General features: G+C 41.8%; 1 long non-coding RNA gene across 2 annotated transcripts; it reads left to right on the top strand.

Annotated features, from left to right (window-relative positions):
- The first annotated feature begins 36153 nt into the window (after positions 1-36153).
- On the top strand, positions 36154-69774 carry LOC113910536. 2 transcript variants are annotated; one of them, XR_003516082.1, is made up of 5 exons: positions 36154-36422; positions 37619-37727; positions 53141-53261; positions 57631-57779; positions 68993-69774. It is a non-coding gene; the product is annotated as an uncharacterized LOC113910536 (long non-coding RNA). The 2 variants fall into 2 exon arrangements; XR_003516083.1 differs by lacking the exon at positions 68993-69774 and adding an exon at positions 65787-67549.
- Positions 69775-72089: the final 2315 nt, after the last annotated feature.

Genomic DNA, 72089 nt, shown 5'->3' with positions numbered 1-72089 from the left:
TCCCCCCCTCATTTTTCCCTTCCTTCTCCTACTGTCCTCCCTGCTATTCCTTATGTTCCACAAATAAGGGAAACCATATGATAATTGACTTTCTCTGCTTGACTTATTTCACTGAGCATAATCTCTTCCAGTTCCATCCATGTCGATGCAAAAGTTGGGTATTCATCCTTTCTGATGGCTGAGTAATATTCCAGTGTATATATGGACCACATCTTCTTTATCTGTTCCTCTGTTGAAAGGCATCTCAGAGAACTGGTTGTTTTTTGAAGAATTGTTAGAACTTGCCTGTGACATCAGCAGGACCTCTATATAGTTCTGCTTTTCAATTCCTTCTTGATTTCTTATTCCTGCAGATTTTCTTTCTTTCATGGTGAGGTCAACAAGCATATTTTTAAAATGTGCTGTATATTATATACAATATCCTGAATGTTTACATGTTATGCAAGTTTTTGTTATTAACTTGATCCACCAGCTTTCTAGAATAAAAGTCTTGGATTGTTTCTTTAAATTTTTTTCCTTTCTATAGTGAATGAGGGCTCTATTTTATTATATAATCCTGATTGTCAACACGGATCTATAGAATGCATCTTTGCATTCATTTCTAGTCACTTTGCTAAACTCCTGAAAATGTACTCGGCATATTACCAGACTCAGCAGTCTATGACTACAAAATAATATTTTATTTTCTTTGGTACTCAAGACATAAGGATTACTAAGCCTATTGCATGGACTATCAAAAGTCTATGCTTCCCCAGGGCTTCACTCTCCAACAGATCTTTGGGAATCTCGAAGGAAGGTATTGATGTAAATGACTCTTTGTTGATGGGCCCACTCCCCTGCTCCTACAGCCAATGCTCTTGACCACTGCTTCTCCAAAGCCAGGTAGATGCCCTCTCACTGCCTAGTGCATTTCATATCCTTCTCAGATTCCCTCCAGGTTTGGACATGATCCACTCTTATAATTCCCAAAGTAGAGCTAAGAGCAGGCTCTTGTATGTAACAAAACTTATTTGTAAAAATCTAGAGAAGATGACCAAGCAACTTATAAGGGAAATGAAACTAGACTGCTCTCAGACTTTTCAAAAACAACAGTCCAGAAGAAATGAAATCCTGTATTTAAGATACTCAAAGAAAAAGAATGTGGCCACAGGTTTTATAACCAGCCAAACTGACTTTCAACATCAAAGGCTCTAAACAAACTATCACCAACATCTAAGAATTCAGGGAATTCCCTTATTCCTTTTCTGAAGCTACTAGAGAACACGCTTCAGAAACATGACATGTCTAGAGACATCAGCATAAATACTGATATGTAGTTGCTTATAGAACCAAGTTGAAATGAAAATTAACAAGGCAATGGGACTCCTGGCTGGCTCAGTCAGTAGAGCATGTGACTCTTGATCTCAGGATCATGAGCCTACATTGAGCTTAGAGATTACTTTTTAAAAAAGTGAACAAGGCAAGATTAGAGTGTGCCACATTTAGATGCTCTGACAATGTAATTACAGTATAACTAAAAAAATGGTAAGGGGAGGAGTGGAACAAGCATATACAAAATTTTTTTTAATTTAATTTAATTTTATTTTATTATGTTAGTCACCATACGGTAGTACATCATTAGTTTTCACTGTAGTGTTCCATGATTCACCATTTCCATATAACACCCAGTGCTCCATGCAATACACGCCCTCCTTAATAGCCATCACTGGGCTAACCCATGTCCCCACCCCCCTCCCCTCTAAAACCCTCAGTTTGTTTCTCAGAGTCCATAGTCTCTCATGGTTTGTCTCCCCCTCCGATCTACCCCCCTTCATTTTTCCCTTCCTTCTCCTAATGTCCTTCGTGCTATTCCTTACGTTCCACAAATAAGTGAAACCATATGATAATTGACTTTCTCCGCTTGACTTATTTCACTTAGCGTAATCTCCTCCAGTCCCATCCATGTCGATGTGAAAGTTGGGTATTCATCCTTTCTGATGGTTGAGTAATATTCCATTGTATATATGGACCACATCTTCTTTATCCATTCATCTGTTGAATCTTTCCACAGTTTGGCTGTTGTGGACATTGCTGCTATGAACATTGGGGCGCATGTGGCCCCTCTTTTCACTACATCTGTGTCTTTAGGGTAAATATCCAGTAGTGCAATTGCTGGGTCATAGGGTAGTTCTATTTTTAATTTTTTGAGGAACCTCCACACTGTTTTCCAAAGTGGCTGTGCCACCTTGCATTCCCACCAACGGTGTAAGAGGGTTCCCCTTTCTCCACAACCTCTCCAACATTTGTGCTATTTTCAATAATCCTTTGATGGAGTTGTAGTGATATCAGTATCATGGGACAAACACTGTGTATGATGTAGGATAAAACAAATTTAGTAATTATGATCTATTCTAATTCTATCATCCCTGTGTTCTACAGAACAGGGATTATTAGTATGGGAGAAGGAAGAAATAGATGTAAGCTAGAAGAAGTTACATAAAAACTCAATTGTCCTGAATTTGAATTGAATGAATTTATACCAATATAATTCAAATTTACACTTATGAATATATATGTATGTGTATTTAAGAAACCCTCATTTCACTACCGCTGAAGTAAAAAAAAAAAAACAAAAAGAAAGAAGAAAGAAAGGAAGGAAGGAAGGAAGGAAGGAAGGAAGGAAGGAAGGAAGGAAGGAAGGAAGGAAGGAAGAAACAAAAGAAAAGAAACCTTCATTTCAAGATCACAGTCTAGGTGTATGGGATGCCCAGTGTCAATGGCCACTGAAAATTTCTGGAAACAGAAATCCAACCCAGTAGCACTGAACATCCCTAATACTCAAAAGATAATTTGAAATGAGGGCTTCTTGGAGATGTGACTAATTTCACACAAGATGATCCTGGAACATGTTGTTACCCCATAAAGGTCTTGTTAAAAGAAACCAACTTGAAGAGGCTCCCCAAGGCCAAAAGTGGGACACTTTGAGTTTTAATAAAGATATTAACTATAATAGATCACTACTATATCAAATATGTTTAAATTTATATAGTTATTCCTATCAAATAACTGGTCATATTTGGAGAAGAATTTGGGAGACCAACTCATTATCTTGAAAACTAACAGAAGAAAGAATCACACATTCATCTGGTCTTGTCTACATGAATTTTATCTCCACAGCTGTCTGGCAAGGTAACCACAAGGAAACCTTGCCAGCCAAGTGTGGAAAATGGCAGACTCACCATCATACCTGAATCCCTGAGAAATTACGCCACTGTTGCTGACTTCAACTCCCTCCATAAGAGAGGAACACATTTTTATTTAAGCCACCAAACTGTAGGGGTTTACTCTATTCCCTAATCAATATGGAAGTCAGTACCTAAAAGTGAGTGCCATAACAAACACCTGAAATATATGGTATGGCTTAACATTCAGATGGAAGGAAGAAAATGGTTATCCAAAGGTGAGAAGCTAGAGCCCTATGTTATCCATGGGGGAAAGTAAATAAAATTATCATCTATGATAATTTGGAAGGCAGACCAAGAGCCTATTAAATCTGTAGCTCTAAGGAAAGCAGTTGGACAGAGAAATTATATTAGTGTATGTTGGCTGCTATTTTTCGCTTTTAGCAAAATATCACAAGAAAGAGATGAACTCGGGCAAGAATTGACTAGTTTGCCAGCTGAAGTGGAATAGAATAAAAAGACTTTTGAAATTCAGGGCTTCTGGGGGCTGGAATAAATTATGCTTTCTATACCTCAAATACTAGAAGATAAGATTTATAGGTCAAGGGAGAAAGAGAAAGAAAGGGGAGAGAGAGAGAGTATAAAGAAAAAGGAGATGGAGACCCAGCCCCAGTGACAAAGATATTATCAAGGATGTTGCCTTGCCACCTAAGCCTATTTCAGACATCAGTGTGGATTCCACAAGGGCAAGGAGGATGAGCTGAGGAAGAAAAGCAGACTTTAGGGCAGGTCTAGAAAAGAATTTGGGGCTTATTTACTACCACATGAAACTGGCTGGAAATAGGTCAGAAGCCTGTCAAGTTTTTGAGCAAACTCTATTGTTTAGAAACCACAAGCTTGTGTTTAGAAAATTACTCTCACGCACCAGCAGAAAGTGGGTTCTGAAAGGTGTACAGCACCTAATAACATCCTCTGCAATATCCACTCCATATGTGAACATGGGGGAAATGGACAAGAATATTCTACGAGAGGGCAGAGCCCAGCCAGGGCCACTAAGAACAGTGGACAAGAAAGTTCCGTGCAGAGGACCAACCCAGAGTCTATCAAGGCATTTTCTTGATGGGGATGGGGGTCTTCCCAATACCTCCCCAGCAGGATTCCATCATTGCTATGCACCAGGCACTGCTTTTGGAGTGTTTATTGTGGATATCCTGTCCACTTTTATATACTGGGGGGTGGGCAGATGGCGTACAGGTAACTCGTCTTTTAGTTTGATCGGTGCTGAACCTTGAGAAACCATATATAGACCTGAGCATCTCCTGGGGATCCTAGATTTTGAAATAGATGCAACAGCTGGATGAAATTTGGGGTTTTCTCCCCTATGGAGTATGTGAGTATGTCTTATGTAAGGGATTACGTTAGCCAAAAGGAGTAATGACAGGGATTGCTAGCTACAAAAGAGATTGTCTGCAAAAACCCATTCTCCCTTTCTTTGTGGGAACACAGTAGACTTCATTTCTCAGCACCCCCTGCAGACAAGTGACTAAGTTATCTTTACTGGAATACTCATGTCACTTCCAAGCATGGCTCATAGAAGCCCCTCACACTTGTCCCTTTATGCTCTTTTTCACTACTGGCTGACTGGTATGGCAAGGCTTTGGATGACCCCCAGATGTCGTATGTTGAAGTTGTCAGACCCACCATCAACTTGGGTCATTAAATGACTATAATGGGTTTTTGTTTTTTAAGCCACTGAAATTTGGGGGTTATTTTAATTGCAGTTTAGCATACTCTCACACATGAGGTCAAAAAGTAGCGATGTCTATTTTGCACAATTTGCCAACTTTTCAAAGAAAGGCTATGGTTGATCCATTGAATCCAAGACCTTTTTTTTAAAGATTTATTTATTTATATATTTGAGAGAGAGTGAGAGAGAGCACAGAGGGAGAAGGAGAGGGAGAAGAAGACTCCCCAATGAGCAGAGAGCCCAATGAAGAGCTCAACCCCAGAAGCCTGAAATCATGACCTGAGCCAAAGGCAGACACTTAACCGGTGAAGCCACCCAGGCACCCCTGAATCCAAGACCTTTATTCCATTGCCCCTCACCCCCATCCAATCAAGGGACCCCATGACCACATTATATTGTATAGTCTCTTTTTCCTTATGATTCCCTTGAATCAATGTACTATTAACTTCTCCTCTCTCCCCCGACCACCCCTTTCTCTCTCCCGCCTCTCTTTCTGCTTTTCCCCAACTCTGCTGACATCCAACTTTACCTCCTCCCACACTCACAAACTGAATTCATGACCACTGACATAACACAGGTCCACAGTGCTGCCCAGTGGTCCTATCACATTTCCATCGTCCATTCACCAGACCAGTCTCTCACAGAGCTATTTCATATTTTCTTTTCTCTCCACAAACCTCCGTTTCCTCCACCCTCCTCCTCACTCTCAGCTGATGAGTGTGAATTCTATTTCAACAAGAAAACAGAAGCCATCAGGGGAGAATTTCCATCAGCGCCCACCACCGCCTCTACTGCCTACCTGCATCTGTTCCATGTAATTTGCCTCCCCTCCTGGGTGAATTGTCTGTGGTCCTTTCTAAAGCCAAAACCTCCGTCTGTGCACTGGGCACCATCTCCACTCATCTAGTCGGGGAACTTAGTCCAACTCTTTTCCTTCTCTCTTGCATTTTCAGAATTTCCTTCCACACTGGATCTTTCCCATCAACATACAGAACATGCTGCAATATAGCTCATTAAAAAGCAAAAAACTCCACGCCCTCCTTCAACTACTATCTCATTTCTTTGCTTCTTTTTATAGGTATGTCCCAGGGGGAAAACTGTCTATATTCACTCTCTTTCTTAATCTAATTTCATTCTCTCTTGAATCTACTCCAGGTAGGCTTTCTTGAAACAGTTCATATCAAGATCACCTATGAGCTTCATGTTGCCAAAACCAATGGTCAATTATTAATCTTTACCTTACTCAACCAGAATTTGATAGAGTGTATTATTCCTTTGGGAATACTTACTCTCTTAGCTTCCAGGGAGCCCTCTCTCTTGGTTCTATGCCTTCTTTATTGGTCATTTCTTCATCTCCCCAACCTCTAAATTTTGGAGGCCTTGGGCACAGTATCTTATGTTAACTCTTTCCTCTCTACACTCATTCTCTAGATGATTTTGTTGTTTCATAGCTTTCAATACCATATCTATGCAGACAGATCACAAATTTCTATTTCTAAGCCAGACGTCTCTCTGTAACCCCAGGCTTGTACATCCAACTGCTTTCCTGTCATCTCCCCTTGGGTGTCAAAACTAACTTTTCCAAAAATCAAACTTGTGATTATCCTTCAGCTTACTCAGTAAGTAGCTCTATTTTTCAGCTGCTTAAGCCAAAACCTTTATTACATTTGACTATTCTCTTTCCCTAACACCCCACAGCCAGTGCATCAATATCCTCTTACCTCTACCTCAAACTATATCCAGAATTTGACCACGTCTCCTGACCTCCATCACCATCGTCTCTCACCTGGATTACTGCAATGGTATCCTCTGGTCAAAATTGCTCATCCCCTCCCAATATCTATTTAGCTGGGTGCCTGGTCTTCTACATGTTGGTTTTCTAACCTTTCTTAGAACTTGGTGTAGCCAAGGGCGTATAAGCAGAAATGTCTATGAAATTTCTGGGAACCTTTCTTAAGAGACAGTTGTAAGATTCCCTTTGTAGCTTCCTCTTTATCTTGTCCTCATTCTGTTTCCTGGTATGCAGATGACTCCTTAGCCCACAAAGACCTTTATGTCTATTCTTTTTTATCTGCATCTTGCCCCAGGTGAGTCCTCAGAGCAATGAGTTGGAAAGTTTTCCAGTTGCTGAGGACTTGGTGACCCGGTATCATCTACCTCTAGAGTCAAACCTCTGGACTTAGGAGTGAGAGGAAAACCACCTTCTATTTAAAGCCACTGTTATTTGGGTAACATTGTCACTGTTAAACTTCATCCAAACCAACATGCCTGCTGATTTTTCCCTTGCTTCTGCTCTTGTTCCTTTATAAACTATTCTTCCCACAGCATCAGCCAGAGCAATCCCTTTAAAACCCAAGTTAGCTCATGCTACTCTTTTGGTCAAAGCCCGCCAGTGGCTTCTTGTGCTACTCCCATCAAGGTCTCATTAAAGCCGTTACTAGAAGGCGCCTGGGTGGCTCAGTTGGTTAAAGCGACTGCCTTCAGCTCAGGTCATGATCCTGGAGTCCTGGGATCGAGTCCTCCATCGGGCTCCCTGCTCGGCGAGGAGCCTGCTTCTCCCTCTGACCCTTCCCCCGCCCCATGTACTCTCTCTCATTCTCGCTCTCTCAAATAAATAAATCTTAAAAAAAAAAAAGCCATTACTAGACCTGTCTGTACTACATGTTCTGCCCAAACACCTCCCTGTCTTGCAGAGGAGACTCTGCCCTTGTCTGTTCCATTCTTTCCCAACTTGTTCCGTTCCAGACACAATGGAGCACTTCCATCCTTTTCCTTTGAAGACTCTTACCCCTGTTATCGTGTGGTTCATGTTCTCACTTTCTTCAAGACTATATGCAGATATTACCTTATCAAGGAGGTCTTTTCTGACTACCTGGCCTAACCCATAACCAGCAAAACTGGGACATTTCCCATAAAAATTGTGGTTTTTCAGCTTCTTTAGAAAATGCAACTGCTCGGGGCTCCTGGGTGGCTCCGTCATTAAGTGTCTGCCTTCGGCTCAGGTCATGATCCCAGGGTCCTGGGATCAAGCCCTGCATCGGGCTCCCTGCTCCCACTCCCCCTGCTTATGTTCTCTTTCTCGCTGTCTCTGTCAAATAAATAAATAAAACCTTTAAAAAAAAAAAGAAAAAGAAAATGCAACTGCTCTAACGTATAATACTTTGCCCAGTTCTCACAGGACAACAATGGACTTGAGCCAGGGATAGCAACAAAATAGAGCTTAAGGAAGCCTTACTTGTTCTTCCTGTATAATTTCCATCAGTAACTTTTGTCCCCACTCCTTGACATGAACAATGGATGTTGTGTTTATTTTATATAAACTGTTATGCAAAGTTAGCTTCAAGCACCACCATCTGCATCTCATTCCCATCCCCAGCTAGATGGTCATCCTTCTAAATAAAAAGATCTAAAGATGCTTCTGGCTAGAAATTAGGTAGCATAGGTATCTATACTTCACGGTCTCCTCCCACCTTCCTGGTATCATACATTCCCCTGCTTCACTAATTCATAATTTTGTCTGGTTCCTCCAGGTATAGTTAGCAAATAATGGCTTCGAGTATCTTCATTCTCTAAATTTATAGGGGAAAACTCAAAGATTAAGAGGCCTTTTGAGATCCAAAAGAATGACTCTTCAATAGTGCAATTCCAGGCATCAAGAGGCAACCATTCCACATGCTAACTTTCTATACCTGCTATTTTGAAGGCTGAACTCCATCTATCAGATTATTTTACAAAGCCATATGCCTCATTCCTGGAAAATTGTTTGATTTGGTTCAGAACTCAAGTCTTTTTTTCTTTTTAAATGTCAATACAAGCCAACCAGGCTTTGAACATGTGCAGACATTATTGCAAACAGATTAATCTTTCCTAGGAAGGGATCTAGTCTTACACAAAAGAACTACTGCTTTATTTTTTTAATTCTGTTATGTTAGTCACCATATGGTAGTGTATCATTAGTTTTTGATGTAGTGTTCTATGATTCACCATTTCCATATAACACACCCAGTGCTCCATGCAATACTTGCCCTCCTTAAAACCCATCACCAGGCTAACCCATCTCCCCATCCCCTCCCCTCTAAAACCCTCAGCTCGTTTTTTAGAATCCATAGTCTCTCATGGTTCATCTCCCCCTCTGATTTCCCCCCCTTCATTTTTCCCTTCCTTCTCCTAATGTCCTCCACGCTATTCCTTATGTTCCACAAATAAGTGAAACCATATGATAATTGTCTTTCTCTGCTTGACTTATTTCACTGAGCATAATCTCCTCCAGTCCCATCCATGTTGATGTAAAAGTTGGGTATTCATCCTTTCTGATGGCTAATATTCCATTGTATATATGGACCACATCTTCTTTATCCATTCATCTGTTGAAGGGCATCTTGGCTCTTTCCACAGCTTGGCTGTTGTGGACATTGCTGCTATGAACATTGGGGTGCATGTGGCCCTTCTTTTCACTACATCTGTATCTTTGGGATAAATACCCAGTAGTGCAATTGCTGGGTCATAGGGCAGTTCTATTTTTAACGTTTTGAGGAACCTCCACACTGTTTTCCAAAGTGGCTGTACAAACTTGCATTCCCACCAACAGTGTAAGAGGGTTCCTCTTTCTCCACGACCTCTCCAACATTTGTTGTTTCTTGCCTTGTCAATTTTTGCCATTCTAACTGGTGTAAGATGGTATCTCAATGTGGTTTTGATTTGAATTTCCCTGATGGCTAATGATGATGGTCCTGGGAAAATTGGACAGCTATTTACAGAAGAATGAAACTCTACCATTCTCTTGTACCATACACAAAGATAAACTCAAAATGGATGAAAGACTTCAGTGTGAGACAGGAATCCATCAAAATCCTAGAGAAGAACATAGGCAGTAACCTCTTCAACATTGGCCATAGCAACTTCTTTCAAGACACGTCTCCAAAGGCAAGGGAAAAAAAGCTAAAATAAACTTTTGGGACTTCATCAAGATAAAAGCTTCTGCACAGCAAAGGAAACAGTCAACAAAACAAAGAGGTAACCCACGGAATGGGAGAAGATATTTGCAAATGACACTACAGATAAAGGGCTGATATCCAAGATCTATCAAGAACTTTTCAAACTCAACACCCAAAAAACAAATAATCAAGTCAAAAAATAGGCAGAACACATGAACAGACACTTCTCCAAAGAAGACATACAAATGGCTAACGGACACATGAAAAAATGTTCATCATCGTTAGCCATCAGGGAGCTACTACTTTAAACAACTAAAAGGTGAATTGCATTATTGAGTTGGTGAATGCTATATTTAGAAGTTACTAGAGACAATTGCTAGTTCAAGTGAAACTCAAATTCCTCAAAATGAATAACCTGTAAGAGGTTTATATAGAGCTCAGCAATGCCCTGTTACATATTTATACGGAATTTTTATTAAAGAAAAGTGTTGGTGTTTCCATGTTAATTTTACTGCAGCTTTATAAATGCTTTCAAAACCAGATTCTTGGAGAATGGTAATAAAAATTGTTTTGAATGGATCTCATGGACTTTCCTTCTTAGCAGTTCGTTCAGGATTAAGAATTATTATAAAATAATTTCATTCATTCACTCATTAAGCAAAGTCATGGAACAACTATTTATTTAGCAATGCCAGTCACTGTTCTAGGCACTAAATTCAGAGCAGTGAGAAAAAGAGCAAGATTCCCATTCTCACAGAGATGACAATCTTATTGGGACAAGGGGGTGGGGGGAAAGAGACATAAACAAGTAAATGTATGAATGTCAGGTTACAAAGATAAGTGCCAGCAAAGCAGGGATGGAATTTTATTCATATTTACAACACCAGCATCTGGAGCTCCGAAGGAGCTTGAGAGGATGAATGGATTAATGACTTTGTATGATAAACTCTACCTGCAGAATCTCTGAGCAGACAGAACATTTGCTCTAGAGCCATAGAATGGGGTGAGGGTGGCGGCATGCATGGTTTTGGTTCCATCTCTCACAAACTGGGCCTTTGTTGTGTGTTGGCTGTAGGTGGTTCCTAAAAGGAAAAGCCTTGCAAGACAAAGTCTTTGTTTTGGCCTCTGCCTGCAACATCCCCACCCTGTATACCGAGCAAGGGCTTCAGATAAACTTTACCATAAATCAAAACCACAATGAGATACCACCTCACACTGGTCAGAATGGCTAAAATTAACAATTCAGGAAACAACAGCTGTTGGCGAGGTTGCAGAGAAAGGGGAACCCTCTCACACTGTTGGTGGGAATGCAAACTGGTGCAGCCACTCTGGAAAACAGTATGGAGATTCCTCAAAAAGGTAAAAATAGAGCTACCTACGACCCAGCAACTGCACTACTAGGTATTTATCCAAAGGATATAAACATAGTGATTCAAAGAGGCACATACACCCCAATATTTATAGCAGCAATATCCACAATAGCCAAAATATGGAAAGAGCCCAGATGTCCATCGACAGATGAATGCATAAAGGTGTGGTGTATATATATACAATGGAATATTACTCAACCATCAAAATGAATGAAATCTTGCCATTTGCAATGAGGTGGATGGAACTAGAGGGTATTATGCTAAGTGAGATAAGTCAGAGAAAGACAAATACCATATGGTTTCATTCATATATGGAATTTAAGAAACAAAACAGATGACCATAGGGGAAAGGAAGGGAAGGAAAAATAAAATAAGATGAAAATTGAGAGGGAGGCAAACCATAAGAGACTCTTAACAATAGGAAACAAACTGAAAGTTGCTGGAGGGGAGGTGGGTGGGGGGAAGGGGGTAACTGGGTGATGGGCATTAAGGAGGGCACTGGATGTAATGAGCACTGGGTGTTATATGCAACTGATGAATCACTAAATTCTACCCTTCAAACTAATAATACAATATACGTTAACTAAATTCAATTTAAATAAGAAAATTTTAAAAATTAAAATAAAAAAATAAACTGCTGAGATTCTTGTGAAGTTGAGAAATTTCCCAGTTTGATGTTCTGCATTACCTAAAGTAAATTAGACCTCTACTTAGAACAAAGCGTACCTTGTTGGGAAAGGAGTGTACAAGTTAACATGTTTTCTCATGAGCTTTCTTTGCTCCTTGTAATGTTCTTGGAGTTGAACTCATCATTACCCAGGGTCCTCTTTTATTTTCCCTGGGCTACTTCATCCATTCAGTCGTTTATGGTAGCTGCTAATTGCTTCACCTGGCAAAGTCAGCACTTCTTGTTTCCAGACTCTGTGCTGTGTTGGCAGAGTTTGGCTGGGTCTTCCCTCAACAGTTCCAGGAAAATTGTATCTTTACTTGTAGCCTTCATTAACGCTGGGCAGAAGCAGAAATAGACATGCCCAAATGTTGAACCTAATATCTTTGTGAAAATCATGAAAAACATTGTCACTTTTCCCTTCTCTGCACCCTCTGATCAGACCTTCCTGAACCACAGTCCATTAGATATCAGAAGATATGGTTGCCCCCAACCAGGCCAACCCAGGAAGTGTAGGAGAGCCAGCACCAAGGGTGGAACCAGAGAGCGAGAGAAGAGGGTGACCTAGTTAGTGACAAATGAATCTCAGAGACAGGACTAAATTGTAAAGTCAGCAAAGTTGCTCAAGGCTGCATTACCATCTGAGGAGCCCTGGACACTTTTATCTTCAGGGCCCCCCCTTCCTCCATTAAATAATATGAAAAATTGTATTTTATGACTGTTGGTATAAAGATGGATACAATCCAGACTGGATTCATTATTACAGATTAACTATAATTAGAGTTATTTTTGTTGTGATTTTAAAAGAAATTAAAATTTGAACAGTTTATGAGTCTGATGCCTTCCTTCTCCCTCTGCCTGTCCTGCCTACTGACGTCATCAGAACACCTCTGCCAGCTACAGAATGAAGCAGGATGCGACAAACCAATGACCTTCCAGGGTCTACTTCTTCCTTTCTCCTATGAGAGCTGGTTTTGGCTGCCCTACTGCAGCCCCTGAAACTGCCCCTACTGAGGTCATCAGTGACCCCCAGGTTGCCAATACTCATGGACGATGGTCAATCCTTATACTTCAAACCTTTCTGGGGCATTTGACACCATTCTCCATCTAACTGGTTTTTATTGAGTGCCACACGTTTCAGGCTGTGTCCCAGATTTTAGAGGCATACTTAACCAAACAGACAAGATCTCAGCCCTTATAAGGCTTTTTGTCCAGGAAAGAACCCAGATAAATAAACACCAAGTACAATATGTTTGGGGGGTACTGTGGAAGCACAAGGTCCATAACTTAAACTTGAGAAGTCAAGAAATGCTTCCTAAGACCTGAAAGATGAATAGAAGTTCTCCTGGTGAGGGAGAGGAGAGTGTTCTAAGCAGAAAAAGCAAATGCACGCAGGCTTGGTGACAAGAGGACCACACTCTGGTAATAGAAAGTGACCCCATATGACTGAGGCCTATAGTGTGTGGGTTAGGAGGGGAGTTTGCTCTGGGTGTGTCATGAACATATTGGCCCCTTAGGAAGATACCTCTGGTGTCTGTGTGGAGAATGAATTGGAATGCTAGTGTCACTGAACCTAAGGTGATACTGAGCCCTGGGAGGCTGTGGATAAAAAGCCTGTGGATGGGACCTAGGCAAGAGAAGGTAATGCTCTGAACCAGGGAAGCAATAGAGGGGAAGGAGAGAAGTGGACAGACCAAAAATATTACATTAACAGGAGTTGGTGACAGCCTGGATTTGGGGGTGCAGGGAAAGAAGGATGGCATCTGTCTGGCTTCTTACTGGTAGAGAACAGAATCCTCTGTGCTGATTAAGCATAAAGGGGTTTGTTATAGGATATTAGGAGGCAACATGAGCTTTGGGAAAGTCAAAAAGCCCAGTTTGGAAGGCTCACAGGTCAAGAGCAATGCTCACTGTACTACAAGACTGTTAGAGCAGAATCACCACTGCGTGTCATTTGATCCTGTGAGACTAAGAACTGGACACCAGACATCTACCCCAGCAACCCCAGAAGAACTGGATGCCCCCATATTTGTGATTGCTGCAAGAGGCTGCTTCCCCTAGCCCAGTGGCAGCCATGTTGCTCACTTCTGTCTCCTATTCTTATGAAGGTGCAAATGCTTGACCACACCTGGGTTACATGTTGAACCAGGCTGCCAGGAAGCTTGGGGAATGTAGTTGCTGACTTTTTATGGAGGCAAACTATAGAGGAGTTGGAATGTGTGCTGAAGGAGCCCCTTCCACTATCAGCCACAGCTGGTATCTCTGCACCAGCCCCCTGACCTGAACAATATAAGGAAGGTGTTAGAACTCTCTTTCAGAGATGAGGCTCAGAGGTTAAATAATTCATCCCAGCTCAGTCGTGGGGCAGAGATTTGAAGGTAGGTCTTGCTGACTCCACATCTGGGCTCCTTCTATTCCCTCAGGCTGTCATTCAAGACTTTCCTCTGTCCTGACTGTCCCTGGAAAGGTTGCCCCACTCCTCCCAGACCACAGGATGCACAAGATGCCCTCCTCCTGGCTTCCCTGATGTCCTGGGCAGATTTGTGGGCAGACCTACTATGCTGCATTCTCATTTTCGCTTGATGTATTTTGACCTCAACCTCACCCACCAAACCTGCTCTGCATACTTTTCTATTTGGTATTAAAAGTTTCACCCATGCACAAAGCAAGAAGAATAGTGTGATGAGCTCCTGTGCACAGCACCCAGCTGTGACAACAGTCTGCATTTCCATTTGGTGCCCTAAGCATTCTTTATTCCTATTGACCCAGCCTCCTTCTGTGCTGGCCTTTGCTTAATTCCTGTCCTCTGCTCTGTGGGCCTCATCCCACTCAGGAAACCTCACAAACTGATGATCTCAGGTCTACACAAAGTCCTCCCACCCCAACTTTTTCCCAAGTACCTGAAATAGACTGTGGCTCCATCTTTCCAACCCCATTTTTCTCGTTTATTAAATAAAATGAAACAATTGAGCCAGATGATCTCTTTCTGCAACAAAATTCCAGGATGGATTCTGAAATTTCCCCCCTTTTTTTGGCAGGGCGTGGAGAAGGTGCTTTGGTTTTGGCTCAAGAATATTGCTGGTTGTAAGAATTCTTTTAATTGGATTCCGGGGTATCAGGATTTGTCCTTTCACAAGTAATGCTCCTCCTCTGGACTCTCTATGTTGGGAACCTCTACCAACAGCATCAAGCTTCCCCTCTCTTGGCTGAGCCCCCCGTGCCCATCCCTCCACCCATCCCACTTGCATTTGCATTCACATCCCCTCCCCACCACAGGCACCTGTGCAATTTTTCCTAATACCCTGCCAGTGGCTTGAATCTTGCAAAAGCCAAGTTCTCCTTTGGGAGTTCTGACAGCAGGTCATAAGGATACAGAATGTGATGCTTCTCCCTGACTTGGACTCAGAAAGAAGACCTTTGTCAGGAACATCTTCTTGCTTCAAACCAACAAACTCACTTTACAGCAAAGGATACAGCTCCAGTGAGCACTTGAACTAGAATCACCAGTCCCACACCGTCAGGGCAATTGACAGCTTGAAGTACCAGATTGGAGGTAATACCCTGGGAAGATAGGTGCTGTCCTGCAGGATACAGTGCGCTCCCTAAATCGTTGGCTGTTATATAGTACTCTGCCCCCGGGTGTTAGAGAACATGGTCTGGGCATGAAGGAATAGATGTGCAAGTGGCCTTGCTCACTGTAACATCCAGTGACCCACGGAGAGAGTTGTGCTTCTAGACCCCAGTTGCCCACAACAGCACTCACTCCTCATCCCACTCTTTCCTGCCCTTCTCTCTCCCTCGTGTCATTTTCCAGTCCCTCACCATGCTCCTGAGATTACCTCCCATGTAAATTCCTTGTACCTGAATCTTTGTCTCAAAGTGTGTTTTGGGGAGACACAAGCTAATACCTCACAGATTTGTTAGGAGGAACAAATGAGAGAATGCACTGAGCACCATGTGTGTTTTAGAGTAAGTGCTCAGTGAACGCCAGCTACCATTATTCCTGTCCTCATCATGATCATCATCATTGTTACCAAGCTCTTGCAAGAGAGCTGAGATGACCCTGTTCAAAGTCCTAAGAGAGGCGACATTGTCATACCAGGCTTCCTGCTTCTTCCTCTTCCCTCACACACTGACTTAATATAACACTTAAAGAGTGTATAAGCAAGGAGGAAAATACTGATAATATTAATAGCTATCAGTTGTGGAGTGCCTAGTCTACAAATAAGTACTGTGCAAATAGGTACGTGCTAGTTACATCATACACATGATTGTAGCATAACATTGTCTCAATAGCCTTACCAGATTACAATAATCAGGGGCATAATTATAATCTTAATAACAAAAGACAACATATGTTGAGCTTTTACTATAAACTGGGGAGTTTTCTGGGTGCTTTACATGTATGCAGTAATGTAGTATCTTCCTATTTTACAGGTGAAGGAATAGATTCCAAGAGAGGAAGGGACTTGCCCATCACCACACAGCCTGGACAAGATGGAATCTGAATCAGAACCCAGATCCGGCTGACCACAGAGCTCGCCCTTTCTGCTAGACCACAGTCTTTTCATTGTCACTGAAATTTCTCTAGATGAGACAATATAGCTGGGGAATTTACACTTTCAGGGGAACAAAACATTGTTCACAGGAACTGAAAAAAAGACTATCACTCAGCCCAAACAAGCAAAGTTTGCAAGAAATCTAACCCTGAGACAATAATTTTAAGGAACAAGAAGACATGAGTCACAGTCCAAAATAACAAGAATAAAGCATGGGATTCTGCTTACGCCAAAACTGATGCAGCAACTAGTTTTTACTGTAGCAGATGTGGGAGGGAGAAGTCCTGCTGTAAGTTGAGATGTCTGGAGAAAAATGGACCATCCCAGACATAATAAAATGGCTAGTTTCTAATGAGTGCCTAAAAGGCAGAGATGTATGTGTCCAGTTGATAAATTCTTATCATACTCTACCTTAGAAAAGTTAATCAGTAATCTACACCAATGTTGGAATCATTCTTAGAACATTAAAATTTGACCTTTTCTTATTTTTTATGTTATTATATTAAAAAATAATCCACGGAGGTCTTCCACGTTAAGGCTATATATTATCCCTAAGCATTCCTACTATCTACAATTATAGTAAGAAAATAGAGTTGTCTTACCAGCTCTTGGAGCTATAATAAACTGAACTTGATAGATTCTCCTTCCCCCATGATTATTTGCAATCATTACAATAGCTAATATTTTCCAAAGGCTTATTGTTTGCCAGGATCTGAGCTAAGAATCTCGTGTTATTTCATTTAATTCATATAACGACCATAAGAGGAAAAAGTATTATTCTTATCTTCATTTTACAGAAAAGGGAACTACAGATTAGAGAGGTTAAAATCTTACATGATATCATTCAGCTACCCTTTGGGGCTATTGAGATTCAAATGAATGATTAGTCAGTGTATTTTCAAATTAGTTTGAAAGGATTATCCAGCCAGCCAGTGCTCTTTCTATGTGGACCCAAATTTAAGTTCCAAAGTGGCTGAAATCAGGCTGGAAAAAGTGACCCGATGTATTTCTGAGTTCTCAACAGGAAGAATTATGACCCTTCTATAAGTTAACATCTTAATAAACTGCTCCAAAGATCTACTTCTGTAGGAGGAACAGAGACCTCAGTCTTCATCACTGTGTTTTACAGATAAGTTTCTTCCCTGTCACACTGTGAAAGCCATCACAAGGAATCAAAACAACAGATTAAAAAGTGAATGCCTTTCCAAAAACAGAGTCAGGATTCACTCTCACCATATGGACTTACAAATCACCTGCACCACTCATTGACCCTGGGCTGACCTGGTGACCAAAACCAAGAAACTGACTCTATCAAACACATGATTTCCTTAGGCTATGTTAGTACATCTGATATTCAGATACTAAAAGCTGTGTTCAGCTTAATTGTTGAAAACTGAAATAAAATCTTGAAGAAGTGGAAGCACGAGGTACATAACAGATGTGTCTTCATAATAAAGATCCATGGCTCAGCCTGATTTTACGGTAGTGACTCAGCACTTCATACTTGGCAATTTACCTTTCCTGAGCCCGCTTCCCATCCTTAGCATGCAGTAGCTCTGGGTCCTTTTACTCAAGGACCTCTGATAATTTCTTGGAGTCACCAGGCAGATAAATAAACATCCCCCAAAACAAAACTTGCCCACTCCATGCTAATAAAAATCTTTCACCATAGTAGAGCTTCAAGCACTATTACAAAGCTGTAATCATCAAGACAGTATGGTACTGGCACAAAAAACAGACACACAGATCAATGGAACAGAATAGAGAGCCCAGAAATGGACCCTCAACTCTATGGTCAACTAATCTTCAACAAAGCAGGAAAGAATGTCCAATGGGAAAAGACAGTCTCTTCAACAAATGGTGTTGGGAAAATTGGATGGCCACATGCAGAAGAATGAAACTGGACCATTTCCTTACACCACACACAAAAATAGACTCAAAATGGTTGAAAGACCTAAATGTGAGACAGGAGTCCATCAAAATCCTAAGGGAGAATACAGGCAGCAACGTCTTCCTAGAAACATCGCCAAAGGCAAGGAAAGCAAGGGCAAAAATGAACTATTGGGACTTCATCAAGATAAAAAGCTTTTGCACAGCAAAAGAAACAGTCGACAAAACCAAAAGACAACCGACAGAATGGGAGAAGATATTTGCAAATGACATATCAGATAAAGGGCTAGTATCCAAAATCTATAAAGAAGTTATCAAACTCAACACCCAAAGAACAAATGATCCGATCAAGAAATGGGCAGAAGACATGAATAGACATTTTTCCAAAGACATCCAAATGGCCAACAGACACATGAAAAAGTGCTCAACATCACTCAGCATCAGGGAAATCCAAATCAAAACCTCAATGAGATACCACCTCACACCAGTCAGAATGGCTAAAATTAACAAGTCAGGAAACAACAGATGTTGGTGGGGATGCAGAGAAAGGGGAATCTTCCTACTCCATTGGTGGGAATGCAAGCTGGTGCAGCCACTCTGGAAAATAGCATGGAGGTTCCTCAAAAAGTTGAAAATAGAGCTACCATATGATCCAGCAATTGCGCTACTGGGTATTTACCCCAAAGATACAAATGTAGGGATCTGAAGGGGTACATGCACCCCGATGTTAATAGCAGCAATGTCCACAACAGCCAAACTATGGAAAGAGCCAAGATGTCCATCGACAGATGAATGGATAAAGAAGATGTGGTATATATATACTCTGGAATATTATGTAGCCATCAAAAGGAATGAAATCTTGCCACTTGCAATGACATGGGTGAAACTGGAGGGTGTTATGCTGAGCAAAATAAGTCAATCAGAGAAAGACATGTATCATATGACCTCACTGATATGAGGAATTCTTAATCTCAGGAAACAAACTGAGGGTTGCTGGAGTGGTGGGGGGTGGGAGGGATGGGGTGGCTGGGTGATAGACATTAGGGAGGGTATGTGCTATGGTGAGCACTGTGATTTGTGTAAGACTGATAAATCACAGACCTGTACCTCTGAAACAAATAATACATTATACGTTAAAAAAAAAAAGAAGAAGAAGAAGAAGAAGAAGAAGATAGCTAAAAGGGAAAAATGAAGGGAGTGAAATTGGAGGGAGAGACTAACCATGAGAGACTGTGGACTCTGAGAAACAAAATGAGGGTTCTAGAGGGGAGGAGGGTGGGGGGATGGGTTAACCTGGTGATGGGTACTAAAGAGGGCATGTACTGAATGGATCACTGGGTGTTATATGCAAAGAATGAATCATGGAAGACTGCATCAAAAACTAATGATGTAATGTATGGTGATTAACATAACATAATAAAAATCTATTGGCAAAAAAAAAAATCTTTCACCATAATTTCAATTGTAAGACTTAAACTCTTTGGATGAAGAAGGCAGTAGAGGAAATCCAGAGAGTGTTTTATTCCCCCATCCTTTTTTCCTTTTTAATTTGCTGATTGATAACTTGATCCCTTTCATGGATTTGCTACCTCCTGAGAAACAAAAAAGGGAAAATAAGCATTTCTTCATACGTATGATACAGTTTTTAAGAACTATAGGTCTTAACAGGAAGGACTTACACTCATGTGTTTGGCAGAAATAGGGCTGCTGATCAACTGGCCACTATTCAAGTTATATTCCTGGTTAATTGCTTTCTCCAAGTACTATCATGGTGTCTTGCTAAATCATCAAAACTACCTGAGCTACATCAGGTTCATTCTGACAGAAATATTTCCTTTGAGTTACAATTGAGTGTCAGGTCCTTGGTCATAGGGGAAATTTTTCTGTAACTTACATAAAAGTAAAACTGTGTTGATGACATTTTCATAATATCAAGAATCCATGTTGTAAATTCCTCTTAGAATTTAGGGACACAAAAACATACAGCACTCGCAAATTGGTTTACAATAAAATTCCAAAGTGCTTTTTTCTCTTAGTTTTTAGAAAGATGAGGGGGAAAAATGAAATCAGCATACATCTTCTTCTTCTTAAAAAAATGATTTGACAATTTCCCTAAGTGGTTTCCAATTTTTCCTTTTATTTTCGTTGAATTGCCTTGTGTATATTTTATATATAAGGCATAAGTGTGTTTTTTATTATAATTCTCTACAAGTCCTTCTATACATGATAAATAAATGCCTATTTAGATACCATAGATAGCCCATCATAAAAAGTCCAGAGATGGTAGAAACAGATTATTGATCAGGTCTCTGACAGAGTCAAGCTCTTCAGCTAACATCAGATAAGCTTGTAGAGGAGATGTTCTGCATCCCCCATACCCTTCTGATTATCTATTGCTGTATCAAATAACAAATTGCTGTAACAAATAACCTCAAACAATGGTTTAAAAACAATAACAATCACTTATTTTTCTCATTAATATGGGGGTTGACTGGGATCAGCTAACCAACTAGAGGTGATTTTTTCCCCCCAAGGGACATTTGCAAATGTCTGGAGACTCTTTTTTTTAATTTAAAGATTGAATTGGCTTCATTAAATGATTCATAGATCAGGCAGCATCCCATCTAGCAAGGAGATGGGAAATCCTGGAGACATTCTTGTTGCTACAGATGGAAAGGTGCTACCAGCATCTAGTGAGTAGTGGCCAGGGATGCTGCTAAATACAGTATAATGCACAGACCAGCCCCTACAAGGAACTATCCAGTTCAAGGTTGAGAAAACCTCGCTAGGCAGTTCTCATCTGAGATTTCTAATGAAGGTGCAGTTAGGTGCTGATGGGGCTGGGTCATCTTGAGTGCTTCTACATTTCACCTGTCTGGTGGCTGGGCTAGGAAGACTCCAACAATTGGGGACTAGAGCAGCTGGGACTCTTCAGGAATCTCTCATTTCTATGTAGTTATTCCATATATTCTCTTTGCAAGGAAGTTTTAGGGTATCCAAGCTTCTCACCTGGGAGATGAAGGCTCCCAGAGTAAGTGCCATCTGAGATTGGTAGAAACTCAGCCTTGAAAGTTCTTCAGTGTCACTTCTGCAATAACAAAGTAACAAATATCCCCTCCCTTCGGTGTCAACAGAGAAGAAGGGGAGAACCTGTATTCCCACCCCCATTTGGCAGTAATGAGGCAGCACGATCACATCTATGGAAGCCAACCAAAACACAAGACTTAAATGAGATTCAGAGTCTTATAACATAATACCCAAAATGTCTAGGTTTGAATCCAAAATTGTTTCTACCAAGAACTAGGAAGATTTCAAACTAAATGAGAAAAGAAATCAACAGTTGCCAACACAGATGTTAGAATCATCTGATGACACTTGGCAAATGTTGTGCCACTTTTGTTAGCAGATGTTAGAATCATCTGATGAGGATTGTAAATCATCCATCATAAAAAAATGCTTTGACAAGCAATTATGAAAACATTTGAAACAAATGAAAAAATAGAAATTCTCAGCAAAGAAATAGAAGATACAAAGAAAAACAAAATGGAGATTTTAGAACTGAAAATTACAAAAAACAAAATAAAAAACTCAATGAATGGGCTCAACAGAAGAATGGAGGGGACAAAGGAAAGAATCCATGAACTTGAAGATACCTAAGTGGAATAACAGAAAGAAAACATATTGAAAAAATAAAGCCTCCATGACACGTGGAACTATACTATGTTCTAAAAGGAGCAGAAAAGAAAATGGAGGCTGAAAAAGTATTCAGAGAAATAATAACTAAAAATTTCTCAAATTTGGCAAAAGAAAATAAAAAGCCATGAAACTACAGATTTAAGAAGTGACTCTGAGTAAATTCCAGATAAGATAAACTAAAGAAATCTACACCAAGATATATCATAGTCAAACTTCTCAAAACTAAAAACAAAGAAATAATCTTGAAAGCAACCAGAGAGAAACAATGCATTATCTATATGGGGAAAAGCAATTGGAACAATGCATTTCTCATAAGAAACTATGGAGGCCAGAAGAAAGTGGCACAACATTTGCCAAGGGCTAAAATAAGAGAATTGTCAGCTCAGAATTCTACATCTGGAGAAAGTATCCTTCAAGAATCCTCAGAAATCAAGATATCCTCAGATGAAGGAAAACTTAAAAGAATTCATCCCCAGCAGACCTACTCTAAAAGAATGGCTAAAGCAAATTCTAAAGAAGGTATCATGGAATATCAGGAAGTATGAAAGAACATACTAAGAGGGAAACTATGATAAATACAACAGAATTTCCTTCCCCTCTTGAGTTTTCTGAATATTGTTTAATGGAAACAAAATTTTTGGTTTTTGAAGCAAAAATTTTAACACTGTCTAATGTGGTTCTCAATGTATGTAGCAGAAATATTTAATACACTTATATTCCTGATGGGGGAGGGTAAAGGGATATAAAGAGAAGTAAGGTTTCTAGACTTCACTCAAACTGGTGAAGTGTTGACACCAGTGGACTTTGATAATGTATGTATGTAATACTTTATTGCTCACTACACTAAGAGAGTTAAGCTGATTAGACCCAGTCTCTCTGAGCAGAACAGAGTATTGATATTATATTGGGTTTGGGGATTACACAGAGTTCAAGGACTTGGCAGACTTTCAGTAAAAAGTTGACAAGCTATAGAAGCATGGTTACTTGGGTAAGACTCTTGTTGATTGGTTAGCAGTCCTGACATGTTTATTTGAGTGAGTCCATCACATATTGACTTTTAGAAATGAAGGACTAACATTGACTGGTTAATTCATTAACCATTAACTTCATGTTCAATAGCCTTAATCTATTGGGACAGGTCAAAAATGGCCCTGGTAGCCATTTGCTACCATGGCTATGGAGAAATACAGCTTTTTCTAAGTTTATAGGAAACTTTTTTATTCTCACTGGTGTCGACATTTGAGAGTATGTATTTTAAACCTTATTTCTAATTTTGCAAGTCTTTTGCCCCTCAGAAAAGCATATCTGGCAAGATGAAGCAGGGTGGGAAATGTTTATGGAGGGAGATTAGGGTATATCCCTTCTTTTGGCCTATTCATGACCAATTTTCTCCCTTCTCTTGAAAACAATATTCATCCCTCCTCATGCATACATCCCTCATATCTTTGGGGAATTCTTTCTTTCCTAAAATAAACATGTGGTTCTTTTTTTTTAAGATTTTTATTTATTTATTGAGAGAGAGAGAGAATGGTAGAGAGCATGAGAGAGAGGAAGGTCAGAGGGAGAAGCAGACTCCCTGCTGAGCAGGGAACCTGATGCGGGACTCGATCCCGGGACTCCAGGATCATGACTTGAGCCGAAGGCAGTCGCTTAACCAACTGAGCCACCCAGGCACCCTAAACATGTGGTTCTGATGAAAGCTGTTGATCTCCCAGTCATGGACATGTTATTCAAGTCTAGCCAGTCATAATACCACACTTCCTTGATTATAGTGATTAGTCCAGAAATAACCTTAAGTTGGGTCAATCAAAATCCTTTCTCTATTGTAGCCCCCATAGCTCTTCTTTACATGGGTATCATTCTACAACCCCTTCCCCCAGTAGGATGAAGGCAGCAACCATGTCTGATTCACTGATGTATACATGGTTATCCTGGTGCTGGCATGATGCTGGCTAGTGGTAATCATGATGCTAGCATAATAGGTGCTCAATAAACATTTCCTGAATGTTTGAATAAATGCATAAATGGGAAATTGGTCAATGAGTGAGTGTGTATTCAGCTATTATTTGTAAAATAAATGTTAGTTGTAGAAACTCCTAGAAAAAGTCTGGAAAAAGTCTTCCCAGCTCTCCTATGAATCCCCATTCTGCCGCAGTTGCTAGAATGGTGAGTCCATTGTGTAGCCCAAAGTGTGAAGTCCAGGCTGCTGAGCCTGGGGGACACCAGACACTTATGTTGTCTGGGCCAGCTCTGTAGTTTCTGCAGACATCATGGCTGGCGCTCAGATTGGCCCTATATTCATTTCCATCAGTCATTCTGAGCATGGGGAACAACAGGTCCTCTAAGAACTCTTGAGCAAACAAAGGAGTGGTAATATTGGTGGCCAGCTGGATAGACTTCAAGTGTCAGGGAGACTCTGAGTCTGGCTATTGCCCATGCAACTCCGGCTGTGTGCCATTCAGGCCGGGAGACAGTAGGGACTTGAGATGACATGTATCTTCCTAGGACCTTATCCCTGCCCAAAACTTAGAATAAGAGTTGAAAAGCATTGGTTGGGCTCACAGGAGGCAAGCAAGTTGTGTTCTGGTCCTGACTTTGCCACTACCTCACCCTATGATCTTGAGTAAGCCATTTAACTTCTGTAGTATACAACGTTTTTGCCTGAGAAATGATGTGGTTCTTTTCAGCTCTGATGCTCACAACTGTACTGCCTCTAAGTGTCAAGACTAGAATATAGGTGCAGTCTCCAAGACTAGTGCTATGGCCAGGAGATGATCTGATGTCTGAATGTGGTAGATACCCTTTCCTCTTGTCTTTTGTCTTCCCCCTTAGACTCTTTTAAGGGACTTGAGGGATGAGCTGAGTGAAAGCCTCCAGTAACTCAGACCCTGTCCACTTGGGAAAATGTCAACTCCAAGGTCACTGACTGCTGAGAGATGCTACTTTAGTACTAACTGGGCATCTTAGTGACTGCCTGGCTTCAACAAGAAATGTCTCTGCATTTAGGATGCTTCCTTCAGATCTTTTCACATGAAATTTTCTGGTTTTTTTTTCTTTTCTCAAATTTTTATTCAAATTCTAGTGAGTATATGTTGGCTAACTGAACATAATAAAAAATAAATAAATTCTAGTTAGTTAACATATAGTGAAATACTGGTTTCAGGAATAGAATTCAGTGATTCATCACTTACAGACAACACCCAGTGCTCATCATAATAAGTGCCCTCCTTAATACCCATCTCCTATCTAGCCCACCCTCCACCCACCTCCTTCCATCAACCCTTAGTTTGTCCTCTCTCATTAAGAATCTCTTATGGTTTGTTTCCTTTCCTCTCTTTTTTTTTCTCCCTTCACATAGGTTCATCTGTTTTGTTCCTTAAATTCCACATATGAGTGAAATCATAGGATATTTGTCTTTCTGTGACTGACTTATTTCACTTAGCATAATACTCTCTAGCTCCTTCCACATTGTGGCAAATGGCAAGATTTTATTCTTTTTTATGGCTGAGTAATATTCCATTGTATATCTATACCACATCTTCTTTATACATTCATCATTCGATGGACATTTGGGCTCTTTCCATAGTTTGGCTATTGTCAATAATGCTGCTATAAACATCAGGATGCATGTATCCCTTTGAATCAGTATTTTTGTATCCTTTGGATAAATACCTAGTAGTGCAATTGCTGGGTCATAGAGTAGTTCTATTTTTAACTTTTTGAGGAACCTGCATACTGTTTTCCAGATTGGCTACATCAGTTTGCACTCCCACCAATAGTGCAAGAGGATTCCCCTTTCTTCACATACTTGCCAACACCTTTTGTTTCTTGTGTTGTTAATTTTAGCCATTCTGACAGGTGTGAGGTAGTATATCTCATCATGGTTGTGATTTGTATTTCCCTGATGATCAGTGATGTTGCGCATCTTTTCACGTGTCTGTTAGCTAATCTGGATGAATGTATGTTCATTTCTTCTGCCCATTTCCTAACTAGATTATTTGGTTTTGGGGTGCTGAGTTTGATAAGTCCTTTATAGGTTTCAGATACTAGCCCTTTATCTGATATGTCATTTGCAAATATCTTCTCCCATTCTGTAGATTGCCTTATAGTTTTGTTGATTGTCCAGGGTAACATGGTACTGTGAGGGCTCCAACTACCTCTAGCTTCCTCTTTGCCTCATTTCCCATCTTCTTATCAATGCCAACTCTACCACCATAGACAAGCCCACCTTCTCCTCTACTATTTCTGCGATCTTTAGCAAGTTACTGAACATAAGCTGAATATATATAAAGTATCAGCTGCTACAATGATTCTAACTACACTCCAAAATCCTTTTCATAGTCAAATATCATGGAGAATAAGAACCTTTAGAACAAGAAGCCTCTGGGCCTACCATAAGCACTCAGAATTCTCCAAATAAATATAAGCATTAGATCCAACCAGTAGCTTGTTGATCAACCTGTATCATTTGTGATTCAACTTTGCTGTTGTATGTACATTTACTGTGTTGCTTCAGATGGACACATGGGACCCTGTGGTATGTGTCCACCACAATTTATCTCTATATAACAAAACTACTATGTGTCAGGATCTGTGCTAAGCTCTTTATATTGATCTTATTTAATCCTTACAAGAACACTATGAAAAGTATTTTTAATGAATTTACGTGTAATTTTATGATTCCATCATCTTAGAAACTGTTCTAGGTACCAAAGTCATCTGGCGTAAGAGGAAGATGACTCAAAGCTTCTCCTCAGATGCTATGATTTTATAACAAGGGATCAGGCACAGAGAAGCAAAGGGCCAGAAAGAGAAAAGTGAGAAAAACATCATATTTTAATTCATTTTTTCATATCCTTCATTTTTTTCATATCCATATCAAACATATCCTATGCACCAGTGCATTATTCTGGGTCCTCTGAGAAGCAGGCACCAAGACAAGGTTAAATGTGCAAGAAATTTATTGGGGAACATCTGTGGGAAGTAATTGCCAGGGTACCAGGAAAGGCTGAGAGAGCCATCAGATTGTGATGCAGGTCTCACTCTGCACGAAGGAAGAAAGTAAGCTTGGGTGGATGCTTCCTAGGTTGCCATCCAGTTTAAGAAAAGTGGGACAAGCCATGGTGGTGACTTCAAGCCAAAGTTACTCATCAGGGGAGTCCTACATCTCTTGGAAATGGGCCTATTAAATCTCTGACCTACACAGCCAGCCAGTGTCTGGGAGCAGCCCATGGGAAACATGGCTTTGGTACAAACTCGACAATGGAATTCAGAGCGAAGCAGGACTTTTTTTATCCACCGAAAAAGGAAAGAGGAGCTCTAATATGAAGGGGAGGAAAGGACTTCATCCCAGCCTGTTCCTAACCTATTAAGCATCCCCCAGGAGATATTCTGGTGAGCCAGCAAAAGCCTGGGCATTCTCACCCATACTCCTAAATCTGAAGAGATGCACAAGGAATGAAAGAATTTTTTAAACTTATTCAACCAGGTTGTGGATATATTCCTGGCTGGTCTGTACTCCCTCACTCTCATTTATTAGGTATTGAAGAATAAACATTCATTGTCTTAATCCACTTGTTTTTTTGTTTTTGTTTTTTTATCACATCGGCTCCAGTGTGGGGAATGGATCAAATAAAGGAAAATTAGAAGCAAAGAGAAGTGGTGGCAGTGGAGGTGGAGAAAAGAGAACTGGTTGAAAATATATTTTGGAGATATAATCCATAGGATCACTGGTGAATTACATGTCCTTGACTTCAAAGATTGCACACTTGGGCAGACTGCAGTAGAATGTGTCAGAAAGCCATCACAACTTAGAAATATTAAACGCTGTAGCTCTTTAGCTTCTACAGCAACCCTACCATGAAGAGGCCATCTTGAATGATGCATTTAACCTCATCCAATCATGTACCATGTGATTTCCATAGAAAGGCCCATCCCTGTCTCTTGTGTTGATTAATACTGGTTGTTGTTGTTGTTGTTGTTGTTGTTTAAAAAAAAAAAATCTTATCCAAATGAGCTCATCTACTAAAAGCAATGAGAACTCAAAATCGTTTCATAAAACCATCTGGATAATAATGTTAAAGCTCAGCAATTTTCAATTAAGGAGTGACAATGTCCCAAAATAAGAAATTCACCTGAAGGTTGGAAAGAGGGTATAAAAGGTACATACCAAATATCACTATGAACTTTTCAAGTCTAACAACTGAGATATCCCACTTAGTGTTTCACTGAGAATCCAGAATAACCTTAAGAAATTGTCTTTGGTTTCCTTTCTGAGCACAGCACCTGCTTAATTTAACCTAAATGAACGTGTATTCCATTAGATTGAGATCAATCTGTAAATCTAGATACAGGTTTATTCTTAGCAAAAGGAAGTCTAGGGTAAGTGTGCAAGAATATCCACTCCCTTCCCACGCATACCAACCTTGATGTCATGCCCTTCACATCAGGGATCACTATGGAGCCTTCATGGAAGGGTATGCAAGTTTGTGCTAGAGAAAAGAGAACAAGCGCCATGAGGGAGAGCAGGACCACCCATTTGACAAAAAGGAAAAGCATGTCTAATTCTCGGGGCAATCTGCTGTTTGTGGTGTTGTCCTCTCTTCCAACTTGCCTATCAATTCTTCGGTAATGTCTACACTGCACGCAGAAGCAGTTTAATGAATGAGCTCACCAGGATACCTATAGGAGCAGTTTTATTTTCTTCCTTCCACTGCTTCCAGCATGTTCTGATGGGTCTCCTTTCTCCACCTTTTGATGACATCCCGGGTGGAAACTGATGTTCCAGTCTCTATGGTTTCATGAATATCCTCCTTTCAGTTGTAAAGGTTCATTTTCAGATACTATAAAGTCCCATCCAGCAAAACAAAACTTGAACCTCATATCTCATTCCAAGCTTTGTCCCTCTCCTTTTTCCTGTCTCCCTTACCCACCCTTCCCTAATTAGGCCTGACCTTGACTAGGGGACTTGCAGTAGAGATTGAACAAGACATTTTCCTCTACTTCCCCCATCTTTTTTCACTCCCTAAGGGTCAGTGCCTGGAAAAGACCAATTAGCGGAAGGGGCAAAGTTGTTTGTTTTTTTCCTAGATGGTCACCAGTTAGTTTCTGCCTTGCCTGACCCCAGGTGGCCACTTCTACATTGCCCCCATTTATATATTGGCTTTTTGTGGGACACGTGTGGGTTCTTCAGAATCACTGGAAGAAACACCATATTGCTCAGTTCCTGGAGAGGATAATGTGCTCTCTGGTTCTCCTTGGACCATCCTTAACTCCTGCCTCCCCTGGGACCTCCCACAATTGAGTCCCCTTGCCAGGTCCTGACCTCTTGGGAAGATTCCTTCTAGGTGATTGTCATTGACTACATGTTTATATTCTACCGAAATACATATGTTGAAACCCTAACCACCCCACTCCATGGTGGGATTAGTGCCCTTATAAGAAGAGACAGGAGAGAGCTTGCTTCCTGTCTCTGGTCTCAGCCATGTGAGGACACAGCAAGAGGTGGCCATTTATAAGGCAGAGAGAGATATCTCACCAGAACCCGAGCATGGTGGCTCCCTGATCTCAGACTTTCCAGCCTCTAGAACTGTGAGAAATAAATTTCTTTTAAGCCTCCCAGTCTATGGTATTCTGTTACAGCAGCCCAAATTGACTAAAACAATGGCTCAAGCTTGACCGCCTTCTGTGGCAAAGGAAATGTAGGCCCAATGCTCTCTTCTCCTTTTTCTTCTTGCAGCCAATGCAGGCTGTACCATCTGCCTCCCACTTCCAAAATTCTCCAGGTTGTAATTAAGCCTTCCTCTGTATATTCAGACAGCCCCCTAAACTCCAGCCTCAAAGAGTCAAGCACTGGTGGCAGAGCTGGAATGGCTGCCATGCTTCAGAGCTCAACCAGCATCCAGCCAATGAGCTGTCAGCCTCCCTTTCTTGAAGCACCCCTTCAAAAAAAAAACCTGATAGTTTTCTTGGAATCCTATTACTTGGATCTGGAGATAAAAATGCCACACTGCTTCCCATGAGGCCCAAATTCCCCACGTCAATAAACTATTGGGTGAGCTCCCTTCAAAAGTGTATCTTCACTTTATACAGGATGGTTGGAGGGGTTAGGGATGGATGGCGATAGTAACAGGATAAATAGATTATATTAGAAAACCATTAAGAGCATGTCTTTCAGCTCCTTGTCACTCTCTTAAAAGCATGGGGGAAGTTGTCTGCTCTCCTCAGGTTTGGAGATTTACAAGAAACTGAGAAAACAGAAAGTCACATGCACAAGCAGATTATTCACCCTATTGCATTGGTGTGAATTGGCCACTCATTATCAATATAAAGAGATATAGAGGCAGTGTGTCAAGGTTGGCAGTAGTTGAGAACCAGAGCTGCTGGGATCAAGGGGCATGCATATCAGATATAGTGGATGCACACATAGAGGTAACTTTATAACCCATTTCTGAGCATTCCTGTGTTGGGTGGGCAAAAGTGCCCCGGAGACACATAATGAGGGCAGTTCCAATTAGGCAGCAAATATTAGCAGGAACCATCAGAGTGCTGGGTATGGTAACAAGTACTAGAGGTATGGAAGTGAACAGAACTCAAAGGTAGTAGAAGGAGGGCAGGTTTCATTGGCAAAACATCATTCAGGCACCTAAGTGTAAACAAAATCCCTATTGCACTCCTTCCTAAATGGATTCATAATTGCATTTATTGGGAGCAGATTACAATATCAATAAACTACTGTACATGATGAACTGACTTGCTATTCAATTTTCATGGGTAATTTTGCAGTTTTTCCACTAAATCATGAATCATACCTGTTTGAAGACCAATCTCCCCCCGCCCCCCCCCCCACACACACACACCTTGTATTCACAGGAAGAAGTGCACTCATAGAAGAGGCTCAATTACTCCCTCTAGCTTCCCACAACCAGTCGGGAGAAAGCTCTGAGCATCATACATCATTGCCTTTCCACTGTGACTAATTTCTCAGGATGTCTTAAGAACTCGCGTAAATGGTTATCTCTGAAGATGCTTCAAATTGAAGGGGAATAATGAATAATATCCTGGAATTAGGACTCCATTGATTCAATCAGTGAGCATTTCCTTTTGCCCATCTTCAATCACTGTGACACATGCTACCCATTTCCAACACACAATGACTACTTTCCATTTGCTTATGCAAGAAAATATTTTGGTTTTTCTTATTTAAATTCAATTAGCCAACATGTACTACATCATTAATTTCAGATGTAGAGTTCAACAGTTCATCAGTTGGATATAACACCCAGTGCTCATCACATCACATGCCCTCCTTAATGTCCATCACCCAATTACCCCATCCCCCCACCCACCTCCCCTCCAGCAACCCTCTGATTGTTTCCTAGAGTTAAGAGTCTCTCATGATTTGTCTCCCTCTCTGATGACTTCCCATTCAGTTTTCCCTCCCTTCCCCTATGATCCTCTGCACTGTTTCTTATATTCCACATATGAGTGAAACCATATGATAATTATCTTTCTCTGATTGACTTGTTTCACTAAGCATAATACCCTCCAGTTCCATCCGCGTTGATGTAAATGGTAAGTATCCATCCTTTCTGATGGCTGAGTAATATTCCATTGTATATATATTCCACACCTTCTTTATCCATTCGTCTGTCAAAGGACATCTTGGCTCTTTCCATTGTTTGACTATTGTGGACATTGCTGCTATAAACATCGGGGTGTATGTTCCCCTTCAGTATGGAGGTTCCTTAAGAAGTTTAAAATATTTTGGCTTTGTTTTGTTTTGCTGGGTATGATTCCCATGTATTAAAATCCTACTGGCTGCTATGAACTTTGTACAGATGATGTCTTATAACAACTGTAGAAAATAGGTAATGTTATCTCCATTTAATACATGAATAAATGAGACTCAGAGACATTAAATTATTTGCCTACACTCATGCAATTAGCAAGATATTTCAGACAGAGAATTTTGAGCTAGGTTTCCCAAAACCAGAGTCTAGACTCTTTCCACTACACCATCTCCTTAAAAAGATTAAAGAAAAAATTGGGAATTTGCTAAAAAGCCCCGAGATGGGGAACATATTCATGAATTTTCTCTTAGTGGTGTTATGCCAAAATGAGAATATCCACAGCTCTCAATCCTGCTACATTTATGAGTTTCCAAGACCAGTGAATCTCAGAGTGAGCCTGTGCATCATCTGGTCCGACATTTCCTTCCTAGACACTCCTCGTCTCCTCACTCAGGTCCTCTAGTCCCTGCCCATCCAGGGCCAGGAAGAGAACTCACAGACTTCCCAGGATATGCTTCCATCTTTGCACATCTCTGAGAGAAATGTTTGCTTATTCTGAGCATGGGTCTCATGCCCTGTGGTTTCCATGCATGGGTCTGCCTTTTGGGAACTCAGAATAATTTTAATCCATCTTTGACATGATAACCCATCTCATATTTGAAGGAACCTCTCATATTCCCAAACGTCTAAGCCCCTTTTAGCTTTTAGAAATACAAATAAGACAGGATTTTAAATCCCTTCTTATTCTAGACTCGTTTCTGGTCTCCATTACCCATTGCTCTGAGCCTAGTTGATTGCAGAAGCTTCTTGACTGGTCTTCTTGATTTATTCTTACACTGCTATAATCTGAACAACTCCACTCACAAGCCAGGATATCTCTTTAAAATGTAAAAATGACCATGTCTCTCTCCCACTGAAAACCCTCCAATCACTTAACATTGAGAACAAAATCCATACTCCGCACCCCACCATGTTAGATGTTGACTGTTGTTCTGGAAGTGTGCTGGGCAGCTGACCTGACACAATAAAACTTCAGCATGCTGGGCAATTTTGCAACTGCTCTGTATTTTATTCACATTTAGATAAATACCTGTGGACTATGAACAGAGCAGATTCAAAGGTAAATTTGGCTCGTGTGATCTGAAATGTAAGCAAATCCAAAAAAGAAAAACCCAACCTCTAGCTCTGATGTTGGGAGCATGTTATGAACTTTTCAGCTCCTTGTAGAGCCCAGCTTTTCTGATATGAACTCTAGCTTTCCATTATTATGGACATCTAAAATGTAGCGAGTTTATTTTTAATTAATTTTCTTATCAAAGAGTACATTCTCCAGTCATTCTAAAGCCAAAATAATATTGCTGCAAATATAAATGCAGTATGTTTCGGGGCTTCTAGGTGGCTCAGTCAGTTGAGTGTCTGACTCTTGATTTCAGTTCATGTCAGGGTCTCAGGGTCCGGAGATCCAGCCCTGCATCAGGCTCCACACTCACTGGGGAATCTGCTAGAGATTTTTTTCTTCTTCCTCTCCCTGTGCCCCTCCCTCCACTTGTGCTCGCTCTCTCTCTTTCTCTCTAAAATAAATAAATAAATTTTATAAAAACATAAATAATAAATAAATTAATTAATTAATTAATTAATTAATGCAGTATGTTTCATGCTACTGCATCTAAACTAGGAGTAACCAATGGGCCCTGAAATAATATATGAAATTCTGTGTTTGTATGTATGAGAGAGAGAGCACACAACATAAACAACGAACACTGCCCTACCCCCATTCCATTTTACTCTTGGATTGTAGTAGTATGTTTATTTGTCTGCCTTCCCACATAGACTGTAGACTCTGTGAAGGCAAAGTTCGCTTCTGCCTTATTGCCCTAGGTTCTACCCCTATGGCCCAGTATGGTATCTAGCACCCACATGGTACTCAGTAAATATTGGTTTTAAAACATCATAAATTAACGAAAGGGCACTCTAACTTCTTTTTATGGAGACTGCATGAATCACTGGTGCCAAATAGGAAGACCAGATATGTTCACCACGCATCCATTCATTCATCCACTATAATTATTTCCTGGGCTTTTCCTGAGAACTACCGCCATGCGAATGAAGCCCAGCAACTCAATGCAAGCAGACCGCCTGGTCTCGTGGGGTCTTCAGTCTAGTGTCAGAGACATACATTAAATCAATAATCAATATCAGCTATTACAAACTGATAAATAAAATGCAGAAAACATGAAAGGGAACCTAATTTAATGACGGGGACTTAGAAAAGCATCTTGGGGAAAGTGATGTTTCAGCTAAGGGCTGAGGGATGAATAGTAGTTAAGCAGGAAGGACTCTGTCAGGCCCCTCACTGAAAGTTTCTGTGCCTCCCAAAGGGTAGGCTTCCCGGGAGACTTCCCAAGGTGTATGTACCTGCTGTGGTACCTTGTCTCCAAAGATGGCACCATCAATTCCTTCTTTCTTTGTAGCCACACACCACTCCATTCTATTGAATTTGAGTTGGCCTTTAACTGCTTTGACTAATAAAATGTGGCAGAAGTGATGCTAGGCCAGGGCTGCCTCCTTTTTCTTGGAGCCCTGAGCTGCCATGGAGGAAATCCAGGCTGCTCAGCTGGGGAGGGAGGCACCAGAGCTGTGCGTGAGTAAGCCATCCTGGACATCCAGCCCTTTTGAGCCTTCTGATGACTCCAGCCCCAGCAGCATTTTAACTGCAACTGCATGAGAGATGCCAAGCAACAATTGCCAAGCTGAGCCCTGTCAACTTACAGAACCATAGCAGATAATAATAAATTACTTTAAGCCAATAAGTTTTGGAGTAGTTGATTACACAGCAACAGATAATCAGAATACCTTCCAAAGACATATTGACTCATTTGGGGGCTTGGTCTAAGAGACCTCATTTGTATCAGCTGACAGCGCCTCCTGAGAACATGTATTCAGATGTTTTTACTTGGGAGAGCAAGAAAGAAGAGTTTGTTCCTCTCAATGGATCCAACCCTTAACTACCCACATGTCAAGCTTTCCTTTGCTCTGAGAGGAGTGACCTAGAATATCTCTGACAAGACTTGACAGTATCCTTGACCTTTGTCCTGAGTCTCTATGAGAAACTCTACCAGTTTCTCCCAGTTAGCACACTTTTATTGTTTCCAAAGCCTTCATAAAACTTTTCAAAAGGAAATCTTTGGAGATCAGTTTACTGCAAATAAAAGAACACTAAACACACTCCTGATACACATAAATACTAATAACTAACAGATACTAGAGAAACGGCAGAACTCTAAACAATGGATATTAAATAAATTAAAGGTATTTCGGATACAAAGAATAAAAGAAAACACTAATTAAAGAATGACACAACCATTGCCACCAATAATGTAATGCAGACACGATGCAGTGAACAAAACCAAAATACGTTTTCCCCCAATGCTTCCATTAGGGCGGGGTTTTGTTTCTGTTTTAGCTTGTGGACATTAGATTTATTACAATAATTCTTCTTTGCCATTCTAAATATTAATAATAGTTTACCCTTTAAAGAGAAGGGTCAGGAAGAGGGGGAAAAAAAAAAAACAAATCCTTCTTGGAATTTAATGCCAGGTCTGTTACGCCGCACGAACGACCACAAGAACAGCCCATACATTTAACTGTCCCTCTCCACCCCTTGTTTTTAAAACTATGTGACCACGATGAGCACAAGTTTGGGGGAAAGAATCAACTTTGGAAAGCTCTCCCGACTGTGATGATACAGTTATTATCACATTTCCTTATTTTACAACTGGAACACGAAATGGCTTTAAAAAAAAAAAAATGAATCGTCGTAAAAAAAAAAAAAGACAAAAGGTAGAATCTGTGCAATGTTAACAGTTACAACAAAACATTTACCAGGGTTACAGTGTTTTGTTACAATAGTACTTTGCAGGAGCGTTCATGTTTTCAGCCAGAGGACTGTAGCAAGGGGGTGGGGGGAGGGGTTCTGAAAAGGAAATGCGTAAAAAAACAAAACCAAACAACAAAGTTTTGTTCATCAGGTACATTTCAAGTCATCATTAAGCAGGTTTGCTACACAACGTTCAGCAAGAAAATGTGTTCAAAGGCAAACATGATCACATTTTTGTTCTAAAAGCTCAATCATCAACTAACACTTGTTAAGGTGGTCAGCGGGTTCGACAGCAGGCCACAGGAGAAATGGAAACAGACATTTATTATTCACAGGGCTCGGGGCGTGGCGGGGGGGGGGAGAAGTACACAGCAGGCCTGGAGGGGCCACACGGGACGGCGAGGCAGAAAGCAGACGGAAAGAGACTGGACCTGGGGCACGTGACTTTATTAGGGTCCATAGGCTAGGACCACGCTGGTCAATGCAAACCAGAAAAAAGAAGGGTTTAGGTAAGCGCCACGGGGGCCTTGGCTAAGGAGCGCGTCAGGCCGACAGGCGCTGGCGAGCAGGGGAATCTGCAACTCGCAAGATGTGGGAGAAGCCACATGGGGACCTCACATCTGCTGGAGGCTTTGCGGCTGCAATCAGGGGGCCAGCGTCAGGGTCGGGTCCCCGCAGACCGCTTGGCCAGACAACGCGGGAGCGGAGCAGCTTAGCCAGCTCTCGACAGGTGTGTGTCTTAAGATGCGAATTCACCGTTTATCCACCTGGGCATACGCTGTGCTGCCTGAATATGTGAGCTCACGTCTTGTCAAATCCGAGCCGGGTTTTCTTTGAATATTTACTTGTCTTCCTCTAGTCTGCCTTTTAGGAACTCCTGCTCGCTCTTCTCGTTTTAATCCCAATGCTTCTCTGCAGACTGACTCCTAGGGATCTGCTTTGCTCTACTCTGTTCACTTTCTCTGCAGCTGAGTATCGCCTACCGCTGGGCTTTCCGCTCAGCATTTTGATGTTCACGTTGCAATGCCTGTATTTCTCTGTGTGTTCCCCTTTCCAAAGAGACCAGTGATCTGGCTTTGTGCCTTGCTTTCATGTGGTTTTAAGTTTTTGCTTTTCATCATTTGTGAAGGTAGTTATTTTTATAGAATTTTGTGTGTTTCTACGACCCTAAAATCCTGGATGTCATTTTGCTCAAGTGTCTGTTGACTCTCTTGCTGTGGATTGGTCCTTCTGTTCCATAGTTTGGGATTATGAAGTCATGTTGGGTTTGTATGTCAGAAGCCTGACAAATGTGGGTTGAGGGTGTCTCCCTCCAAAATGTATTTTGTTTGCTTCTGTCATTTGTTTCAAAGACAGGGAAATTTCTATACTGACTGGTTAGTTTTAAGACTGGGACAAGAACAGGGGAAATTCCAAATTCTGACTCACACGGAATGCTGGCCGGTCTCATGAATCATCGGGGTAAATCTTTCCCCATCAGAGCCCAAAGGAGAGACAGACAAGCTTTCTGCATGAGATTTTTCGCTAGTCCACCCCCTTTTCCTGTACATACAGACTGAAATTTCTGAATTTGTAAGTTACTTCAGTTCCCACTCTGCCTTGTGTGCCCCAAGGCCTCGCGTCGTGTCCTCCTTTGGTCTTGAACACCCGAGCTTCGGGGTAAACCCAGTCAAACCCACAGGGCAGCTACAGCTTCAGCCCTCCACCTGCATCTTTGGCTCTCCGTTCAGCTTACCTCGCTGGCAACTGGAGACTCCACTGGTTTTCTTGCCATCTGAACTATGCATTTAAAAGAATGTGTCCCAGTTAGCACACTTTTATTGTTTCCAAATCCTTCATAAAAGTCCAGGTCCAAGGGAAACAAGCATGGTGTTTCTCTTTTCGCAGTGGGCGATTTCCTTGTCAAGATCATCTCTTGCTTTTCAGGATCCAGTGTCTGCTGGAGGAGACCCGCTTTCTGTTGTTGTCATGTCCTTCAGATGATTGGAGGGTGGGGAGCGAGGAAAAAGAGAAGAGGAATCATGCCTTGAAATTGGTAAGAGTGTTTTTGTTTGCACATCTTGCATTATTAATATTCCTGTTTAGCATAATTAGCTACCCTCTCCATCTTACAACCTGCAGTGTTTTATGCCTCTGTTTGATAGCTCACCCATTAGCAAAGCAGTCCGGTTCCCCGAAGGCTGAGTGCAGGTGGTTCTGAACGATGCAGGGTGCCGGTTGCTCAGAAAAGCAGGCGACATAAGCTTTAATTGATGCTAAAAATACATTCGCTAGAAGAATCAGACTCCTTCAGTCTGTCTGCAGTGGATAAAGGCATCTATGGATTCAGCAGTCTTAAGAAAGGCCCAGCAGAACAAAGGAGAGGTGAACAAATGGGAACAAAGGAATTTTATTAATAGGGAAAGAAAGATAGCTAATACAGGACAATATTACTTCTCTTTATTCAAATAATTGGCAGTCCATTTTACTTATACAATGACTATTGCTTCAGGATATGATTTCAGACTCAACAAAGCAGTGCAATTTAAGTTCCATCATTCCTTGTTGTCCACCTTTGGGCAGCCTGGAAAAAAAGTCACTCAACCTTCCTTATGGAATCATGGGCTGTTAAAAGCTGGAGGAGAGCTCAGAGACAGAATTATATGATATGTTATTATTATATGATATATGTCATTTGCATTACATTGTTATATGTATATTTCAGTGGTCTGAGTTAATATTTTTCCATCAGCTGCTAATTCATTACTCAAGAAAGAGTTATCCATGAAGGAAAAAAATAATCCACTTTGACTTGTTAGAAATGAGTCAACATTGACAGAGTACACACATGGGGGTATGTGAAAGTGATTCTCCTCAATCTGCTAAGCAGAGCACCACCCTAGCATCCAGCAGGACCTGGAAATCCAGGTCAAATAATGCTCTCAGCAAATATTAATATAGTGCTGATGATGTGCTGGACACTGTTCTCAGTGTTAGCTATATTTAATTTATGTAATCCTTAAAAATCCCTGTCAGGTCAACACTATGATCATTCCCACTTGATACCTAGGGAAACTGAGACACAGAAGTTACAAAAGTCAGAGCACCTGGGTGGCTGGGTCGGTGAAGTGTCCAACTCTTGATTTCAGCTTGGGTCACGATCTCAAGGTCGTGGAATTAAGCTCTGCATCAGGCTCTGTGCTGAGCATGGAGCCTACTTAAGATTCTCTCTCTCCTTCTCCCTCTGCTCCTCCTCATCTCTCTCTCTCTGAAAAAAAAAAAAAAAAAGAAGAAGAAGTTACAAAAGTCATCTATGGTCACAACGTTAGCAACCAGAGTCAAGGTTTAGACCCAGACAATCCGGTGCAAAAGTCTGTGTGCTTCATCAGCACATTATACTGCCTCTCGGTTCAAATTTGAATGTTTCCATACTTACCAGTGATCAGGCCTATATCACCCTAAAACAAGTTATTACCTCATTTTTAGTGTGCAGAGTATTTTCACATGCATTCTTCCATGTGATCTTTGGATCAGATTTGAGAAGTAAGCGTGGCACAAGGTTTTGTTTTTTGGTTTTTTTTAAGATTTTATTTATGTATTTGACAGAGAGAGACACAGCGATAGAGGGAACACAAGCAGTGGGAGTGGGAGAGGGAGAAGAGGCTTCCGGCTCAGCACGCGACCCGATGCGGGGCTCGATCCCAGGACCCTGGGATCATGACCCGAGCGGAAGGCAGACGCTTAATGACTGAGCCACCCAGGCGCCCATAGCATGGCACAAGTTGTTAAGTCACAGATGAAGGAACTCAGAAGCCATTTTCTCTAACTCCTTTATGTTCCTGATTAAGAAAATTAAGCTGAATACATATAAAGAATGTTTACAAATAAATATTGAAGTAATGCAAACAATTTTATAGAAAAGTAAAGACATGAAGAATATTTCACAGAAGAGTAAACACATGGCTAGTGACCATATGAAGGATATTGAACATTATTAGTGTAGAGGGAAATGCAAATCAAGGCCAGAATGAGGCACCAGTTTCCATGCCTTTTGTGGGCAAAAATGTAAAAAATCCATCTATGACAATTACTGGGGATGAATAGAGCCATAAGAGATATCAAAAGCTGCTGATGGAAATGTGAGTTTAGAAAAGCTGATATTATCTACTAAAGTTGAACAGCCATGTCTCATGACCCAGGAATTCCACTGCTACATATATTCTCAAAATATAGTCTTACATATCTATAAAAAATGTTCACATCAGCATTGTTCACAGTATCAAAGAATCTAAAAACAACCCAAATGCCCATTAACAAGAGAGCGAATAAATATATTATGAAAACAAATTTCATGGAATATTATGTAGCAGTTAAAAGTGAAAGGATTATAAAAACACATACCAACATGTATGAATCTTAGTATTATAATAGTAAGTGACAAATAAAGCAAGTCTCAAAAGGTAAATAAACCTACAGAGAGAGGAAAGCAAGGGAATGACAAATAGATTTTAGAGGGAGAGAGCCAGGTGCATGGGATATTGGAAGGATTCCATATAGGTAGTATGGTAGGCAGAATTCTAAAATGACTCCCAATGACCCATACCCTTAGATAATCCACTCTCTTTAAGTGTGTGTGAGTGAGACCTGTAACTGGCTTCTAATCAACACAACATGGCAAAGGTGATGGGCCATCACAGCTATGATCAAGTTATGTTATATGGCAAAGGTGAAGGGCTTTTGAAGATGTAATTAAAATCCCTAACGGTTGACTTTAAGTAAACAAAAGGGGTAGTATCCTGGGTGGGCCTTACCTAATCGGGTGAATACATTAAGGGGACATGGGGTCAAAGACTCAAAGCAGCAAAGAATCTTTCTGTCCACTGCTAGCTTTGAAGAAGCAAGCTTCCATGAATTCAAGAGCCTCAAGGAAACTGATTCAGCCAACAACTTGAGGGAGCTTCCCTTGTCAAGCTTCCAGATGAGATCCCAGTTTGTCTATGGTCTAAGGCTTGTAAGACCCAGAGCAGAAAAACCAGCTAAGTTATACCCAGATTCCTGCCCCACACAATCTGCAACATAATATTTGGATGTTGTTTTAAACTGTTAAATTTGTGGTAATTATTTATGCAGCAATAGAAAATTAAGGTAGATAAAGATTATTGTCAAAATCTTAGCTTTTGTTTTAAGATGTAGTCCACTGGTAGTGATGAGATTACTTGTAAGTAATTAAAGTTCATTCTGTCTTCTTTTGATGAGACGTAGGGAAAGAAAGAGCAAAAGTTAAATATTCCATTTATGTCTTTGGCTTCTATAAAGCAAAAGGCTAACAAAGCTAACAAGGACAGCATGTCCAAATTCCCTGCTGGGCATGTCTCCTGCTCGAAGGAGCTGAATGCAGTACTGAATGGCAGAGAGTCCTTGAAGGGGGTTGCAGAGCCTGCAGCACTCTAGGTGATCTGGGAGGGGGGCACCAGACAGACCATCCAAAGACAGTGATAGATGCAAACATCTTACTTAACTGGGCATTCAGTACTGGAGAGTAACTGGCTGACCCCATCAATCCTTTTTATGGAGAAAACAATACTGTTACTGGATTACAGGGTAGGCAGAAATGTGTGCACATAAAGAAGGCAAAAGGCAGATGCCATAGGTAGTAGAAGCCTTGTATAAGAAGATGTCTTGTGGTAGAAAGAAACTGAGTAGAAACAGCTAGTAGTTGAGTGCCGTGGTCGAGCAGAAGCATGAGAAGTAGTGATGGAGAGTAATTGAGGCACCATAATGTTAGTACGATAGTCTACGAGGGATGGTCCCGTCCTGCTGAAGGGATAACCAGACAGGGCAACTCAGGTGACCACTGAGGTATTCTTTATTTTTCTGACCTCCCTGTCTATCCTAAAAACAAACATCCCTTACTTGAGATAACATAAGTGTCTCTATTCCTGTCCCTCAGAAGAAACCACCTAGCTAGTATAGTGGTGCATGAGCTCTAGTGCTAGGCTGCCTGGGTCAGCTTCCAAGCTCCATCACTTCCAAACAATGTGACCTAGAGCAAGTTAGCTAACCTCTCTGTGCCTGTGTTTCCTCAGCTGTGAAGTGGGGATATTACTAATATCTAGGATTGCTATGAAGATTAAATAAATTAAGAGTTGTAACGTGCTTAGAGTATTTGGCACATGCCAAGTGGTTGTTGAATATAATTGTCTGTTGAATGAATAAACTTGTCAGGGGGGAACTCTTCTTCCCTACTCCCTAACCCTCCCTCCCATGTGGAGGGACATCAATTGGTGTAACACTCTGGGCTGCTCCCCACCTCTCAATCACCCCTTTCCTGACTTAGCGCCCAAGGAGATGGAATGACTTATCTGACTGGAGAGTTTATCGATTAGTTAAGTGACAGGAAATTCAAAATAATAGTGGCTTAAACAAGATAAAGGTCCTTTCTCTCCCATACATAAAGTACGAGGTAAGTAGTCCAGGGCTACTATGAAGTCTCAGGGCCCCCGCCTCCTTCTAGTTTGTATGCCATCCTCAAAATTCAGTTTCCATTTCATGGTCCAGATGGACACTCCAGTTTCTTAGTCTTGGAAGAAAGGATGAGGAAAACTGGGGAGAGAAGCTCAGATAACCACTATTCCTAAAATTTGAGCACACTTCCTCTTACCCCACCCCCCCCCCGCACCCCCTTGAACTAGGTCACAGGTCACACCTAGCTGCAAGGGAGATTGGGGAATGTAGTCTTTGTTCTGAGGAGCCACTATCCCCCCTGAAAAGGGGGTTTGTATTACTGTAGAGGAAGGGAAGAAGAGATTTAGCTGATAATTCTCAGTCTCTGCCATAGTGAGTTTGTAAGGAACAACTGAGAATGTTTAATTTATACCATTGCTGGGAAAAGGCTCATCCTAATCTAGCAGGGCTGGGTCCATATCTGCTTGATTCTAGGGATCAGTATTAGAGAGTTGCCTTGGCCACCAAGAGAAGCCATTTTCCCCAATATCATCTTGGACGCCACAAAGGTGATATATTTATCTCCACCCGCTAAACAAGTTTGTCTTGTTTTCATTGTTTCAGAACCCAGGCGGGGAAGTGGGAGATGATAGTATTATAGATCTTTCAAGATTCCTGATATAACACAAGAAAAGACATACACAGAATTTGTCAACACACACAGGAGTTGTATAGAATTCCCTACACTGTGGACTCGTATCACAGAGAGAATCCGGGGTATATTTGTAGCTACATTTCAATTGCAATACTCCCAGATTCAAATTTATTTGGTGGTTAAATATATCTGGATGTACTCTTTTAAAAAGTTCCAGTGAAAGCAATGCCAAGTCACATCCTCCATTCTGGGAAGATTTGATAACTGAGTGGGATGGAGGGCTCTACTTTAGTGTTAATCCCTTGGCAGAGTTGTGGGGTTTTTTTGGTTTTTGTTTGGTTTGTTTGTTTTTTTGTGTTTTTTTTTTTTCTTTTGGATCTGAACTATTCTCTACCATGGACTGTTTTAACATTTAGAAAGTGTCCATTTTTAGCAAAATCACAGCTGTGTGAATGTAGCATATTGGTGTAGAGGAGGGTTACATTTCAACTTGTTATATTAGAAAAGTAAGGAAATCACTGACTTTTAGATCTGGAAAGAAACTTGGAGATCATTGAGCCAACCCCTCTTATTATGGATGAGAAAACCGAAGCCCAGAGAGGGAAAGTGGCATATCCCTGGTCACTCACACTAATCAATCATGGAATTAGACAGGAGTCCAGTAGCTGCCAGGCCAACATACTTTCCAGCATATCACACCATGCAAAATCCTACTGTACTTTCTTCCACCTGCCACTTTCCCTACAGTGAAGAAAATAAAAAAAAAAATTAAGTGGGTTACTTAAATTCTCTGTGCCTCACTTTCCCATCTGTAAAATGAAAATAACAATGCCTACCTCATGGCACTATTTATAAAAAATTAAATTATATAACTATGCAGATACTATAACACAAAGTAAGTGTACCTCAGAGTAAGGACTTGGTAGTAGCTTTTATTAAAAGAAGCCCTCATAGAGAAGGTTCAAAGAGCTAAGCAAGGACTGATGTAAGGTAATCATTCTGTCACTTGTTCATTCATTCAATCAAGAGTAAACAAGCAGTTCTTGAACTGCTCTGTGGCGAGCATTGTGCTGAGCTCTGAGGATATAAGGTGAATCTGATAATTCTCAGAGGGTAGATAACTACATAATATATTAAGGGCAAAAATTGAACAATACAGTATGAAATGTAAGGAGTGACCGATCTTGGTTAAGGGTGTGAGAAGGAAGGTTAATAAAAGCTCCCTGATGAAAGTGACCTCCGAGAATGATTTTCAAAGTCAACTAGAAATGTGTCAGGTGGAAGAACATCCTTAAAAGAAGAAATCACATGTGCAAAGGCCCTGAGGCATGAAACGCCATGCTATTCATGGAAAAATAACAGCATTCAGAATTGCTAGAGAGTAAGATGCCAAGATGACAGAAATAGAAGATAAAGTGGACAAGAACCAGCACGTGAAGAGTGTGCAGTCCGTGTTGGGAGCTAAGAGTTTGGCTACAGGCAGTAAGGAGCTTGTTGAATATTTTCAAAGAGAGAAAGGTATGGCCAGATCCCCTTTGGTTTGAGTAGAGGAAAGGGGGCAAGCTGCTGAGGCAGGAAGCAGGGAAGCCAGTTAGAAGATGAGGTCAATACTGCAAGCTGTCCACCAATATCCACTCTCCCTTCTTACCTAGATTAACATTTTTACCTGGACATAAGGCTGCCCAGAATGAAGATTACATTTCCCAGCCATCTTCTTCAGTGAAGGGAGGCCATGTGGCTAATCTTGTCCAATGGGATATGAGTGTAACGTACATGTGAAACCTCTGGGTCCTGCCTCAAACGAAAGGGATATGCCCTCTCATTTCCCATCTCTCCCTTCCTTCTTCCTGAATTCAGGCTCGATGATGAGCCATCTTGAACTGTGTAGATGACAACGGTATTTAAAGATGGTAGAGCAACAAAATGGAAGGAATCAGAGCCCCTACAGAGGAAGAGGCCCCATCCCAGCCTGGGTCATTATATGACAGAGAAAAACACTTCTATCTTGTGTTTTAAGCCACTGCGACTTTCTGCCTAGATGAAAGGAGATGACCCAAGGCAGGGGCAGAGGGAATGGAACAGAGACAACAAATTTGAGAAGAGTTACTGGACTCATTCACAGGATGTAGGAGACAAGAGAGGAGGTGTCAACTGCACCCCCTACATGCCTTTGCTTGAAAGCTAGGTGGATGGTGAAGTCATCAAGAGAGAGAACAAAGGAGAAATTCAATTACTTCTAAAGATGTGGAAGTTTGCTGGAAAAGATCTCAATTTTCCGTTCATATGTTCATCCATTCTAAGACCTTTTACTAAACTTGTGTAAGGAATTGTTTATGGAACAAAGGGTTTTTTTAAGTTGTCCATTAGCAGTAAAGTTGTTTTTTTTTTTAAGATGGACATCTCATCAATAGATAAATGGATAAAGAAGATGGGCTATACATATAAATATATATGTATACATATGTATATATATAATAGAATATTATTTAGCCTTAAAAAAAGAATGAAATCTTGCCATTTGCCACTACATGGATAGATCTAGAGCGTATAATGCTAAGTGAAATAAGCCAGTCAGAGAAAGACACATACCATATGGTTTCACTCATACGTAGAATTTAAGAAACAAAACAAAGGAAAAAAGAGAGAGAGGAGAAAAACCAAGAAACAGACTCCTAACTATGGAGAACTGGTCACCAGAGGGAAGGTGGGTGGGGGGTGAGTGAAATAGGTGATGGGGATGAAGAGTATACTTATCACAATGAGGACCGGGTAATGTGTAGAATTGTTGAATCACTATATTGTACACCCGACACTAATAAAATACTGTATGTTAACTATACTGGAATTAAAATTTTTTTAATGTAAAAAGATAGACATCTTAGCTGTAAAGACTATAAAATACAGAACTCTCCAGACTGTGCACAAGAGTGGTGGACCTTTCACGGCTTGAGCTGTTAACAGACGATTACCTATCAGGGCACCTGGGTGGTGCAGTCAGTTAAGCGCCTGACTCTTGGTTTTGGCTCAGGTCCTGATCTCAGGGTCATGAGATTGAGCCCCGAGTCCAACTCCACACTCAACACAGAGTCTGCTTAGCTTCCTCTCTCCCTCTCCCTTTGCCCCTCCACCTGCACGTGCACTCACTCTCTCTCTCTCTCTCAAATATATAAAGAAATCTTAGGCAAAAAAAAAAAAAAAGGTTATCTGTGACCTGGTTTGGTGCTCTTTCAGCTTTGCACAGATAGTTGCCTGGAAAAGGGAAGCGTGGAGAGGCACACTTTTTGCTTTAAGATTTCATAAAAGCTCACGTTTGTAATTGAGGTGGTGTAAGAGAACGTCCCTGAAGTGAGGATAATTCCACATAGCCACTCATTTGGTTGTGCCATAATCCTCAGTATCCTGAGGAAGCCCATTTTAAATTAAATTGTCAGGACAAAAAGATATGTGTGTGTGTGTGTGTGTGTGTGTGTGCGCACATTCCATACATTTAAAAACACAGCCCTGCTTAAATAATCTCCGCACATTTTCACAGCAGACTTTCTTTTTTGCACTATTTATCCCTCCTACACAAGCAGTTTAAATAATCACTCCACATGATATTCCAGACTTCCTGGGTAGAAGAGCTTTTCTTATATTGATTAAAAATTCAGAGTCTATCTATAAATCAGGAAAGTCACTTAACATTCATGTTAACATCCATATATGTTAGGCTGCCTCAAACATACCCGAAAAAAAGGTTTCCTAAACATGAAATATACAGGAAGGAAGGTCAATAAACTTATTAATTCCATGTGTCTTAACGGGTCATTGGGATCATGCTCATTGCTCTGGTCTGTCCCTCTTAGAATACTCCAATGCCAGTCAAATGAAGGTACTTCTCAGCTTAGTGAGACAAAGGGAAAACATCGGTTTAACTAACCGCATTCGGTGCAGCTCACCTGGTTATTTCCTGAACGCCTACTATGTGCCAGATCCTGTCTTAAGCCTATGGGGATGCAGATGTAAATAAGGTCCAGTGTGACTCTGATACAGATGCAAAGAACTCGGGGGGCCCGGAAGGAGAGACGAATTCCTTAAGTTTGGGATCCAAACATACTTCCTAAAGATTCCTACCTTTGAACTGGGCTGCAGAAAGGAGGAAGGGCTGGACACTGGAACTGCCAAAGAAGCAGATCTGACACTCCAGGCAGAAGGCACTAGTTTCCGCAGGTGTTCAAAGAAGAATGCAGGAGCCCCGTGGAAGTGAGCTGTAGGCTGTGCTGGAGATGTGCTTATGGGCTGAGTTGTGTCCCCCCAACATTCCTATGCTGATACCTCGGAATGTGACACTATCTGGGGATAGGGCCTTTATAGAGGTAATGAGGTTAAATGAGGACATTAGGGTGGGCCCTAATCCTATACAACTGGTCTCCTTATAAGAAGAGGAGGTTAGGGGTGCCTGGGTGGCTCAGTCGGTTGAGCAGCCAACTCTTGGTTTCAACTCAGGTTGTAATCTCAGGGTTGTGAGTTCATACTGAGCATGGAGCCCACTTAAGATTCTCCCTCTCCCTCTGGGGAGGGCCTTTGCATCTTCCTGGACCCCAGGAACTACAGAGAGCTGAACAGGCAGGCTGATCCCTGCCTACCCCTGAGTCTGATAGAGCAAAGGGAATGGAGCTGAATGGTCTGGTAAAGGAGGGAAAGAATTTTAAATGGCTCACGGCAACATTTGGGAAGCATTGGCAATGGTTTCTATGATTTGAGAGATAAAAACTGGGAGTTCTGTTCTTGATTTTTATGTAGAGATTATCCAATTCATTCTTTAAAACCGTTTTCAGAATGGTCTGGGTGATCGTTTCAAGACCTAAGTCAATATCCAGTGAAACCATTCAGGAACCCGTATCCTTCAAGGAGAAAGAAAAGAAAACACTCATTACCTTCTAGAAGCTTACTATCTGGCTGGGGATAACATGACGAAATATTTTTTTAAAAAATTAGAAAGAGGGGCACCTGGGTGGCTCAGTCTGTTAAGCATCTGCCTTCAGCTCGGGTCATGATCCCAGGGTCCTGGGATAGACCCCAACACTGGATTCCCTGCTCAGTGGGGAGTCTGCTTCTCCCTTTCCCTCTGCCCTTACCCCCTGCTCATGCTGCACTCTCTCACTCTCATGCTGTCTCCCTCTCTCAAATAAATAAAATTTTTTAAAAATTAGAAAGGAAAAATACAGGAACACATTTAAAGCAAACTTCAGGTTATTTTTTTAAACAATCTAATAAGAGTCAGTGTGAAAATCCTTTGTAAATTTTGATGCTCTATAACAGGTTAAGGAGTTTTTATTACTGTTCACCAAAGAACAAATACTGAGCTTTTTCTGTGGGCCAGGCACTGTTTTGTGATTATTCATAACAAAAGGATGCAAATTAGCATAAGTAGAGTTCAAACTGAGTCAGTGGTCCCCTGGGAGACCCATAATAAAGGAGCAATCCGAAAGGGTTGAGGGGTACTCCCCCACACTGTCACAAACATTTTGGACACTCCCATGGCTGAGGAGCATCATGGACAGGGCACAGCTTTAAATTCAGGCCTGGGGCTGGAATCCTAACTCCACCAACTATAGCTATTTGACTCACTTATGTCACAAAAAGGTCATTGATAATAGCATACCTTGAAGGGCGCCTGGGTGGCTCAGTTGGTTAAGCGACTGCCTTCGGCTCAGGTCATGATCCTGGAGTCCCGGGATCGAGTCCCACATCTGGCTTCCCGCTCGGCGGGGAGTCTGCTTCTCCCTCTGACCCTCTTCCCTCTCGTGCTCTCTCTCATTCTCTCTCTCTCTCTCAAATAAATAAATAAAGTCTTAAAAAAAATAGTATACCTTGAAGAGTTCCTTTTTTGGGGGCGCCTGGGTGGCTCAGTCGTTGGGCGTTTGCCTTTGGCTCAGGTCATGATCCCAGGTCCTGGGATTGAGCCCCGCACTGGGCTCCATGCTCAGCAGGAAGCCTGCTTCTCCCTCTCCCACTCTCCCTGCTTGTGTTCCCTCTCTCGCTGTGTCTCTCTCTGTCAAAAAAATAAATAAAATCTTTAAAAAAAAATCTTTTATTTGTCAGAGAGAGAGAGCATGAGCAGGGGGAGTGGCAGAGAGAGAGGGAGAAGCAGGCTTCCTGCTGAGCAAGAAGCCTGATGTGGGACTCCATCCCAGGACCCTGGGATCGTGACCAAGTAAAAGGCAGATGGTTAACCAACTGAGCCACCCAGGCACCCCACCTTGAGGAGTTCCTAAAAGATTCCATGATAGCATGCGTAGAGTATCTGGACCACATTCAGGGCCCTATAAATGGAAACTTTTATTATTCTTATCTCTCTTGGTTTCCCAGAACTGCCATAACATCGTACTAAAAACCGGGTAGCTTAAAACAACAGTAATTTATTTCTCATGGTTCTGGATGGAGGCTTACAAGTCCAAGCAGGGTTGGTTCTTTCTGCGGGCTATGACAGAGAATCTGTTCCATGCTGGTCCTAGCTTCCGCGGATGTCCAGCCATCCTCGGCACTCCCTGGCTTGTACCTGCGTCACTCTGTCACTTTGGTCCCTGCCTCCATCTTCACCTGGACTTCTCCTTGTGTCTCTGCGTCTCTACGTGGTCACGTGCCCTCTGTGTCTCTCTCCTCATCTTATCAGGACAACAGTCCCATTGTATTAAGGGCCCACCCTACTCCAGTATTGTCTCAAATCTTAACTAATTAAATCTGCAACAACCCTATTTCCAAATAGGGTTTCTGAGGTGCTGGGAGTTAGGATTTGAACATACCTTTTTTGGGGAGGGTGGGGGGAAGTGGGCATAATTCCACCCGTAATGGGAGTTTGAATTCAGCTTCTCATCCTGCTCTATCACAAAGCAGCCAAGTGACCTTGAACGAGGCACTGCCTCCAATCCTTAGTATCTTCATTTATAAATAGAGGTGATAATAATAATACCAACCTTATAGATTGCCCTGAGAATCAAGACAGACTATGAGTGAGATTGCTTTGTGAACTATCAAGCATTATATAACTTAAATTAACCTTAAGCATTCCTCTGGTATTACAGTCTTTGAACCCCTATTCTACCCCGAGCCATATGCTTCTGCAGCACCTGTGAACCATCGATGCACCACGGTTCCTTGCTTTCTTTCCCCAGTCCCAAATAGGACATGTTATTAATCATTAACTCTAAGTGAACTAAATTATACCTGTGAGTGATTGAACTACAGCAATTGAGTTACCTGACAATTTTCATGCAAGTCACAGGGCTAGCCTAATTCAACGTGACAGCTTTTTCCTATAGCACATTCTTGAAATTCGATTATTCTGAGTAAGAAAACATTCACTGGGAGGCCTCACTCAGATTGCACAAGGCCTGTTCAGCATCCATATGGAGAGATTAGGCTTTGGGACTGAGGACCCAGAGAGCAGCCGGCCCGCCTGTCAATCATCTTTCTCAGGCTCCAAAGGGAATAAAATTGATCTGTGCCTGGTCCTGTAACCTTCTGCAGAATTAGGGACTGTGCTAGCCCCGGAATCATGAAATCTACTATTAGTCATAAACTGGAGGGGTACCTGGGTGGCTCAGTCATTAAGCGTCTGCCTTCGGCTCAAGTCACAATCCCAAGGTCCTGGGATTGAGCCCCGCATCAGGCTCCCTGCTCAGCGGGAAGCCTGCTTCTCCCTCTCCCACTCCCCCTGCTTGTGTTCCCTCTCTCGCTGTCTCTCTCTCTGTCAAATAAATAAAGTCTTTTAATAAATAAATAAATAAAGTGGAGGAGATATTGTGTATTTTGACTCCAAGAAAACAATTTAAAAGGAAATTGGCCTTTGATACTTACAGACCAGGCACACTTGGGCCCTCGAAATAGGTTTCACTCAGGTTCCTCATTCCACTAGTATTTAGTTATCACATATTGTCGGTGTCGTTTTAGTGAAACAAAAGAAACAAAGCAAAGAACCTGGGCATTTGGTTCATTCTCATTTGATTCTGTACTGGAAAACGTGCCTTCCCTTTTCTCTATTTCCACGTGATGCTTCTTATCATAAGTTATGACGCCCCCACCAGTGCCCCCAAACGACCTCCACGACACCACAGTGAACATTTAGTGCCATAGAAGGTAAGCCTGGGGTTCTCACCCCAGTGACCCCAATGAGGAAAATAGGGAAAGGTGATTTCAGAGCCCCGTGGAATGGCACTAGCAAGACACCAGGTCAAGACCTTATTGACCGGGCTGGACACCATTCCTCCCCAGCTCGCCCTTCCCCAGAGGTGAAAGCCCGGGACAGCCGCAGTCACCGCAAGCCATGCGTCCTGAAGATCCACCACCAGGGGCATTTCAACTCACATAAGGTACTGACCCAGGGTTGGAGCAAAACAACACTGAACATTCGCAGGAACTAATGGAATATGACTCAGCCCTCACAAAGGATGGGTACTTACAATTTACATCGACGTGGATGGAACTGGAGGGTATTATGTTGAGCTAAATAAGTCAGTCAGAGAAAGACAATGATCATATGGTTTTGCTTATATGTGGAATATGAGAAACAGTGCAGAGGATCATAGGGGAAGGGAGGGAAAACAGAATGGGAAGTCATCGGAGAGGGAGACAAACCATGAGAGGCTCTTAACCACAGGAAACAAACTGAGGGTTGCTGGAGGGGATGGGGTGGGGGGATGAGGTAACTGGGTGATGGGCATTAAAGAGGGCACAGGATGTGATGAGCACTGGGTGCTTTACGCAACTGATGAATTATTGAACACTACATCTGAAACTAATGAAGTATGTTGGCTACTTGAATTTAAGTCAAGTATATATGTTGGCTAATTGAATTTAAATTAAAAAAAAAAAAAGATGTTCATGTGAACTACTGATGGTCCTGAAGCCAGTGGGGGAGAGCAAAATACTGAAAAGAATCTCAGCAACATGGAAACTTGAGGTAAATGAAGGTCACGGTTGAAGGTCATAGGCTGTCCCTATAGCAGAATAACCATAGATATGGGCTGTTGTAGGCAGAATCCTAAAGATCTCTCTCTCTCTCTCTCTCTCACACACACACACACACACATTAGCAACTCTTGATTACTCATTCAAACACTAATATAGGTACTGCCTTGAAGGCATTTTACAGGTGTAATTAAAACCAAGTCAGTGGACCTTAAGACAGCAACTCATCAAGTCATGTGAGCCCTTGACAAGCAGAGCTTTTCCCCAGCTCATAGCGCAAGAAGTATTCCATTGAGCATCACTGCTGGCCTGAAAATGCAGGGCACCACACAACAAGGGAAGCAGGAGCTTCCAGAAGTGGCGAGCAGCCACCTGCCGGCAGCCAGCAAGCAGACAGGGACCTCAGTTCTGCAACTGGAAGACGCTGGATTCTGCTAATGACCGGAATGAACTTGAGAGAGCACTCTGCATTTCAGGTGAAAACACAGCCAACCACCCCCTGCCTTTTGGCTACAGCCCAGACATCTGCGCCAGAATTCTGACCAATGGGACTAGGAACTGTTAAGTGAATGGCTGCTTGTTGTATCAGCTTTATTGACACGTCTCTCTTACTATAAAATTCACCATTTAAAAAGGGGTACAATTCAGTAGTTTTCAGTATACACAGAGATGGGCAACTATAGCACTATCTAATTTCAGAATATTTTTATCACCCCAGAAAGAAATTCTGTACCCATCCATGCTTTCAGTCCCTGGAAACCACTAATGTACTTTGTCTCCATGAATTTGTCTATTCTGGATATTTCATAAATGGAATCATATACATTATGCGAGCTTTTGTATTTGGCTACTTGCATTCAGCATGTTTTTTTCAAGGCTCTATCCATGGTAGCATGTATCAGGATTTTACTCCTTTTATGGCTGAATAATATTCCATTGTATGAGTATATCACATTTTGTTTATCCATTCATCAGTTAATGGATATTTGGATTTTTTCCCACATTTTAATTATTGTGAATAATACTGTTATTCTTATTTGTGTACAAGTTTTCTGTGGACATGGGTTTTCATTTCTCTTAGGGAGTTGGGTGACTGGAATTGCTGGATCAGGGAGAACTCAATGTGTAACATTTTCAGGTATGACCGAACTGTTTTCTGAAGTGGCTGCAACATTTTACCATCCTGTCAGCAATGTGTGAGGGTTCCAGTTTGCCTACATCCTTGCCAACACGTGTCGTCTTTTTTATTATAGTTACCCTCGTGGGTGTAAAGTAGTATCTCCTTGTGGTTTTGATTTGCATTTTGCTAATGACTAGTGATGCTGAGCATCTCTTCCTGGGCTTTTGACCATTTCTGTGTCTTCTTTAGAGGAATGTTCTAGTCAAATACTTTGGGTTTTTTTTTTGTTTTTTTTTTTCAGGAAGCTGCCAGACATATCACATAGTGACAGTTCTCTGGGGAGGAGACTCTTTTGGAAACCTCCAAACTTTCTCAACCCCCTCAAGCAGAGAGGAGGCTGCTGGTATTCCCAGTTACCACAGGTGCGAGGCTGTTGGTTTTTAAAGCTTCTTTGGAACTTGGGAATGGGAGATGTGAGTATAGTACTTTAAAATGCCCGAAGTTCACTGTTCATGCTGAGATTCAGCTGGTATCCTTGAATTAATTAATTCTCTTCAGATCATTGCAATCCTTTGGTTAATTTTACAGAGTTCTGAAAAAGTTAATTCTGGCAATATTTTGCCAATGCCCCCATTGTTTTTATGGAGAAGATTTTCAGAGGCCCTTATTCTGCCATTTCCAAAGGACTTCCCCCTGGGTCTCACTTTAAACAACTAAGTTGGTGGTAGTTTGTGTAGCAATAGAAAACTAATCCATGAGTCAAGGCCAAGGACACGACTGGACCACAGAGCTAAGGTCGGAGCTCCCATTATGGCAGGAGTATTGTGACTCTCTGGGATGGCCTCTGATTTACCTCTTTTGTGGTTTCTCCTTTAGATCTTTCTTTTTTCTTGGTGCTCCAGCAGATCCTCCACTCTAATCCAGGAAGATAAAACCCTAGGCAAAAATCTGTTTCATGGGGCGCCTGGGTGGCTCAGTCATTAAACCTCTGTCCTCAGCTCCGGTCATGATCCCAGGGTCCTGGGATCAAGCCCCACATCTGGCTCCCTGCTCAGCGGGAAGCCTACTTCTCCCTCTCCCACCCCTCTGCTTGTGTTCCTGCTCTCGCTGTCTCTCTCTGTCAAATAAATTCATAAAATCTTTTTTAAAAAATCTGTTTCATGTTCTAGGAATATCTTTCCAGATGCTTGCTTTCAAAGTGGCAAGCAGTGGCTTTGTTTATTCATTCAGCAAACATGTACTATGGCAACGGCCAGGGTGACCAACTGTACTATTTTGCCCAGGACGTTCCATTTTCCAACACTGACGATGCTTCATCCCAGACAATAACTCAGTCCCTGGAAAACTGAAATGGTTTTGAACCCCAGAATCCCTCAGGCCTATGGTCTAGGGCAGGGGTCGGGAAACTTTCTCTGTGAAGGGCCACATAGAAGGACTTTAGGCTCCACAGTCCAGATGACCTTTCTTACAACTATGCAACTTTGTGTTTGTAACACAGAAACGGCCGTAGACAGTGTGCAAACAAAAAAACACGGCTATATTTTGATAAAACTTTATTTTAAAAAATAGATGGCCATACAAGAAAATACACATATGGTCAATACACATATTTAAAAAATTGCTCTGCATCATTATCGATCAGGGAAATTTAAAAAAATCAAATACACATCAAACCACAATGAAGTATCACTTCACACCCACCAGGATGGCTACCAACAAAAAGACAGAAAGTCATTGGGACGCCTGGGTGGCTCAGTCGTTAACTGTCTGCCTTCGGCTCAGGTCATGATCCCAGGGTCCTGGGATTGAGCCCCGCATTGGGCTCCCCGCTCGGCGGGAAGCCTGCTTCTCCCTCTCCCGCTCCCCCTGCTTGTGTTCCCTCTCTCGCCGTCTCTCTATCTGTCAGATAAATAAATAAAATCTTTAAAAAAATTTTTTTTCAGAAAAAAGACAGAAAGTCGCAAGTGCTGACAAGGATGCAGAGAAATCGGGAGTCCCCCTATTTTACTGGTCAGAATGTAAATTAAGGGAGCCACTTTGGAAAATAGTTTGGTAGTTCCTCGAGATGTTAAGCCTAAAGTTACCATTTGACTCAGCAAAGCCACCCTAGATATCTATCCAAGAGAAATGAAAACCTACATCCACAGAAAGCTTGTACCCAGATGTTAATAGCAGCCCAGGAGTGGAACTGCTAAGTCGAATGCTGAGTCTCCTTCTCACTCATGTGCGGATTAGCACTCAGCCAAAAACACAAGGACCTTCTCTGGAGCTCCCTGGAGCTTTGTTTCCTTCCCTCCTGCCCAAATTCCAGCCATATTGGCACTCCCAAATTCCCATCCCGGTCTCCGTCTCTCAGAGAGACTGTCCGGCCATGTTTGGGCTCCTTCTTGCGCTGCAATCTGGAAACTGAATCCAGGCAGTAAACTGTGATCATTGGGCTCACTCCTTTCCCTTCTGTCAGAGACCACAGACCAGTGCTCCCGCCACCCAGGGCCACGCCTTATTAAGTCATACATTTTAGGGGCACCTAGGTGGCTCAGTTGGTTAAGCAACTGCCTTCGGCTCAGGTCATGATCCCAGGCTCCTGGGACCGAGCCTTGCATCAGGCTCCTTGCTCAGCGGGGAGCCTGCTTCTCCCTCTCCCACTACCTTCTACTCCGCCTGCTTGTGCTTTGTCAAATAAATAAATAAATAATCTTTTTTAAAAAATCATACATTTTAGCTGCTATTTATTTCTTAGCTGCTTGAGGTGGGAGGGTAAATTCAATCTGTTATCCCATCCTGACTGGAAGTGGGAGTTCAGTCTTGCCTGCTTTTGAACTTTGTAGAAATGGAGCCAGACAGATTGCATTCTTTTGTCTCTCTCTGGCTTCTTTTATTTGGCATTCTGTCTGTAAGGACCAGCCGTGTTGTTTCAAGCAGGCTTCGTTCCTTCATTTTCATTGCTGGTTTGTATTTATATACATTTATTGATTTGTTGCCATGTGTGCCAGGAACTGTGCCAGGTTCTAAGGATACAAGTTTGATCAAGATATAGTTCCCACTCTCAACAAGTGTAAAAGCCAGCGCAGGATTCAACAAACCACAGCCCTGTCGGCAAACCCAGCCTGCTGCTTGTTTTTTAAACAAATTTTTATTGGGCACGATCATACCCATTCATTTATACATTATCTATGGCTGCTTTCATGCTACAATGACAGAGTTGAGTAGTGAGAGAAACCGCATACTAGCTCACAAAGCCAAAGATGTTTACGATACAGCTCTTTCTAGAAAAAAAAAAATTGCTGATCCCTTGTCTAGTGGAGAAGGCTAGTAGCTTCTTACTGTAACACAGTACAAACATGGACACCAAGGCTCAGAGAAACTAAATGACCTACTTAAACTTACCGAGATCTGTCCAGTGGCATGCTGGTAAGCATTTACCAACAGGCACTCCAAAAAAAAAAAAAAAAAAAGGTACGTATATGATACATTGTACCTTTATTATAAGTAATAAAGAGTATGTATACAAATGATAAAATGTATAATATTATTTTTCTAGCATTACACAGCTCTGTGACTATACTAAAAACACTTCTGGTTGCCTGGGTCTAGGGTGGAGGGAGTGGAGAATAACTGTTAATATGTATGGGGTTACTTCTGAAGGCATTAAAAATGTTCTAAAATTAGATCCTGGTGATGGGTGCACAGGTCTGTCCCAAAAACGCCCCTGAAATGAAGAGCTTTATTCAGGCAATCTACTCAGTATCTCTGGGGACTTGCCTATTCTGGACATGTCACACAAATGAAATCTAACAATATCTAGTCTTGGGGACTGACAGTAGTCTTTCTTGTCAATTACATATGAGCAACTGATTCTCACAGAATGCTTTCCTTGATTTTGCTGAACTTTTATACCCATAGACTGCCAGTGGTTGCAATGGATGATTGAATGTCATTCCAACATGGTCATGATATTTCCATTTCTATTCAAGAGTAGAGAGAGAAACAACAAGGACTTACGTCAGAACTTCATCAATGATATGAGCAACTCCTATGCTAAACAGCATGACGGTTTTTGAATACTGAAGTCATGTTGCCTCAGTATTTATGCCTTGCGCAATGCAACAATCATAAATATGCAGCACAGTTTTAAGTTTAATCTTGATTATTAGCATTTTCCTCATTACTTTTTAAGTCTAGACCCGAGACCGGCAAACTTTTTCTTAAAAGGACTCACAGTTAATATTTTAAGTTTGTGGGCCGTACGTTTTCTCTTTCATCTGCTCAACTCCTGCCCTTGTCACCTGAAAAGGACCATAGACGATAGGTAAATAAAATGGATGGGTCTGTATTCCACTAAGACCTAATTTACATAAACAGAATGAAGGCCCGCGGGCCATGGTTTGCCAGTGCCTGGGTCTAGACAAGCAAGAATATAAATAAAAGACCTGATTTATACTGTGTGCCAATCCCACCAGAATGGCAAGCTACCAATAAGGCATTAGTGAATGCGAAGTTAGGAAGACACACACAGAGGGAGGGTGGCATGGTGCTCTATAATAAAAGGAGCGAGAGTAACAAAATTCTGACAGCATAGTACTTAAGATAGGAGCTTCATGGAATATATAAGGCATGTCAACATTCTATCTTCCTGCATGATTACTAATGCTCTTTGCTCTGGCCATTTTCCCTAAAGATAAGTTATAAGGGAAAGGAAAACCGTATTTCTTCATCAGCCTGGTTAAATGTTTCGGTTGTAGGATACCAATTAACATTTTAAGTGACTGACAATATTGTATTTTCTTACAGAATGATGACCTTTGAATAGAATGGCCTAACTAGATTTCAAGGATGCAAGGAAAGTAAGTTTCGAATAAACACGTGAACAAAACTTCCTCCAGCAACTGATTCCTTTCTGTGATCTAAAGGAAATGATGAGTTCACACAATCAAGCACAGGTATTTATTCCTCTAATTACCTTACCTCAGGTTACACTGAAATTCAGTGACAACTAAAAATATCGGACCAAGTGTCCTCAATAATTCAACAATGTAATTTATTTTAAAATTTTAATCTAACATACTGAGATATAACATAGGATGATAATGTGGCTATAACATTACTTACTAGAATTCCTTAGTTATTAGCAAGAATTCGGTCAGCACCCGCAAGATGCTAGACACTCCGCTAAGTAACAGGAAGGATACAGACATGAGTGAGACACTCCCTCTTTCCTCTCCATTCCCGCTTCTAGCACTCCGTTCCAGGCCCTTGGCCATATCAGGATGACTGCATTTATTTTTTTTTAAAGATTTTATTTATTTATTCGACAGACAGAGAGAGAGAGCGAGAGAGGGAACACAACCAGAGGGAGTGGGAGAGGGAGAAGCAGGCTTCCTGCTGAGCAGGGAGCCCGATGCGAGGCTCGATCCCAGGACCCTGGGATCATGACCTGAGCCCAAGGCAGACGCTTAACGACTGAGCCACCCAGGCGCCCCAGGATGACTGCATTTAACACCACTTCTTACACCCTTCAACTCACTCAGCACACTACCAGGTCGATATCCCTAAAATACAGCTTCCATGATATCACTTCCACTCTCAAAAAGCACAAACTCCTTAGCCTGGCACTCAAAGTCCTCAACAGTGAAACATCTCCTCCACCTTGTCTCCCCCTCTACACATACTTCCTCCAACCCTTCTTTGCCCCATAAATATATCTTTGCAACTGGGACCACCACCCTTTTGCACTTGCTGTTTTCCCTGCCTGGAATATTCTCCAATAGAGAGTCCTCCCCACCCTCCTGATTCCAAGCTTTAGTCAGCCTTCGCATCTCACCCACCTCCAGCCAGTAAGGCTCTCTCTAGCTTTGGACTTCCTTACACTTCCTTACCCTTCATTCTACCTGTTCTCCGTGTGGTGCAATTAGTATGAACTATCAACTCTGTCAACTCTATTAGAAAGGGCCCTGTGAGAAACCCAATTTAAGCAAGGTTTGACCTCCCCCCCCAAAAAAAAATCTTTACTGAAAGAATATTAGGGTAACTTACATTATGGAAGGATCGAACAATCAAACGTACTAGAGGTGCCCCTGAAATTCGAAAACAATTGGAACAAAGCACAGTACGTCTTGGACTCCCACTGTGTCTTGCCTCTGCTTCTCATGGGTAGACTTGGTTTCTTCTCAAAGTGGATGCCTTCTTGCATGTGGCAGGAAATAGGGCACCCTACAGTCGCTGAGTGTCCCATTTAGTAACGCCTTCTTCCCCTGGACTACAAACCTTATTTTTTAGACTCCAGTTAGAAGGATACTAGGGAAGGATTCAAACGGGCTTGGCAGAGGCCACGTACCCGTTCCTGAATCACTCAGCTATAGCTAAAAGGCAGTGTTACTTAGGTCATATGTGGCTCCTGAGAACCAACTCCCATACATCCAGGGCTGTTCCCAGAGTAAAAGGAATATTTATGAATAAGACAATAATCCTAAAAGGTGTCTTGTTCACACCACGCCTTGACTTCCCAGTGTTAAGTGCTATGGGTAGGTTTGTACGTCTGCACATGCGTGTGCACACAGACACACACACACACAGTTTTCAGGGGACCTGAGCACCATAGTCACAAATGAGGACAGAGTTCTCACTGAAGTAACCACAGACACGTTGTCTGGAATTGAGGTAGTTATCAGGATGCCTCTTCGTGCCCCGGGACCGTTATTTGTGATGCCCTTTGTCAGCTCCTTCAGACCTAGCACTCTGCAGTAAGGGTTTTAGATCCCTAAAGCAGAGCCACTACCGCCACCCCTGTTCTCTGGGTCTCTGAAACCCTATCAGTGAACTAACCTGGGCTTATGGCTCTCTCTAGCCCCAAACTATTCAGAGCTACTGGATATGCTCTGTTTTAACTCCAGATCCACTCTCCAAGCTGCTCTGTCTGTGCTTGCAAAGCTGCCGTGGGTAGAACCACATGAACGGGTTGATTTTCCCTCTAGCTTCTAGTTGAGGAGAGCTACTAGGGAGCCCCTGTAGGAGACCAGATAGAGGAAGAAGAGTACAGTCAGAGCATTTATCTCCCCAGCTTCCTCCCTGTGGGGTTGCCATGGGCTGACTGCGTCTGTTAACTGAAGATCTCTGTTCTTCTCTGTCCACATAGACTTTCTGTCTCCAAGTTCCCTTAACTTCTTGTAATTCTGTTCTCTACTTCCCAATTCTTGTCTTGCGTCATGACATGTAACAAAGCTAGAATACTAGAAGTAGTTTTTGGCAATTCAGCTCAAGCTGGTAGGAGAATCAAAGACTCTCTGAGAATAATTTGTTGTAATTATGAAAGGCGGAGTTTTACGTTGTCAATATCCAAGAACTGCTTGCCTCACTGCTCCACCCAAAGGATTTGAAGATTTTACCCTTTGCTCCTCACCCATTCACCATCACATCACTTCAATCTCTTTCAGAGAATCTGGTAGAACTGAGTGACTTAGGACTGACTCTCGGGATCCTGAGGTAGGATCCTGAGACCAAGAAAATTAAATAGAGGACTACTGGCTAGGGCAGAAGCAGGGGTCCAAGACAAGGGATAGTTTCCTAGTATACTGCAAGAGGACTGAACATAAGAGCCTGCGCACCAGACCCAGGACATAGGACATGGGACCATAGAGGAGCCTAGAATGAACTGGATAAAACAGGAACCACTCACAAATCCTCCCTCCCACTGTGGACCAACAATGGACTCAAGAATGAGACTCAAACCTGAAGTAAAAAATTCCTGAATATTCTTCTGGAATCTATAATCTGTGTAACCTGCTAGGAGCTAAGTTTTTTGAATAATGTCATGTGTCACTCCTCCCTTCCCTTTTGAAGAAACTAGTCCTCTGTTAAATTACCGTGAATCCAGGGTCAGGGGAGTCATTTCCCAGAGCCATAGCCACTGATCTTCTAGACAGGAAGCCTCTCCATGGTCACCCTGCCCAGACACCTGGATCACTAAAATAAATAAATAGATAGAAATGAATAGATGATAGAGAGAGAGAGAGAGAGAGAGAGAGAGATAAAACGTTTTTAAAAACTAATCTTTTTGAATTAGTTTACATTCCAAATAAATGCCACTAGAGTACAACAATAAGATGGAGAGATTGAAACACAGTCACATTTTTCTCTTAAGAATTACTTTCCCAGAGAGAATACAATAGAAAATTAACACGCGAACAGGCCAGCTGCAGGTGTGGCACTCTCTTGAAAGCTAGGAGGGTATATATTCATTTGCTCTTGTTGCGGTGACAAATGACCACCAATTTAGTGGCCTAAAGCAAAAATCTGTGATGTCCCAGCCAGGCTCACCTGGCTCCTCTCCTCCTGGGTCTCAAGGCCAAAGCCAAAGTGTTGGCCAGCTTCAGCAATTCTGTGGAGGCTCTCAGAAAGAACGTGCTTCCAGACCCATTCAGGTTTTTGGCAGAATTGAGTTACTTTTGGTTGTAGGACTGAGGTCCCTGTATCATTGGCGGCTGTCAGTCAGACATTGCTCACAAATTCTAGAGCCTTGATTATGGTTCTTTTCATCTTTAAAGGCAACAACAGTGAGTAACATGCTTTTCATGCTTCAAATCCCTTCTTTGGTCACATTCTTTTGTCTCTGGCTGGAGAAAGTTGACTGCTTTTAAAGGGTTGTGTGATTAGATCAGCCCCACCTGAATAATCCAGAATAATCTCCCCATTTTAAGGTCTGTAACCTTAATTAAATCTGCAAAGTCCCTTTTGCCATGTAATGTAACATATTCACAGTTTCTAGGGATTAGGGTGTGGACATCTTTGAGGTTCATTCTCCCTACTGCAGTGTCTCTCTGCAGAGACACTGAAGCTGGGTCATGGCCAAATGGAGGGAAGGAAGCAGTGTGGACCAAGATTGATGCCACTTTCACATGGGATTTTTTTTGTTGCTATTTTATTTAATCCAACATATTGGGAAAATGTTATGAAAATAAATGTATATTTAAATATACTTTTCTGATTATATCTATAAATACATGATGTACATAGACTATATATATATAGTCACAACCTTGAAGTTGCATATTTAGCTCATTCAATTTGTGAAAAATATCTACCACATAACCTAGTTCGCAAAGGCAGTCCTCCTTATCAAGTTACTCAATCAAATCACACTTATTGTTAGGGGAAAAAAAACTGACTTAATTTTTTATCCAAATAAATGAATTATACAATCTGCTGAAAAAGACACAAATCACAATGGTAAGTTTACACTGCTGTAAGATAAACTACTCAAAGTTATCAAGATTAAAATTACTTGGATATAATATCTTTAATTTATGGATTTTTATAAGTTATAAGATCAAGCATAAATCTTTGTTTTTCATTATTTAACTTGTAATTAGTTCAAAACTTACTGTATAGTTAAAAATAAGTTCTTTGTGAAGGGAGCCTAGGAGAAAAAGTGGATGGGTAAGCATGTGTATACTGAATACGGATGTTAGGCGTTTTGGGGAACGTCACGAAGGGAATTCCCTTGACATGATGGTAGTTTCCAGCTATGCTCTCAGGCAAGCTATCTCAAAGATCACAGAACAGAAAGGTTCACCAACTAAATTAAAGTACTTGAATCACAGAAGTTATTTCATCAACTTGATACCCCCCGAGGACAGAAAGCAATGGGGTAGGCTCACACACTTAGCAAAGGGTACAAGCAGATGAACTTCTCCATCGGGTACCTTTGACATAGACACAACAGTTTGGGGGCCCCCAAAACTCTTTTAATTTCATTTAAAATCATAAAAAGAAAAAAGTATAATTCAGCCTGGATTATATTGGTCTTTCTTTCAATGCAGTAGTAAAATATAATTTTTATTATTTTTTTTTTTTTTTAAAGATTTTATTTATTTGACAGAGAGAGACACAGCGAGAGAGGGAACACAAGCAGGGGGAGTGGCAGAGGGAGAAGCAGGCTTCCCGCAGAGCAGGGAGCCAGATGCGGGGCTTGATCCCAGGACCCTGGGATCATGACCTGAGCCGAAGGCAGATGCTTAACGACTGAGCCACCCAGGCACCCCAATAGTAAAATATAATTTTTAATATTTCTTGATGGTGAAAGGGGCCCAGGAAGAAAGGCTCACATGCCCAGGGCCCAGGACAGACATCCTGCAGCCCAGGATGGGAAGACAACACTACCTAAATCTTGGGTCACACAATATTCACATCTTGTCTTTCCTGCATCGACATTCCCCACTGATCGCGGGCTGATGAAAACCAGAGTTGAGGTTTGAACAGAGGGCTTAGCAGACAGAAAGTGTCTGGAGCCAATATAAACAGCAGCTCCCTCCGAAAGACTCAGGACCTGGATGCCTGGCCATAGCCCCAGCCTGGCAGTTAGCCTGCTCCATAGCTTTGGATTTTGACAGAGTTTCTTAGGTAGAGCACATGTGGGGCCAGAATAGGACCATACTGGGAGCCTCCAGGGGATGGCCAATTTCAAGATGCCCAGAAGTGGCCTTCTCATACTTATAACTTTCCATGTCTTTCCCTGTCTTTGTAGCTGTAAGTAACACTCATTTGTTCAATTACACATTCTATCTATTCCATCTTCAACGCGTCTTACGGGTTACTTACTGTCTGTACTTAACACACTTACAAATTCTGCCTGTGTTTCACCAACTATTTGTTTGCCCATTATCGATCCCAAACATGTCCAATCAATTTTGCCTGAATCTTATAAGCTACTAGCTTCCTTGTTATGCTTTACACTTCTTGTGAGTTTTATCCACCCCATTTGTTGGCCTTTTAGAGAAAGACTGAATATTCTCAAGTAATACAGAAAGCACATTATAGGAAAGATTAAATAAGAATAATATATGATATTAAGAAATAGCACCATTAATGCATTAGACACTGTGATCAAACATGATTTATGTAAAGAGAGAGAAAGTTCTGTTCCACAAAAGGCCATGGGGCTCATCAACTTTTCACCATGCTTCCGTCATCATGTTTCTACTTCATAGCAGGAGGTGGGCAAAATTAAGCATTTTATAAGGTGAAATAAGGCAAGCATGCTAGGATTACAGTGCAGGTTTGAACACAAAAATTTTATCCACGGGTTTTATCCAAGGTAACTTGAAAATTTGATAGCTCCCGAAAAGAGTTCAGTTACGTTTTTTAAAATTAACCATCACTAATCTCTTCTACGTGGGCCACTCATAGGTGTTTTTCTTTCCAGCTAATGACTTATCTCGGGGATAAGCACTGAGAACAACTGAAAAGGATTCCTTATGTGAAATTTGTTGGGGGAAGGGCACCAAGGGAGAGAGCCATTTTTAGCTTTTATTATTTCTTATCAATATTCTCTTTGCTTTATTTTCAACAAATTCCCAAGAGCTATGCATTTCTTGGTAACAGGGATGAAAGAGTAAGTAATTAAATGAAAGTCAGGCTCATGGCCTACAGTTAATATATTATTTCCAATTGCAGAATACAACAGTAGGGGCCCAAATATCCCCATTTCCAAAGCCATGCTTCATCTTTAACAGAAATATGTACAAGACATAAAAGGAAAGGAAGGTTTGGGGGCTGGTCCTTGATTTCATCAATTAAAAGACTCTTCCCTCGAGTCAGTATTTCAAATTGACTATGCCCTGGACAGAGTTGGGAGCAGGGGGTATAACTCAAAGCAATGGGTCACACTAAGAATTGGAAACGGTAAAATGTTTATCTTTCTTAGATGAAGTGGAAGATGGGCTGTGGAAAGGGGAAAACGGGAAAGAACGGCTCTCAAATGCCAGGAAAGAAATGCCCCAGGGGTCTGAGTACCCCAATTTGAAGGCGCTGGTCTTTACCACACAGTGCAACTAATAATAGTCTATTACTACTATCATTATAAAATAGTTTAATCTTAGGCCATTTTTTTAAGATTTTATTTATTTGAGAGAGAGAGAGCACAGAGGGCTAGAGGGAGAAGCAGACTCCCCACTGACCAGAGAGCCTGATGCGGGACTCCATCCCAGGACCCTGGGATCATGACCTGTGCCTAAGGCAGACACTTAACTGACTGAGCCACCCAGGCGCCCTAATCTGATGCCATTTTAAGAATTCTAAGAATCACTTTCTATACTCCACCCCCACCAGGCTTCCCATGTCATAGGGGTTCAATGATACCTATTCATTCAATTCTTCATTCATACATGTGTGCGTGCATGTGCCAACAACCTGTTATGTGTCAGATGCTAGGGTAACAAGCCCATGAGCATGCACTATCACTCTGTGACAGGCACTGTACTAGACACTGGAGATAAACAATGAACAAAACTGTCTTTGAGAAGTTAATTGATTAGCATTTGCTTTATACATTTCTAGACAAAATTCCCCAGTCCTCTTTATTTAAAAATCTCTGATTCTGGTCTCACTATCACTTACTTTTATACTTTATATCTATGAATCAAGGAAAGGTAAATGTGAAACCACTCTGAGCTCATGGGCCACCCAAAAAGAGGGGTGGGCCAGATTTGGCCCTTGGGCCATAATTGGTTGACCCCTGGCTTAATAAAAGTAGAAAGAGAAAGAAAACTGGGGAATAAATTTTCCAACAGCAGAGATCATTTGTTAGGTGCTGATACACCACCACTACTTTGGCAACATTGTTTGAAAACCAAGGAAAGAATAACAGTTGTGACAGTATTTCTGAAGGGATTGTTTTGAATCCAGTCTTCGGGTATGAAAACATGCCTATCTCTGAATAACATGCTATTATGGCTATATCTTTATGTTAGGGTTTTAGACATTATCTCCTGGCTTCCTGATATGAAAAATAAGTCTCGTCCTTCCTTCCCCTTCGCTCACCAACATCTTGTGCATTTTCCATCCCCCTCTCCTTTGGCTCAACCCGATTGGGTCAGTGCCTATAAAATCATGCCTCTATGTGCTACTTTATAAGTGAGACGTGTAAGGACGCTTAATTTTCTTTTTCTTTTCAGAAACACAAATTTTGCTTTTTCCTGGAGTGAATTATTGTTCACACCCCTTAGTTTCTGTGTTCTCATCAGTAATCCAAACGCCGGTTGTCCAGCAGAGTCCTAAATCGCCTGGTTAGCGCTCCCACCAGATAATCCATCAGTTTCGTCTGACCGGGAAGCCTCTCTCGGAGCCTCCGGACCTGCTGCAGCCAGATGGGGGGTCCCCCAGGGGTGGTGCACACCGTTCATCCCGCGTAGCTCACAGGCTTTGCTGCCGTGTTGCAGCTCCCGGGTCCAGTGCTGCCTGCGTCTCAGAAGAACAGGTGCCGGCAGACGCAAACCTTGACCTTCCAGGGCTCCACACGACACGTGCGCATTCGCATGTTTGCTCAGTGCCCTCCCACAGTCGCTCGGTTGTGGCTGTAGCCGTGTGTACGTACAGTGCACGCGTCCGCAGTCTTTGCGCTAAAACACCTGCCTCCAAAGTCGCCCGTGAAGGGGAACAGAGAGCTGGAGGAGTGTATATGGTATTGCTCAGGGCCAGACCTGGAAACGGTTTTCATTACCTCTGCTCACCTCCCAGTGGCCAGAACTCCAGTCACAGGACCCCCGACCACCCCCACACCCCCCGCCGCCCCCCACCCCTGACTATGAGGGGCATTAGGGCAGGTCGTCTGCCGGTGTTCCAGGAAGAAGAAACGCTATGGGAAATTTATAGCATTATGTCCGCCGGTCTGCCCGTCTGATCACCAAACCATTTTATTGTTCTTCCAATATGTAGACAAAAGACAACAAAACAATAATCTCCACTGGTTCTGACCCTCTTGGTCTGGCAACTACGAAGTTAAAAACAAAAATCACCGGTTGCATAAACACCCAAATAAAAAGGTCGCTTGGAGACAAAAAGTACCCCAAACGTTGAAGAACAGCAGATCGAAGACCATCACTGCCCTGGAGCAATTCGGAAATCCCTCTGGGCAGCAACCCGTGGGAGTAGGGAAACTTCCTGGATTGGGCCCTGATTCTGCCTCTGGAAGGAGCTCCTGTGGCTATTCTGTGAGGCCTTTTTCTCTGCTTTCTGAAAGACTCTTATTTTTATTTTCCTTGGTCATATCAGACCAGAGTGCTAGCAAACATGTCCCTTCAGGAGGAAAGTATATACAAAGCCTCTGAAGTCTCTTTTTCGGTTGTGGTCATTGGGCTGCTGGGATTGTTCCAGTTTTCAAACTGTTCAAGATTTGGCAGGGGCAGGGGGGCAGTGGTGTCAACCAAATTCATGGTTTCTTTGGCAATACAATTCCCTCAGAAGCAGAAGTTTCTGAGGTATTTGCTTTCCATCAGATTCATAGGCAGCAAGTGTAACAAGTTCTTTCCTAAACATAGGTGTGCCTTCTAGATAGAGACCCCAGTCATTGCCTCTCCCTCCCTATTCTCCCAGTTCAATGACCACCACACTGAGGTTATCAGGTGTGAAAGGGACCATAACGCCCAGGTCACTTTTTCTGAGAGGTTTTACTGTAAGTTTATGTCTCTTACCTTTTGTGCTTTATAAATGAGAAGATGGCTTTCAGGGTGCAAATTTCTGTATCCCCTTTAATTCCCTTTGATTTCTCCTTGCACACCAGACAATCATTTCCAAAGGCTGTCATTTGCAACACCTTGCCAAATGAATCCCAGAGTGGCCGACTCCCACCAACACTTTCTTTGTAACCAGTTCTCCTTGGGCCTCTAGCTCCCACATCGCAGCAAGTGATGGTTTTTTCAAATGTTTGCCACCACATAACTTGGGTCCCCATTTCTTAATTTCTGACCTTAGTTCCTTTGCTAATCGCCATGGAGCCACTAAGCAAATGCCATATAGTTTTAAGTTTCTGTTACATCAACACCCACTTTCTAGGAGTATGAGAGCACAACACTAACTACTACAAAGGCAAACCCCAAATCTCAACGACTCAACTTAATAATTATTTCTTGCTCATGTCACAGTCCAATGCAAATCAGGTGGCTCTTCACCTCATAGAGAGCCATCTGGAACCCAAGGCTTCAAAGTGACCATGGAAGGGAAAGAGAGACCAGACGATCATTCTGATATTTTTATATCCAGACTTGATGCACCAGACGTGATTTGGGGGCAGGGTGTTACATCACTTCTCCCACATGCCACTGGCCTGAATTCCATCATATGGGTCCACTACAACTGCAAGGGATGCTGGGATATGTAGTCTTCCTATGTGCTGGGAAGAGGAAACACGTGGCATTATCTCTGACAATGTCCTCTGATTTCTTGGTGCTTCCCCTCCCTGCCCCCTCCCCCGCCTTGAAAAGGGATACATAGAGAGGTAAAATTTTGAGGACCTCAGATGTCTGAAAATTTATTTATTCTACCCTCTTATTCATTAATAGCATGTCTGGGTACAAAATTTATTGGAAATTTTGGTTTCCTTCAGAATTTTATAGCTATTCCTCCAGGACGTTCTAACTTTCAGTGTTGCTGTTCGTTTTGAAAAGGGTCTGATCATTGTGATTCTTTTGCATGGGGTATGTTTTCATTTGAGGTGGGCAGGTTGTTGTTATTAGTGCTTCTCCCTCTCTCTCTCTTTCTGTGTGTATGTGCGTGTGTGTGTCTTTCTCTCTCCCTAGAAGTCTGTAGAATTTTCTCCCTGGTGCTCCAGTGATTTCAGATAAACTACACGTGGGTAGTCTCAGCATGGATCTATTATTATTCATATTTCTGGACACTGTGAGCTTTTCAATCTGGGAACTCAAGTCTTTCCATTTGAGGAACTTTTATTGACATTATTTAGTGGATTATAGTCCATCACTATCTTTGTTATTGTCCTTTCTGAATGCCTATATTCAGATATTAGACCATCTAGGCTAGTTTTATTAGTTTATTTTCTTTCCTATTTTTTATATTTTTGCCATTTTGTTCTACTTTCTGAAGCGACTTTTCAATGTTCTCTTCTGGCCCTTTATTGGATTTTCTTCTTTAACATCAAATTTTTAATTTTCAAAAACCTTTTTATATTCTCAGAATGCTATTTTATGGCAGCCTGTTCTTCATGCATGGGTGCTAGATTTTTTCTACAAACTTTCTTTGAGGATATTATTTGTTCAAAGTTTTTTTCCATGCACAATTGAGTTTCCTCCAGAATGCTTTTTTCCTATTGCTTTTATCATTACAAGTCTTCAGACTTCTGCTAATGGATGTTTGGCTGTTCCCGTAGACTAGAAGCTCTGAGCAGATGAGGGGGGCATGTTGACTGTGAAGATCCATATTTTCCAGAGAAGATCTTCCAATTTTCTGCCTGGAGACCAGTGTTCCTAAACAGAATGGAGAAAGATGGTTGTAAGTAGAGGTGGGGGTTTCTGTCTTCCACAGACATATTTTGGTTAAACCTCCATATTTTCAGTTTGGCACTCTGCCTTCAGTTATGCCTGGCTGCTCTTGGTCCACAGACCCTAAGCTTAGTTTCTTTCCTGGGTGAGGGAAGAGTGGCTGCCCCACAAGTATGGCGTAAGAGAGAGAATCTAGGGGTCTCATCACTTCTTAAATAGCATTCAACCCTTCTTTCTTATAGGAAATACACCATTTCAGAAGTCCCTGAACTACCACCTTCCTCCCAGTTTCAGAGCTTTTTGAGGATTTTGGAGTTAAACCAGTTCCCTTTCCCCACTGGTGTCTGATAAGTCAGTTACTGCTCATCCGTTTTGTTTTCCAGTCTCAGAAATTTTGTTACTCTGGGTGAGTTAACTGAGCAGAGCCGCTTCCATCCCAAGGAGGCAAAGACCCACCCAGGGTCTTTACCATTCCCCTTGGAGATCACACTCTTGGTATAGAGGACCCCCAAGTTCTCTTTCCAAGTAGTCCTCAGGACATGCCGAGAGCCTACCAGGGTTTCTTCCTCAGTCAATCCAGTAGGCTGACTCACACCCTAGACCTAAGGGATGGTCAAGAAAGGGCTGTATGCAAGGGCTGAGGATGGAGGTGGATACGTGCGGCCTTGCTCATGCTCATGTGTGCATGCCACTGCCTCTTCCCAAAGCCAGTCACAGCTTTGACAACAGTCAAATGAATTTTTACATTGCACTGTCTGCAGTTATTTGGTATGAATATACCCATATATGTTTAATGTTGTCATTATGAGGGTGTATTGGTCAAGGCATAAACTATAATAGTTTGTTGTCTTGATTTATTACTTAAATATTTAAACATATGGCATGGCCCTCCCCATTCTTGCTCAGTAGCTCTGCAAATATCGGGGTGGCATGCTCCCCATATTTATAGATTTTGCCCTTAAAAGTCACATTACTGTAAGCTTTTAGAGGTGTTTCAGGAGGGAACAACATTAGACATGTGTGTCCAGTCTGCCATGTTAAACAAAAAGTATACCCGTTTCCCTCTCTACTTGAGGCATTTCCCTGGTGCCTGATGCTCCCACATCGGTTACAGTTCCTCCTCTCCTTTTGGATTTTTCCTTTTTTGTCTTTCTCAGCATCACTGCTGCTCACTGAGGTATGACCAAAGAAGGAGGTTCATAAGGAATATTTATTCTTGGGCTTCTGCACAAGAATTCTTCTGCATTTTTCCCCTTATACACATTTTCCCCTCAGGTCATTTCAATTTCTTATGAAGTTTTTGAGCTCTTCTCATTTATTTTCACTGTATCTTATCATCCCGCCTCATTCACCCTTGGGTCCCATACAGTGTTTAGCATAATTCCTAGCTCAGAGTAGAAACCTAATGAATATTTGTTCAAAGGCGCTGCACTGAATTATAAGCTCTGAAAATCTATGCCAAGGGATGTTATTTTGAGATGTCACTGAATGCCTCCTCTTTGCTGACAGAAAACAGGTGACACTATAACCAGACTATTTAAGGCATAATTATATTTACGTGCTTCCTGCCAAAGGGGTGGTTAATTGTACTGATTGGTTGTTTCAGAACTGTATAGGATAGTCTCAAAAGTACATAATCAAAAGAGCTAAAATTCTGCCTCTGCACAGACTTATGATTCCCGGGGATAAGGACCATCCAAATAGAAAAATTTCTGAAGTTCTCCAAACATTTCCCTCCGTACGTATCCCTGCATATCTACTCGGACAGAAGGGACATCGAGGCATACTGTGTACCTCAGCCATGGGCTAGTGGGAGCAGAGAAGCTACACAGTGAAAGTGAAAGGAACTGAGTTGGTTGTAGGAGCCAAGGGACCTCTAACAGGAGAAGAGAAGCCACAGCCAGCAGCTAAGACAGTCCCCAGAGGGACATAATGAATCCAGGGAAGATTTCAACCAGCTTTAAATCCTCTTCAGGAAGAAGCTCCCAAAGGGCATGAGAATTGGCATTTGGAAAGCCAACAGTGCAGTGAATCCAGGTGGTTTGGACTATCCCAGTGTCTGAGGACATGCCAATCAGTGTCTGGCCTCCCAGAAGAATAAAAATATCTAAGAAAATTGTCAGCTAGCCAAGCAGGCTTTGGAGTCAGGACAAGATTTTGATCCCAGCGAGGAGACGTGGGGAGCTCATCATGAATCCATCGTGAATCCATCATGAATCTATTTTGATCCCAGCAAGGAGATGTGGGGAGCTCATCATGAATCCATCATGAATCCAAGTTGGCGTCTGACTTCAATGACCTTTGCCCTTGGTTTCTCGGCCATTTGAGAAATCTCTGCTCAAAAGACCTCACTAGGGCCATGTGTTTGGACTTCCTCCTCATTCTCAGTTGCTTAGAACAAAAACAACAGGCCTAACTCCCCACCTTTGAAAGTAAGGGAGATGTATTAAAATGGGCCAAACAGGGGACATTTACTGTAGGAAATTCCATCATCATTTGAAGTCAAATCTAGGGATGAATTGGCCAACCCAGCCCCTTAGAACCAAGGTTGAGTTTTCTGCAGAATAAGGAAAAAACAGCTGCATCCTCAGTCAAGAAATTCCAACTACAAAAAATAGAAGTTTTGTCCAGTGGTTCCTACAAAACCAGGGACTTCCCATCAAGATGCCCAGTGACCTTCGTCCACTGTCTTTACTGGGGACGCATTGCTGTGCTTCCTCCAATTGCTAATTTTTTCTGCTTTGGAGATCCAGGAGCATATTTCTCATGCTTTTCCCATGCCATCAAAAAAGTTTAACTCAACCTAAGAGCAATTTAAAATATTGTGCTAGTAATGAGAAATCTGACGAGCTCCAGAAGAAAAGAATGAAATGAACAAAAGTCCGATCTTAGGGGCTGGGTTTGAAATTAAAGAAAAGACCTTTTAAACTAGAAGTTAGGTATTAGGAGCTGGCCTCTTCCAAAACAAAAGGCAACAGAAACATA

The sequence above is a fragment of the Zalophus californianus genome, chromosome 6 (genome assembly GCF_009762305.2).
Source record: "Zalophus californianus isolate mZalCal1 chromosome 6, mZalCal1.pri.v2, whole genome shotgun sequence".
Taxonomy (NCBI): Eukaryota; Metazoa; Chordata; class Mammalia; order Carnivora; family Otariidae; genus Zalophus; species Zalophus californianus.
This window is presented reverse-complemented; position numbering and strand designations above follow the sequence as displayed.